Below are 72089 nucleotides of genomic sequence, written 5' to 3'. Positions count from 1 at the left end.
CCTGAAACCACTTTATTTTACAGATCATTCCGAAAAAAGTGATCTTCCTCAATGCTCAGTTCAATTCAAGAATCCGCGCCACCCAGAGGGGTTTCAGCAAGTTCCACATTGCAAAACAGTCCTTTTACCCTCAAGGTTATGGCCTCGCTTGCTTTAGTGGTGCTCCCTTCATGGGGAAGTTCAACAAAATGTAAGTCACGTGTTATGGGGGACTCTAAAATTAGGGCATTATTGGTGATAGTCATGCACACAACTCTCTTTTGCATACGCTCTCTGTGCACCTTGAAATTTCAAAGACTGAGATGTTTTGGACATGGGGTAAGAAAGGATAGGGAATAGTTTGTCAAAAAGCCAGTAGTTATGGAAGCAGCCGAATAAAGACCTGCAGCAATGCCCAGGAAACATTGGAAAAGGGGAGATAGATAAAGACCTAGACCTGATAAGAGTTCATGGACGACGAGCGTTGGACACAGGAGAGTGGAAAGAACCAATTTCACGTCAAACTCCATAGAGGAAGACCTCATATAAAAACGTTAATGGTGATACAACAATTATGGAAAGCCTCACTGTACCCTAAGCAGCGCATTCAAATTAGCATTAAAGTTTGCATTAATGCTATTCATTCATTTTTATTTTTTAGTTACATTTCTCTCTCCTTAACTTCCCATCCCTTCTCTTTGAACTCTGCTCACCGTATTCCTCAGCTATTTTGCCTTTCTCATAGTTAAATTTTCAGTGGTAAAGAACAAATTCTTTGAACCATCCCTATGAGAGTATAACTCAGGTTATATAACTTTTGGATGAATAAAATTACGCACGTGCACACACATCCTTGGAGACCATAAGAGTCAGTCTGTGTTGTTAACTCATGATCTGTCTCCCATTGTAAGGTCCCCTCTACCTAAAATCCATGTTGGTCTGGCTAAATGGAAGCCAATTCTCCCGTGCAAGGCCTCAAGGATATATATGTATTGGCAATAGACATAAAAATCACCAATAGGAAAAAAGTAGACATACCAATCATCAGGTTCCAGAGTTAAAGATCTAAATTCAGCATTATGCTATGTCAATTTCGATGGTAGGACTGCGGTTGACCTCATAAATCAAGTGTGATTTTTAAAGAGTTCATAAAGATGTGACATAAAAACTTCTAGGTCTAAGAAGCACAAAACCTGAACAATTTTATCACAAAGCGTGTCACCCATGTGACTGTACAGATTTAGATTTCCAATATATCTTTAAATTCTGGATTATCTTTATTCTTATTCTGGTTGTTTTAACTTTCATGTATTAACCACTCTCAGCCCCTGCCTTCGTTTTCAGAATTCCTGAAAACTTGTCCAAAGAAAATAGTTGAGCTAGAACTGATCCCTTTGCCTCATTGAAATGGATAAAATAAGCGTTACCAAACTTCTAGTAAACTTAAGTGACCTTGTGCAATTATTGGAAATGGTGTAAAAGGAATAAACCTATCCACTGACATTTGCCAACAAGGTTTCTTCTTGACCAGGATATCGTACATGACGGAGGGAGGCCTCGTTATGAAATGGGCTGATGACCAGGTGCTCAAGGTAGCCCTGGGGAGGAAGAACACCGAGGAGCTGGACAGTGGAGGACCTACACCCATTACACTTAAGCACTTGCAGGTTGGTATCACTGGGACAGACAGCCCCTCGTAATATCTGGTTGTTGAATTACTTTAAATTTCCTTTTTACACTAATGGGAACTCGATTCGGTCGAAGTTTGATTGGCAAGTTAGCAAGTGATGACATGAGGATGTTTGTAGTATGACGTCCCTGATCTCCTAAATAATGGGTCAGTTTTTGATGAGTGAAGATTATGTTTTTCTGTACATACTGGCAAAACCTTTCTGCATAATCATTCATTCTTATAACTCATCATTGCATTCCTTGATAGATACTGTGCACACTTGCTTGCCTTATTTAACAAATCTGGCAAAATTTTACAGTGAACAATAAAATACACGGCCCAGGGCCCCAGTGGTTAGCTTCACAAGCATTAGTTATTTAAATATAGTTATTTTTCTTATCTGTTTGAATTAACATCATTTTTCTTTTTAATTCCAGGCAGCCTTCATCGTGCTAGCTCTGGGTTACGCGATAGCAGTCTTGGTGTTGGGAACTGAAATCTTTTGGAAAACATGTTCTTTTGTATTAGGACCAGTTGCTGAAAAATCCTGATTCAAACAACAATGGAAGTGACAGTGAAAAGGAAGTCACAGTGTGTGTGTGTATGTGTATGTGTATATGTATATGTATATATATATATATATATATATAAAATAGATATATACAGATATATATATAAATATAAATATATATACATATATATATACAGATATATATATATATATATATATATATATATATATATATATATATATATATATATATATATATATATATATATATATGTATATATATATATATACATATGTACACACACACACACACACAGTAATACCTCGATCTTACACAAATGGAATTGAGCAAATTCACAGACATGCAAACTTTTCATTGGGACCTAACTGTCATACGAGATTTTTTCGCAGACACGCGACATTTGCGAATCCTCCATAAGGGTTATCCTTAAGAGAGTGAAATTATTTATCAATTATCACAGAGAGAGAGAGAGAGAGAGAGAGAGAGAGAGAGAGAGAGAGAGAGAGAGAGAGAGTTGTCCTTACTTGAAATATCAAGTTAAACTATTTATGAATTATTATGGAGAGAGAGAGAGAGAGAGAGAGAGAGAGAGAGAGGGGGGGGTTATTCTTAGGTAGATATCAAAAGATGGAAATTCAATGTTTATGAAGGAAAAAGGAAAAATAAAGAGAGAGAGAGAGAGAGAGAGAGAGAGAGTGAGAGAGAGAGAGTGTACTAAAAATCCTTTGACACGCTGTGGGCAACGATTGACATACTTGACAGCTTTGCCCTCACCCCTCTCTTCAAAGGTTTCACAAAAGATTGGAAAATATTTGTGTTTAAAATATCACATAATTTACCATAGAAATGTATAAATTTTGTAATTACAGTCAGCACCCCCGTAATGCGAAATAGCACAGCCCCTTGTAGAAAGATGTGGGAGTCCACTAACATATATAGTACGGTATACAAATTTTCAATGTACCGAAGGGACGTGTCAAGCCCTTAGCAATTACTACATAGGTCGCAACACTACCACTCTATGCAGGCGATTGCATGTTCGCCGCGACCGAGGGGCAATATTTCAACAATACGTAGACAATCACGACCATAAACCAATACTAGAAGAATTATTTGGTAGCACAGAAATCATGTATAGCGAAGCCTGGTTCCACAGATTGCAAATAGCAGATGCTGTGGGTATAAATCAATAACAGCCTGCATTAATCAGACAAAGGAACAAGGACTTCATCCTCCCTTCCTCAAGGAATCTGAAGGGAGACACGAGCGACAGAACACCCCTGAACACAACTACCGACAATGAAGCAAATCAAGACTATCGACGGGAATCATGCCCTTGCTCACACCCTCTGCTGCAAGCCACGGCATAGGACAAGTCGTATGGATTACCAGGAGTGCCCATGCTGCCGCCCAGACCACCAGCGAAAGAATGAGACCTGCCGACCAATAGAAATTCAGCACCCAATGACGTCATGTTTAAAACTTAGGCATAGCTGCAAAGTCCACCTGTAGTAATAAAAAAAAACCTTGTATGTCAATTTGTAATTCAATCCTGAAAACGTCGTCAATGAGCGAGGAAACACTCCGTCGACCAGAATAAGTAAATGGAAAGAACCATGAATAATTTTTCCTTATTCCTGAGAAGCTTTCCTGAAGACAAAAAGAAGTATAGACTGTTTCACAGTCTTGATAAAAAGATGGTATCTGCCAACAATGCCATTAACTTCAATAGAAATAGCATAAAAACATGATAAAACCTTACTTGAACGGTTAGTAAAACACTTACCTGCTGGTGTTGGCAAGCGTAACCGAAGAACAGCATTCCTCTCTCTCTTTTGCCTACGCTACTTTCTTTCTCTCTCTCTCTCTCTCTTTTATATATATATATATATATATATATATATATATATATATATATATATATATATATTATATATATAGTATATGTACATAAATATCTATGTATATCTATATATCTATAGATTATTATATATATATATATATATATATATATATATATATATATATATATATATATATATATATATGTGTGTGTGTGTGTGTGTGTGTGTGTGTGTGTGTTTCTAGTTATCCTAAGAGTTTACCTAAAATTCCCCTTTCTACTAAAGCCCTAAGCTCATTTTGTTTTCTTCTGTGTTCTACTAACCCAGGAATTCTAGTCAGATTGCATCATACTGTGTGGTAAGTTCCCTTCCCAGGTTTAGAATATAAAAGTGGCGACCCTTGCTAAAGATTTGTAGCCTGCAACATCATTGCAAGCCCAGCAAATAGCCCTGCTAAGCTGGATACAAGACGAGAAATGAACCGTTTACCGTAGATCCCCTTAAATAAGCACATACAATTGAACAAAGGTACACAGCTTAGGTATTTTGTTACTTTTGTATTTTTGTGATCATAAATCGTGACTGGGATTTTTTTTATTTATTAAATTTCCTCTAAAAATTAAAATCCCTGCATGCATGCTGAATGAGTAGCCTAATCTCACAGAGAGAAAGAGTTATGCCATTTCAAAACGAATTTTGCTGTTACCACATGCTAGTAACTTCTGCACGACTTAAATTGCTAGGTCTTAGTTAGGAAGTGAGATGTTAGAAGTGTGAAAAACGGAAAAGTCCGTTTATTTTCCCCACCACGTGCTCCGTACAATTTTCCGTCCATTGTTTTAGATAGGACACTCCATCTGGCAACTCAAATCAGGCACAATAGGCGATTCCGCTTCGCCGCGCTCTCTCGCACGCGCAGTAGCAAAAGCGCTAAAATTTCTAATTAACCTCCTAAGAAATTCTGCATCTGCCCTTTGAAAATTTACATTTACAAAGTTCACTCATACGTGGCCACGTGGGCCACTTTGCAAGTCTAAGAAGCATTTCATTTTGATTTCCTACGTCCGTGTGGGTGAGAAATTCTTCGCTCCCATACCTAAAACCCATGAAGAGGCAAGGGAAACTTTCCTGAAACTGCTCGCCCTTGTCTCATAAAACTTCACGCGAGACTTCATTCACACCTCAACATGGCCGACACACATGCTCAGCTACCCGTCACAACAATACCTTGCGACCTCTTGGAGTAACGTAAACTTCATGGACCATTATGATCACGTGTTTTCGTCAGGTCAATCATTTACTATGAAGTAAAATTCTTCACAAACGTGATCACAACAAATGAACGTCTGTTGCATGATAGCTTTAAGGACCCTGCTCGTTTTATATTACTAGCGGAGAATTAAGCCTACTTATTTCAAGCGTATCTCTGTGTGTACTTAAAACCAACCCCAGTTGCTTTCGCGTAAGCCTTTACCCTCTGCGTCCATCCTGCGTGCCCCTCACCAAACTAAACTCCACTATTGCTTATGCTAACCATTTACCAAATTTCCGTGTTACCACACACGGCCCAGTTGCTCTAGCCTACCCTGTATCGAGGGCTCCCACAGAATCTTAAAAATCCAGCGCTTTTACTCTACAGAACGAACCCGCACCCCGAGAGAAACAAAACCAAAACAAAACCTACGGTCTTTCGAACAAACCTATGTTCCCCGGAACAGACCACCCGTTCTTTTCAAACAACCACATTCTTTCAAACAAACCTACATTCTCTGGAACAAAGCAAACCTGTTCTTTTCGAACTCTACGTTCTTTGAACAAACCTTAGTTCTACGGAACAACCCAAAACCCGTTCTTTTCGAATGACCCTGAGTTCTTTGAACCAACCTACACTACAGAACACCCAAAAAGTTCTCTCAAACAAACCTTCACCTCATGCTCGATTCCCTGGAACAAGCCACGCACTACAAAATGCCACCAGAACGTTCTCTCGAACGAAAACCATAAAGTTCTCACTCTCGATTCCCCCGGAACGACCCAAGCACTACAAAGTGCCACTACAATGTTCTTCTGAGCAAAACCCTTAAAATTCTCACGCTCGATTCCCCCGGAACAAGCCCTGCGCTGTAAAGTGCCACTATCCATTCTCTCAAACCAACCCACAAACCGTTCTCTCAAACAAACCAGAAGCCGTTCTCTAAAACCAAGACCCTAAAATTCTCATGCTCGATTTCCCAGAATGAGCCAGCACCAAGAGTGCCATTCCCCAGTTCTCCGAAATGACCCTACAACTATTATAGTGCCAGTGCCATCTCACCCAAAGGGGCACTCACATTTATTAGTGGCGCTACCTACTGGCCCCTCCATTGCCCAATCACTCCCTGGTGGACCAGAGTATCATTTCACTTACACGCCCTTCCTGGCTTGCTCAAGCTATACCAGGCTTTTAGGGGAATAAATTCTCACCCTACACGCCTGCAACATGGCTGCTGTCCGGGAAGAAATCAAAACCTTCACCTTCACATTTTTTCCCCAAGCAAAACATATTTTTTCCCCCCGAAATGCTCAGCTTTTCGTAAACACACTGACAACAAAAAAGGCTAACAAGCTATTTCTTTACATTGCGGGAATTGTTAAACAAAGACAACTAAGAATGAAAACAATTTTGAATTATCTGGAATAAAACTGTTTTTAAAAGAGCAAAATAAAAATAACTGCCGAATCAACAGGCATAAGCTAAGTCATTTCTCGGCCAACTCGTTATCTTGTTAAATGGCTATTTTTTTCCATAGCATGATGATTCGATAACTTCTACCACTGAGAAAATTATTTTTATAGCTTCGAAATTCAGTTGTACTTATAATGCGGCTTAAATGATAGAACATTTATCAAATGAGTAGTTTGAGGGCATAAATGTAACTAGGCTAGGCTACTCAACTTCATTTTCTCGCTATCACCAATCTAGGAGACATGGTTTAATTAAAACATCAATCAAAGTAGGATTTGTTACACATACTATAACGAATTCCACAATTTTTTTTAATCGAGTAATACATCGTTTTTAAGGCTAATTTGCGTCGTCCTGCAATACTCTCGCCACTTATGAATTTTTTGGAATTTCATTGAGAAACCACCACTGATAAAATTTTGTTAAAAACCATCTTAACGCTGCCTTTGAATGTCTAAACCTGAAAAATTGATGGCATTGACAGTATCCTACTGGCCTACCTAGTGCAGAGAGTTCTCAATTACTGATAAAATACGGCTAAAATACAGCCGGTGTCGTTATGCATCACAGGTAACATATTTTACACGGGGAGGATTGTCGACACAACCAACAGCCTAACCTATAAGCCTACTTAGGCTACTACGAAGCATTTTCAGTAATGAATAGGCTAAGATCCTTTTACTTTATATGTGGCACATATAAGATTAATGATGTTCTGATAACACAGTTGAGATCGCCACTGCACTTATAAACAATAATAGTATGCTGAAATTATGAGACATGTTTACAGAGAAAGGGTATCTAGCCTACTACTAGGCTAACATGACATTTAGCACAAAATTATGGGTAAATAAAATTCATTACATTTGCTTACCTGTGAATTGTTATTCCATTCTCTGAGGAAGAATCCTTAAGTCATTTTCTGCAATTTTAAGCTGCCTAACGTACATTGCAATAGTAATAAAAGACAAATATCGCACAACACACTATGCACTAGTTATATTAGGGCTTACCAAACTACTTACTACTAGGCTAGGCAGGGATGTCACCTTATGCATAACATCTATTACTTTTGAACCCCCGTGGTCTTCTCCGTCTTCTGACTTTTCAAAGAAATAACAACGGAACATTCTTCTCCTTTTATATTGTGTGTATCTTAATAGAAAATAAAAGGCAATTCTCTTACTTACAATTCTAAATGTTTCCTTTGAGATATCAGACATTTGTTTCACTTTTAGTTTTCTGGAAAAGAAAACTATTATGCCGGCTTTGTCTGTCCGTCCGCACTTTTTAAAATCTACTGAGGCTATTGGGCTGCAAATTGGTATGTTGATCTTCCACCCTCCAGTCATCAAACATGACCAAATTGCAGCCCTCTAGCCTCATTCGTTATTTCAGGAGACTGCGAGCCAAAGCACAGCGAGTGACTAAATTCACATTTCACAGATCACCATGACCGGTCTGCTCTTGAGTTCTGTATATCCTCCGAGTTTGTCCAGCTAACTGAGGAACCTACACATATTATTGGTAATAGACCACATATTCCCAGCTACTGTGAAGTCCAAGGTCTGTGAATATATATATAGGCACGTCTGATCATTGCGCCATTGAGATGGACATATCTGCCAATCGGTATATTCCTAATGCCACCATTGGAAAAATGGTCTGGGTGAAATCTAGAGGCAATTGGGATCGCATTACTGAAGCTTGTCAGGCACTTAATATGTCAGGTGCTATATTAGGTCCTGATCCCAGGAAGAAGGTAAATGAAATGCTGACGACTATTGTGATGAGGTATATCCCTAGAAAGGTAGTGAAATTCAGGACAAATGGCCAGCCATGGTTTGATGATGCCTGTAGATGAGCTTACCATGACAAACAAACCAAATTCAACACATGGAGACAATCGTTCACATGAAAATTAAACTATTTTGTTGAGCCTTGACGTGCTCCAAATAGAACTTAACAAATAACTGAGAGAAATTACAATAATTCCTTGAAGAGGAAACTTGAAGTAATTGTAAGGTGTCAAAGAAACGAGCAGGTAAAGGTTACTGCTGCTTTATTACAGATCCAGGCGGCTTATATTGCGGCCGACTGACGCCGGGCCGTGAGAGACAATGGAATTGACTGTGACCTGAGGTCGAAACAATAAACAATAATATGCAGTGAACGAGTACAAATTACAATACAAAATATACAGAGCTACAATATAGATACAGTCTTGATGCCTGTGAATGAAGAAACATGTGATACACAATGTGTGACATTCGTATAAATACCATAAAGTAAAAATGATTAAAATGCGTGACCTGGCACGTTTTAGGCGTGACTAATTGAGCTTGAAGAAAACGGGAAGTCACCAAAGAAAACAAGCTCAGCGGAGACTTAATTAATGGCGCCGCCGAAACACTATCCTGGCGCCGAATTGGTGACTTTACAAATACTCCCCCCCCAAGACGAGGGACGCGTCTGATTAATCCCTGTACCTGGTGGGACGCTGAAGGGTGCCGCGCTCCTTGAAGATAACTGAGGGGCCTCCCGCCTGTGAGGCTGCTGTTTGGGCGGTCCCTTCCTGGGCGGCGCGCCCTGCGGGGTGAGGGCGTGCTGGAGTGCGTTTGGGCGGAAGGGGTGCTGCGTCGCTGCCGGGACTCTCCGACAGGAAGGCGGGCTTTAGCCGGTCTATGGAAACCCAGTCGTTCTTGCCTGGGAGTGCCAGCCGAACGCTTGCTGTTCCGCTCCAGCACGCGGAAGGGTCCCCTGTAGGGCTTAGTTAGTGGTGGACGGACGGCGCCGACTCTGGACGAAGACGTGGGTGGCGGATGACAGCTGTGGCGGCACGAAGGTGGTTGCTCTGTCGATGTATGAGCGCCTGCAAGGGACGAACTTGCCGGCCACGTCGCGGAGCCTCTGCAGAGATGGGGAGTGGCGATCATCCGTCACGAGCTCTCCCGGCACCACGAGGGGTTCCCCATAGGTTTGTTCAGCTGCGGATGGGGTGCCGTCGGCTCTGGGGCGGTCCTCAACCCGAGGAGGACCCACGGCAGCTGATGTTTCCAGTCCTCGGCGGTGCAGCGGGCCATGAGGGATGACTTTAAGGACCTGTGGAACCGTTCAACCAGGCCGTTGGCCGCTGGGTTGTACGCTGTGGTGGTGTGGTGCGTGGTTCCCAGCAGTTGAGCCAGGGCAGACCACAGCTCGGAGAGGAAAGCGGGCCCTGTCGGTTGTGATGTGGTCCGGGACGCTGAAGCTGCTAACCCAACTGGAGAGCAGGGCCTCGGCGCACGCGGCGCTGGCGGTGGCTTCTTGCATGGGCGTGGCTTCGGGCCACCTCGTCGAACGGTCTACCACCGTGAGGAGGTATCTGATCCGCCTGATGGGGAAGGGGCCCGACGACGTCGATGTGGATGTGGCCGAAGCGGCGCCCTGGCTGTGGGAACTCGCCTACCCCCGACTGCGTGTGACGACCCACTTTACTGGTCTGGCACTGCAGGCACTGTTTTGCCCAGGCTGTGGCGTCCTTTTGCACCCGTGCCAGACGAACTTTTTGAAAGCAGTTTGGCCGTGGTCCTGCCGGAGGGGTGAGAGGCCGTGAATGATGTCGAATACCTGGCGGCGGCGTGAGGCTGGAACCAAAGGGCGGGGCTGGCCTGTGCTGATGTCACAGAGCAGGCTGGGGCCTCCGGGGGCGAGGGTCACGTCCCGCCACTTGAGGGATGTGATGGCGGTGCGGTATGCTGGGGTTTCTGGGTCAGCGGCCTGTTCTCTGGCAAGGTCCTGGTAATCTACACCAAGCTGCACTGCGTTCAACCCGACTCTGGAGAGGGCGTCTGCTACGGGATTTTTCTTGCCGGGAGGTACCTGACGGAACAGGTAAATTCGGCTATGGCTGAGAGGTGGCGCTGCTGTCTGGAAGACCATTCGTCCCCTGCTTCGTGAAGGCGTGAACCAGTGGCTGGTGGTCTGTGAAGATTGTGAAGGGCGTCCCCTCCAGGAGGAACTTGAAGTGCCGAACTGCGCGGTACATCGCGCAGAGTTCCCTGTCGAAGGTGCTGTAGCGGGACTCTGCGGGACTGAACTTCTTGCTGAAGAAGGCGATGGGCTGGGGGGCGCCGTTGATGATTTGCTCCAGAACAGCACCGCAGGCAACGTTACTGGCGTCTGTCGTCAGCTGGAGGGGAGCCTTGGGATCCTGGTGTGCCAAGGCGGTTGCCTTGGTGAGGGCGGCCTTCATCAGGAAAAGGCCTGCTGCTGGCTGGGTCCCCAAGACAGGGACTTCGGTTGACCTTTTAGGACTTCCGCCAGGGGCCGTGGTGTGCGCGATCCCAGGATGAACCGCCTGTAGAAGTTTACCATCCCAAGGAACTCCTGGACGGCCTTGATGGAGGTGGGTGTCGGGAACTTGGCTACGGCTGCCACTTTCGATGTAAGAGGGCGGACGCCTGTCGGAGACACCTCGTGACCCAGGAATTCTGCTTTCTGGACGCCGAAGGTACACTTGTCAAAACGGACGACGAGGCCGTTTTCTTGGAGGCGCTGGAGGACTGCTTTGATGTGCCTCTGGTGTTCGCTGTGAGACCTGGAAAATATGAGAATGTCGTCGACGTAGCAGACGCAGAATTTTAGGTCCCCAGGATGCTGTCCATGAGCCGCTGGAAGGTGGCCCCAGCGTTCCTCAGCCCGAAGTTGGAGAAGGCGAACACATAGGACCCGGAAGGGCGTGATGATGGCTGTCTTTGGTATGTCCTCTGGCGCAACAGGTACCTGGAAATAAGATTTAAGAAGGTCCAATTTAGTGAATATTTTGGCCCCGTGAAAGGAGGCCGTGAGGTCTTGCATATTGGGCAGAGGGTAGTGGTCGGGCTCCGTTGCAATGTTGAGCCGCCTGTAGTCGCCGCAGGGTCTCCAGGAGCCGTCCGGTTTCTGCACCATGTGGAGGGGGAGGCCCATGGACTGGAGGCTTTCCTGCAGATGCCCATCCGTTCCATCTCCGCTGAATGCTTTTTTCGCCTCCTGAAGGCGCTGAGGGGGAAGCCTGCGGAACTTCGCATGTGTCGGGGCCCTTTAGTCACTATATGGTGGTATATGCCGTGCTTGGCTGGGGCCCCGGGACTTGGCGAAGCTCGGGCTTAAACACCTCAGGGAACTCTGACAGAAGGTGTGCATACTGGTGGGGGCGACGGCGCTGATGGTGGGTCTGGGTCCCGCCGTTAACGGGAGAGACCGGCAGGAGTCGGTATCGAGGAGGCGCTTGCGCCCCACGCCGACTAGCAGGCCGAAGTGCGCCAGAAAATCGGCCCCCAGGAGTGGGGTTCCACGTCCGCGACGATGAAGTCCCAGGAGTAACTCTGGCCAAGGATGGAGATCGACAGGAGCCTGGTGCCGAGGAGAGGATGGGGTTCGTTGGCGGCCGTCAGGAAGGCGGCCGGGTCTGGTGTCTGGTTGCGGTCCTCTGGATGCTGGGAAGACCGACTTAAAGGCTCCTGTGTCGACCAGCATCATCCTGCCGGAGACGGTGTCGCGGACGTAAAACCTACTGTTTTTGAGGCCCTGGGTTCTTCGGCTGCCATGGCGGCCTGTCCTGCTGGGCCGCCACCCCCGTTTTTTGAACGGTTGAACGAGCAGGGCGGCAGGCAGTTTCGGGCGTCCTTTCCGAACCACTTGTGGTAGCGACAGAAGCCCGGGACCACCGTCTGCTGTGGTTCGGTGGACGTCTGTTGGCGATGGCGTTGACGGGCTGCTCACGTCCTCTTCAGGCTGGACGGAGCTGACCGGCTGTGTGGCCGGTTTTAGCCGCTGAAGCCTTGACGGAGTCTGTGAGGTGTTGTGCCGCCTATGAGGTCCTCGACAGGCATGGTGTAGGGGTGAGCGATCTGGTTGCGCACTTCCGGGAGGAGTTGGCGAAGGAAGATTTCCCAGATGAAGCTTATCTCCTGCCGCTTGTTTGTGCCACCCAAGACTGGTATTGACAGGAGATCTACGACCATGCCCCTGCCGTCTCTTGGATTGAGGTCGTGGCGTGGATTATTGGCAAGGTCGATAGCACGGGCGGCCCGCTCGGCGATGGGTAGGGAGCAAGCTTCGAGGAGGAACTTTTTTGTGGTGCTGTATGTGAGGGTGAGTGTTTCGGGTACACGCGAGATGAGTTTGTTGTACACGTCCTCCGGAAGGGCGTTGAGCACTGTGTCGGCCTGTAGGATTTCGTCCGTGAGGTCCGCGATTCTGAAGTGGCTCTCCACCCCGCGCAGCCACCTCGATGGGTTCCCCTGCGTAAACGGGCGGCAGCTTTACGGTGAGGGCGGCCCGCGATTGTGTTGCCCGGCCGTCGTGTGTTCGGGCGCTGGTGTGGAGTTGCGGGAGGGCCTCGGCGCGGGCGGGCGCGGCTGTGATGGGAGGTAGGTAAACCTCGGAGTCCGCGGGGTCCGTTTAACTGCATGAAGGAGGGGATATCCGCGTCCATGCTCACTCCTTTGACCCCTTACTGGAGTGGGGTACTTCGCCAGTACGCACTTTCGCGTGCGCCGTGGTTCCGCTAGTGACGCTGGTGGGGTACGCCGACGAGAGTCAGCACGCCAAACGCTGGTTACAGCGCGTGTTTAGGCCGCTAAGAGCGTTTTGGAGAAATCCTGGAGCCAAGACTGAGTCGCGTGCGGTGAGTCCGCTTAATGGCTCCGGGATACTCCGGGTCACCACTGTAAGGTGTCAAAGAAACGAGCAGGTAAAGGTTACTGCTGCTTTATTACAGATCCAGGCGGCTTATATTGCGGCCGACTGACGCCGGGCCGTGAGAGACAATGGAATTGACTGTGACCTGAGGTCGAAACAATAAACAATAATATGCAGTGAACGAGTACAAATTACAATACAAAATATACAGAGCTACAATATAGATACAGTCTTGATGCCTGTGAATGAAGAAACATGTGATACACAATGTGTGACATTCGTATAAATACCATAAAGTAAAAATGATTAAAATGCGTGACCTGGCACGTTTTAGGCGTGACTAATTGAGCTTGAAGAAAACGGGAAGTCACCAAAGAAAACAAGCTCAGCAGAGACTTAATTAATGGCGCCGCCGAAACACTATCCTGGCGCCGAATTGGTGACTTTACATAATTACTCAGCCTCACCTGTGGTAGACCAAATTGGCATCGTCTGTCTTTGGGTCAGGGTCGTCTTCCAAACCACCACCACTAAAAGGTGATGGTAGATTGGTTACTGACCCCAAGGAAAAGACTGAACTGCTTCATCGAGTTTTTGAAGCTAAACAATCAGCTGAGGATGTCACTCTCCCTGACTTGTCATCTTGAACCTATTTTTACAAAATTTGCATTTCGCTCTAGAGATGTTAAGAAAATTCTGGATAATCTTGTCAGCTGGGGTGGAGAAGATCCTGATGGATTCTTTTCTTTGTTTTTTAAAAAAGTTTCTAATGTGTTATCCCCCAAGATTAGTAGATTCTATAGATTTCTATGTCGACGTAGAATCTTTGCAGATGAGCGCAAGTTTAGTAATACAGTGCCTGTTCCAAAGAGTGGTATATCTGCAGACTGCAGTAACTACAGGCCAATTTCTAATCTCGCTGTGCTCTCCAAAGTTGCTGAAAAATTTACTTTTATGCCACTGTATAAACATGTTGAATCTAAAGGACTGTTAGCTGATATTCAATATGCATAAAGGAAGCAGTTAGGTACTTGCGATGCTCTTAGATTAGAAATGCCACTTGCAAGAGAATCTTGATAAGGGTTTTGAATGTAGAGTAATTCAAATAGATTTTAGTGCTGCTTTCGATTTAGTAAATCACAAGGCACTTGTTTATAAACTTCAGAATCTTGGGGTGGACGGATATGTTTTAGGATTACTTCAAGATTTCCTTACAGGTAGGCAGCAGAGAGTTGCTGTTGATGGGATCTTTAGTGAACCAAAACCTATTACGTCTGGATTTCCACAGGGTAGTGTTCTTGGTCCACTTATTTTTGTGTATGCAAGTGATATGGTTGTTGGCCTGGAAAATAAGATTGCTCAGTATGCCGATGATGCAACTCTTGTGGGTGTAGTAAAGTCTACACTTATGAGAAACGAAGCTGCCCTCGGCCTCAGTCGGGCTATGGACCAGATCGGTGACTGGTGTAGTTGGTGGGGTATGAGGCTGAACTCCAGTAAAACGAAAACACTATTGTTTAGTAGAGCTTGTACAGATTTTCCATTCCACCCTCCCCTTCAGGTGTATGGGACTTTGCTGAATGAATCTGAAGCTTTAACTATTCTAGGTGTAACTTTTGATTCACATCTTACTTATGAGAAATATCAAATGAAAGTCTCAGCAAATGCTGCATGAAAGTTAAGTATTGTTCGTAAGGCCCCATACATTCATAGCAGTGATAAAATCAATATAATCTGTTTTAGGTCGTTTGTCCTTTACTAGAATACTGTTCTCCGGTGTAGAGGACTGCTTCTGCCAGAGATTTATCTCTTTTTAAATACAATTGTTTGTGGTGGTAGGTTTCTGTTTCTTAGTGTTAGCAGTTATAACTTGGACCATCGACGGATGGTCTCCTGTTCGTCACTTTTCCATAAGTGGCCTGCAGCAGAGATCTTTCACATTCACAATTGACCCATAATCCAGTTTTCTGCCGAGAGCAACCAGATTCGCTGAACAGCAGCACCAATATGCACTAAATGTGCCTCTCTGTAGAACTTTTCATTTCCAAAGGTCCTTTATTACTCACACCGTTGGACTGTGGAACAGCCTCCCAGAGGATGTCGTGTGTTCAAGCGAAGACGCAGTGCATCACTATACTTACTACCAAGGTCTAGACCTTGCCTACTACTATTCATCTTGTATTTTAACATTTTACTTACATTTTTATTTTTTATTAATTTGTGAATTTGTGTATTTTTCTAATAACTGATCTCTTCTTTCTGTATTTCCCCATTACCTTCCGTTACTTCTTTCTAATGAACACCATATTCTTTGGAAGCTTGAATTTCAAGTCAGTGGCCCCTGTGGGTTTGTTCCATACGAATGGGGTTGTTCTTCTGAATAATTAATAATAATAATAACGATGAAGAAATTGCATATATTCCTTCAGTTAGAAAGTTAACACTTAGGTTTAGACCTCAGGAAACCCTACTGTAGAATAAATTTATCAAAATATGTGATAGAAACTTTATTTCAGTTACCCTTTTGAGCTGTTTTATTATATATGTAAATTTCCAGAGCATTCAGGCTAAAAAAAAAAAGAACCGAACATGAAAACTGCTACATATCTTGTAAAACGTACAGAAGGAAACAAACAATGGTCCAGTAAGGTTCTCGAGGGTTGCGCCTTGATCAAAAACTCCCCACCCCCAATGCTGTTATAACGCCAGCTTGATCATAAACAAACCCCATTAACACCTTACCCTTAGTACAAGGGCTCGTGAAGGGTAAAGGTCAGATTAATCTACACCACCCACCATGGTAGGCCTACAGTTCGACCAGTTTGTGGGAGAGGCCAAAGAAGTAAAGCTCGTGGTGCCTACACTGGGAGAAGAGCGGTAGGGAAACCGGTAAGAAAAGGTGAGGCAAAGGCGAAAGTGAAAGTGAGGCCATCCGGAGGCAGATGAAATATCAGACTTCGGTACAAGAGTAACTGAGAGGGGTCGCACAAGGAGTTAAGGTTAGACCGGCAGTCCAAGAAAAATGTAGTAAATAGATATTTGATGTGCTCAGGCAAACATATAACAGATAATTTGCGACCGCTTCTAAAGCAGTTTAGAAACACTTTCTTTGGTTACTTGTCCCACAAAAAACTGGTAGGTATTTTTACTCTAATAACCATAAACCTTTAACTCATATCCTGTCAACTGACTGTACATGATAAAGGAAACAATTATAAGTATATATTATGGAAAAAGGCTGCTATGAATGGTGTTTAACATAATTTGTTAAGCAGTCTATGTTTTGCATACAGAATTTTTACAAAGGAAATCATGAGAGATGTTAATATCACTAACTAATGAATCGACTAACTGGGTCAATCTCTTATTTTATTTACTTTAAAACATCATTTATAAATACCTTTTCAGTATTTACCTTGGACAATACGCTCTCTCGTTCTTCTATAGGTGCAGATGCAGTGTCACCAGAGCACGTTTTCTGACAGCTTTCATCATCTTTTCGCCAAACTCTTCCTCAAATAATCACTACTCTTGACAAAATTTGTCCGACATCAGTTTTGTACCGACAGTGAAAAACTATCGACTGCATGATGCACAGGGATCTTTGGCTCGTTGCCGCCAGGCAAAGAGCTAAAGATACCTGATGATGTGGTCTTGTATAGCTTTTGGTGTAACAAAATGGTCGTCGTTTCAAATTATGGCAGTCTTGTGCTGTCAGGGCCCATGCTCTAAGAGCAGGTGGTAGGCTAACTGGTCACTATATAAAGAGGAACTTGCACGAAACTCTTTGTTCATGATTGCGTCTACATTGCAAAGATGCTAATTTTGGCTGCTTCCCAGGCCTAGTTGTCCTTCAGTGACCAGTCACGCTTTCGTCCATGAGAAAAAATTGATTGGGGCTTCCATTTCTTCCTTTTGCCCTCCTTTTTTATTTTAGCACACCTAGCTAACGATCCAGGTAATTAAACGCTTAAAATTAGTGCGTATATGAAAAGAAAGCGAATACCTTACATTTTCCCACTCACAGAAGACTTTAAATTCTTATTGCAGTCACTGATTAAATTAATTAGATATTTATGGAAAGTCAGGTCAAGCCAGTTTAAATTCAAATTTATATCCAAATCTTTAAACATCTGAACACAGTACAGTAACCTATTTCTGCTAACGCTTCACTTGTAGAATAAGCATTTATTAATTACTGAGCATTAATTTATTTGATGAGATTACTAACCATACATTGTCTCTGCATTCGAGATCACCCGTTCAAATGCTGAACAGATCCAATCTTGTAAACTTCTCTGATGATATAAATGAATGATCACTGAATCCACATGATAAAACATTGACAAGTTATATAAAGAAATTTGTTTTAAAAATTGTGTGTCACCATTAAGTGCAGAAATTATTCTTCACACTTATGAAAGTTACAGCTTGGTATCCCAATCTTTTGGCTCACGTGATTTTACAATGAAGTTGTAATGTAACACTCTGTTGGAATATCACACATTATTATTATTATTAAGCTTGATATGCAAGCTTTTACAGAAAATAATACTCATAATTAAAAGAAAAACCAACCCAGAGAAGATAATAAATGAATAACAAATCTAGATGATTATGCAAACACAAGTATGCCGTTATTTACCTAAAAAGTAATCATTGTCGAACGACGTGAATCAGAATCTGCTCACAGAGGAAGACGAACTCGAACATTCTGCACTTAATAGTCTTATCTGCTGTTTGTCAGAAACTACTGCGACGTAAACAAATTGATGAGGTGATTAATTCCCTGTTCATGAAGTCTTTTCCGCAAATCTGCTTTGATGTCTTTTATCTCCAATTTCAGCAATGTATAGACTAAAGGTGACGGGTCATAGATAACTTGCAGATTTCTGAAAACGTAGTTTTGATGGAATGTTGACAAATAAGCATTCTTTGTAACAATGAAATTCCCTATGAGCCTACGTATCACTGAAAATACTACGCGACTCCAAGCTTAACAATTTAGTTTGTTACGTACTTAGAGTAACGATAATTTCCAGACAACACACACACACACACACACACACACACACACACACACACACACATATATATATATATATATATATATATATATATATATATATATATATATATATATATATAACAACTTTACCTATGAAGGGGTAGCTACAGACTCGAGTCTTCTTTGTGGATGTGTTCGTCACAGGGGATGAAGTTACAAGCCTCGGGCCCCTTTCACTTGAAACCACTGCGCAGGACGGGTCACTGCCCACGACTCTTTTCCGCCCGAATCAACCGTGCTAAATAATATTATATTTGAGTGTTCCGTAACTTGTGTAATGCACTGAACTTTTTTTTTGTAATGATACCAGAGTTTTCCTATTTGAATATGCAGTGTTTGCTAAATTCATATATAGAATGGTAATCAAGATGAAGACAACTGCGTAGGGTTAAAAGCGAAAAGGTATAGAGAGAGAGAGAGAGAGAGAGAGAGAGAGAGAGAGAGAGAGAGAGAGAGAGAGAGAATGTAAGGATGGGGTAAAACAGTAACGACTTCTCATTCACATGTACACATTTTAAGTTAAGTATACCTTAGTTTAACCAGACCACTGAGCTGATTAACAATTCTCCTAGGGCTGGCCCGAAGGATTAGATTTATTTTACGTGGCTAAGAACCAGTTGGTTACCTAGCAATGGGACCTACAGCTTATTGTGGAATCCGAACCACATTATAAAGAGAAATTAATTTCTGTCGCCAGAAATAAATTTCTCTAATTCCTCAATGTCCGGTCGGAGAATGTACTCATTTTTTTAATATTATATATATATATATATATATATATATATATATATATATATATATATATATATATATATATATATATATATATATATATATATATATATATATATATATATATATATAGCACAACTTACTATATCAATTATCCTTACATTGCAAGGATTACACAAACAGTTCATTCCAACAGCGCCAATCTTTTTAATTTCATTCACACTGAAGATCCATACTTCACCTCTATAAAGAAGAGGAGGCTCAACAATCCTTTAACCTTTGCCCTGCCCATAACCTGAATCGCATCTCTCATCCTTTTGTAGTCTACTACGTTTAATTCCAAACACTTAAACATCACCTGCTTTCATCTTCGATCTTCTGTCTTAACACCCATTACCCCATCTTACTGGTTTCCATAACCTTACCTTTTCTCAGATTTATCCTCGACTCTGTACGCAGAGGATATTTGATGTGGTAAGAAATGCGAAGATACATAAAGATCAGGGTTAAAAAGGTTACCACAGGCGAAAGTATAGGTCAAAGTATTTTGAGGTTTGGTCATGTGGAAAGAATGGATAAAAATAAGTTGGTGAAAGAGTGTAGGCTATAACTTGGAAATGTCAGGGAGGAGGGGAGAGAAAGGCTCAGAAGAGGCTGGAGAGCTAAGGAGAAAGAAGTATTAAATGGAAGGCCTTTGACAACAAGGAAGCAAGAGTGCGTGCAAGATAGTGTAAACAGCGCAGTATGTACGGGTGTTCAACACCCAGCTAATGAGCCTGCTGTGTAAGTATATGAAGCAGCTAATGTTGCGAGGTTTGTCTGCAAATGGGGCTTATTTCGAATCGGCAGTGAGAATGTCAGTGTAGCTTTTTCTGTGGACCTCCCATGTGTCAGGGAAAACAGAATACACAAATACTGGTGTATGTGTGTCTATATATATATATATATATATATATATATATATATATATATATATATATATATATATATATATATATATATATATATATACGAACAACATGTAGGACACAATCATCATTTTATCCAACAGTAGGGTCCCTTTCGCAATCGCGGGCAAACACCTACATGTCAGTTTAAGTCACGTACTTCTCTTGAGCTTTTCTCCTTCGTCGTTGATAACGGGGAAGGTTCCGAATCTTAGAAAACGTAGTTAGATAAGCTAAAGCTAATCGTTTAATCATTTTCAATTTTCTTTCAACTGTGTTTGTTGTTGTTGTAATTCGTCTTACTACATTTTCAACAACACTGGAAAGGCATGTACCGACAAATGATGGGATACCATCAAAATATATTACATTTTTGAGGAAGTATGGTGTCGGACTACGTTCAATGAATTGATTAGTCGTTATGCTGAATTGTTTAAAATATTAACAGTAGTGCTGTTGTTGGCGATTGTACAGTCGAACAAAGAACTGCTTATTCTGTAAATGTTTCATTTTGACCTCTTGAATACTGATTACATCGTGTAACTTACTTTACACTTGTGTTCCATGATAGTATAGATATTACGATAATATATACGGCATTTTCACTCAGACGTCACATTATAATGAACGCTACTTTAGGATATATGACGTCATTTGTTTCGCTGTGGCTTGGTCAATGTAAACATTAACAGCTGTCAGTGGCATTAGGTGGCAGGGAAGGAATCCCGAGAACACCAGATTTCTAGCCAGAATTTTAGCCTAAACTCAGTTTCTAACCAAAATTTCTTATGCACACTCGTAACTCAAATTTGGTTTTGTAAAATAAAGATAAAGTTTTATGACACTATTTATGTCAAAAATATCACGACACAACATAATTTTTTACATTCAAACCTATAGAAAGTCATTAACATATAATAAAATAACTCATGAAAGTATTTAGAAAGTAAGAGAATGGTCAGCGTTATAACAAATATTCAGAAAATACTTGTCGAGATAAACATTTTAAGGAAAATTACAAGACGCATAATTGCTTGAAATATTGATTACAGACAAGTGTATAAGTTAGTGCTGAAAGTGATTCTAAATATTGCGTACATCTAAATTCCTATATTTATGTTGTTTCATCTAGCTATCGAAGTGAAAAAGTTTAAACCTCCTGTGAGTGTAAAGCTGGAAACGTGCTGATAAAAAGGAGAGAAGAGGAAGAAACATGGTGAAAGGGAATCTCGCTATTTTTTTAGCGTATTCTCGCCAGAAATTTGGTCTTCGCTGGGATCCTTGTTTTTGTGTCGCTGACTTGTATTGCAGACGTTAAACTACCAAATGGAAGGGATTCTCTACAAATGGACAAATTACTGGAATGGTAAGAGGGAAACGAGTGTATCATGTTGATAATTCCGTGACAAGTGATCAGCCCCTTTTAGAAATAGTTATCCATCTGTAAAGAACAGCCTAAATTGCAAGTTGCACTGGTTGATCCCCCGGGATCGTGTGTTGATGTGGCAGGATGAACGGCATGAAAACATGATGTTAGAAGGTGAAAATCAAAGATCAGGCAACATTTGGTGGGACATTTCAAGCAATTATGATTTTACAGAAGTTGCTGTGGTCGGTTTTGAAATGTGTAGTCAATGGCTTGGTTTAGCTTGAGAATAGATAACCTTGTTGTGGGAGGCGAAGATTAAACTTTCTACTGAGCTGGCTTAGGGTCAAGCCTGTGTTATTTATCTGTGAGTTGCCTCTTGAGGTTCTGAAACGACACTAAAGCTAAAGGAGAGCTGTGTGTCCACTCCAAAATTTAGTGACTAAAATACTGGAAAAGGCTGCAGGCCTAGGTCACAGGTAGGCTAAGGGTCGCATCCGCTAGTAGTGGTCATGGTGCCTTATGGTGGGTTAGGTAGGCTAGCACTTGGTTGGTTAGGTTAAGATCGATAGTGTAAATTGCATTTTAACATGAAAACTATAGAACAACTCTGCACGGCTTAATACCTTGGAAATTGAGTTTTCCTATACATTAGTGTTGCTGATGAAGAAGGTGGTGTTGTTTATTGGCGGTCAGTTATTATTACCCTCGCATCTTTATCGGGGTCCCTTTGGGAGCGGGTGCATTTTGGGTGGGGTAAAACACAAGAAGAGAGAACGGACATGTTAATGTTGTGGTGGCCACTCTGGAATGGTTCTGTGCATATACAAGGCATATAGGAGACATATGTTCAAGAAGAGATGGGCTAAGGTAACCTATTATAAAAGGAAATATATAAACCTAACCTACCAACCTATTAGGCCATGTTGCTTAGCCGGCGGCTCTGCCCCCTGGACCCCCCTAGTGAAGGAAACTCCACTTTTTACCAAAGGTTCCCCTATAACTGCACATGCACAATAGCATTCCAGGATGGCCAGCATACAATAACATATCAGTTCTGAGGTTAATTACAATCTACCTCCTAAAAATAATGGTAAATTTTTGATAAGCAACCAAAATGCCATAGAAAAACTCAATTTCCAAGGTAGTAAGCTGTACAGAGTTACCCTATAGTTCTACCTTTATCTTAAATGGCTCCCTGGTGATGGGAGTGTAGCCTGCTTCTTGAGAGCGAATCATGTAGAGTTCATGACAAGTTTTCAATTACTTTCATTTTAGTGCAATTCAGTTGACTTAATTACTTGTTAGGCTGGCATCTGGCCTCTGCTAAAGACTAGGCCAGTCTTACTTGTAGCTGGTAGCCTAATTGCCTGTTCAAAATAAAATTTTGAAACAATCTCGAACAGCTTGAAAAGTGCACGTTATATAGCCTAAAACTTTTTCAATACTTAGTGTTACTTTCCTGCTACAGTTTCTGAGAAATTTTATGATTTTCACCCTGTTGCAGTTTTGGATGTGCAGTCTGTCATCTGCCATCTCAGATTTATCCCATACAATTCAATATAAATGATTTTTATAGCCTGAGTATAGTAATAGGATAGCTTTATTTGTAGTGCAGAGTAAATTACTTTTATTACCTTTGGACATCAGTTGTGAAGACAAGAGAAAATTATTTTGAATGGGGAAGCTGTGATGGATGGCTTAACCCAGGTTTTGCTCTTTACCACTCATGTTTCTAAGTATTTATATACACAGTAAAGTGATTGAAGACAGTTTTGTAGGATAAAATAAAGATGATTTACAAGGTCCTAAAGGTGTAGCTGGGAGAAAACCTGACAGTAATAGTTACGCTAGAGAGGACAGCAAGGTTGAAGAAAGAAGTGGAAAAGTGAGCCAAGCAAAAGGCTAAAAGTGGATATACAGTAGTTAGGGGTTGATGTGACACTGCAAATATTTTAGTAATGCTTACAATTCACCAAGTGAGGTGCACTGACTACACTACCTCCTAAATTGGGTGGGGGCGATATTAGTTTAGTTTTTATGTATTCAAATGTATTGGATATACTGTAAGTGGGACATGATATATTCTGTGTTTTTGGCTGTCTTGTTTGTTCATCTGATAAGGTATGGTGTACCTTTAGTTTTATTATTAGTGACTGATTGCCTTGATCACATTTTATGCTTAATACATGGCAGCCTATGCCTAGTGTAGTCCTGAAACTGACATTCTTGTAAAGTTTGTTTATAGACTTTGGTAAGTGTTATGGTTATTTTTATAGATATATAAACCTCTGCCTTTTCTATAGGATTATCCTTCAGAAGGAGCTGCAAATGGTTGTTGAACTTGGTAAGAAGGTAGTTAACTGTTGGTTACTGGGTTGGGGGTTTTAGGGGGATGCTCCTCACTCATGAAGTCTCCAAGCCTTTTTCTTTAGCCATCAACTAGGGTAGAGGTCTTGCTGCACTCTCTGCTAGACTGTCTGTTGAACATTTGATGAGTATTTATGTTTACCGTATGATTGTTGACTGTTTTGAGGGTTTGTTTTTCTTTATTAAGTATGGAGAAAAAACAAGACTAAAGGTGTTGTGAGGGGCATGGGTGATCATTTGGGTACTTGGTCCTGACAAATGCTGTTCCTTTTGCCAGGGTAAGTTGTGTTCCCTTCTGTAGCCATGCAAGGAGTTCTCTGGTTGGTCTTCCCCTCAGTGGGAGAAGTAGGTTGGGAAAAGAAAGAAAAAGAGGAAGCATTTGCTGGCCACATTTTGGGGAAAATATGCCCTAGTTGACACCACCAAAGCCTGCCAGTCCCTTCCTCCCCACCCCTGATTTGCCCCTCCACATGCCTCTTACATCCGGCTTGGGCAGACCACTTGCTGTAGGAAGGGTACCTACCACTCTCTCTCCTCGTTTGATGATTTGGTCCCCCTCGATGTGGGACCACCTTGACGTGGTAAAGGGGCTCTTGAAACCCAGGAATTTGTTCCCAGGTTTGAGTCCAAGAATCTCATGTATTATTATATATTTATTTGGACTAATTTTGTGGAATTTTCCACTTTTTTTAAAATTTATTGGACCTGATATATAGGAAAAGATATCATAGATGGGATTGGGTTTATATCCGAAGCTAAATAGTGGGAACTGTGGTAGGACCATCAACTACCCGATGAAGTTCAACCTGTAAGATATCAGATTGATATCTCAAAGGCGGAACTGTTCTACAGGGCTGGACCACGGATTCTAAGGGTGCCTGGTTCTGGGGATAGGACTCTCAGGCATTCTAGCCGGTTTGCCCATAATGTGATTAGGGTGGGGATGATAGCACTGTATTCTCGTAATACCTTCGGTCCTAGCAAGCGGGTCTGGCTTACACTTGGGCCACTCTAATCATGCTGTGCCATCCCCTGTTGGGTAGGGTGGGGACGCAGACATTTGGGATTCGGCTCTCACTTGTGCCATTGTTGGAAGAATAAACTTCATGAAAGGATGATGATATCTTTTTAAAGTTTTCAGGTTTAATTTTCTTTTTTTTTTTACCTCAAATGTTTATGACACGTAGAAATAAAGATTCAAGTAACCGAGACCCTTTGATGGTACTGTCTCGGCACAGTTAATGACTGCTGGAATCTCCTCCTCTGACAACCTTTGCTTGGAAAAATCCAAGCAACATTCTAGTTTAATTATACTGGAACCCTATGCTCCAGTACAGAGCAAACCAAAAAAAAAATTAAATATTTTAACCCAACCTTGACTCACTTCGACGCCCTCTTTGGGAGTGGAAGTTGGTCAAGGTTTCTAGTTTTAGAAACTGACCAAAAAATATCAGCACTCAAGTTGGAAAATTATTTATTGAGCAGACATTCTGCAGCTGAAATGTCATTTAAACAGAGAAAAGAAAAGACATGGCTTATAGGAGCCACAACAAAAAGTCAGTCTGAAGATTATTAATCAGTAAAAAATATAGATAACAAATATAAAAATAAAAAAACATGATTCTATGAACAGTATTCAGGGTACCTTTGTACTTCCCTAGAATAATAACGAGCTAGTTGAAAAGAAGATACTTTTGGACTTGCTTAAACAGAGATACCCAAGAATACAGGATTGTGAACTATATGATCTGCCAAGTAAACAGATGAATAAACAGATATTAAAAATCACAGAAATAGAATTTGAAGGTCAAGATCTTTCTCAGAAAATAGAAATTTTAGGCCAAACCAGAGAAGTAAGACCATACGTCCCAAAGCCGCTACAGTGTCAGAATTGTAGTGCCATAAATATGGACGTGTGAAAACATATTGCCGAAGTGAACCTGTGTACGCATATTTTGGATCTGAAGAACATGCCACATAATGGAAATGCAGTAAAACAAAGTGTATAAACTGTGGGCAAAACCACCATGCGAAGTCCAAAGAATGTATGTACTATATATACAATACAGAGCTAAAAATATTACAAGAAGAATTGGAGTGTCTGTAAAAGAAGCTAAATTAGAATTGAAAGTGAGAGGAATTCAGGATCCATCTAAGAAATGTACATATTCTTCAAATACAAGAACCAATAATAAAACAAAAATGCATACAGATAGAAATAACAGAGCACAGAAAAGTAAATCTCAAGAAGAAGTTAATGCTTTAGAAATAAAAACTCAAATGGTAAAGAATAAAGAAACAGGTAAAAATGGGATGGATAATATTTTATCCAATTCATTTGAGATATTAATGCAAATAGGAACACAGCAGTAACAGGGGAAGGTCTTGATGGACTGGAAATTAAAGATAAAAAAAGGCCTTTGGAGAGAACACCACCCAAAACAAAGAAACCAACTATTATTAGTGAAACATCAGTTAAACCAAAGACAAAGAATATGAAAATGGAACAAAAACAAAAACAAGCTAAGAATATACCTTTATCTCCTAAAATAGTAGTTAAACCTATGAAGGCAGATATCCAAAACACCGAAGAAGTGAAAGAGAACCGTACCATAGATAACAGTGATTGTGTCAAGGGAGAAGAGATCACTCCATCTCCAGTAATTGGTACAAGAACAAATGAAAAAAGAAATATACATGATAATACACGTGGATGTAACGATTGTTTAATTGAATTATGCAATAATAATAAAAACAAAAGATGGCTTAACAAACATTATAAGAAATTTTATGAAATATAGAAAAAAGAAACCACAGATGTGAGTACCCATGAAAAGGTTGCATGTGCATCGAGCACTTAGTATATTATAAAGAAAAACAAATGAATGTTGTGAGTAAATTATTAGAAAAAATCCAGGTTGATAATACAAAAAAGAAAGTAAAACTTGACCCCTATAACTTAATATTTTCACTAGCTATATTTTACAGTGGAACGTGAATGGTCTACAGACCAGATTACACCTTAGTACTGGGTAAGTTACTTATATAAAAATGATATTTTTATGATAAAATGAAATTTTATACATGAATTTACCTGTTGTTTACATATAGCTGTAATTCTCGATCTCGACAGAAAATTCAAAACTGGCGGTCCCGCTAATATATGGTCAGGTGATACGACTACCCGCCCTCGGGTGGGTACCTGGATCCATTTCCATCAACAACTAATCATATTTTCTCTGTAAAGGGCCGGCGACTTAGTCGTCTGCTCCTCTTCAGAAATTCATCGGTGCTTTTTCGTTTCTTCTTTGGTGAAGTACCCATGTTTGTTGACGGTTCTGGCTTGTTTTTGGCTTTGGTTGAGATTTTTTCTAGTTATGTCTGATTCAGGATCTCAAATTAGATATTGGGGGGTTGTAAAACTCGAATGTCTCGGGTCTAACATAGACCCTCACTCTTCTTGCTCTAACTGTAGAGGGAAATTGTGCACGAATCTGGATAGATGTGATGAATGTTCGTCTTTGTCTGTGCTTGATTGGCAAAAGTTGGCTAAATATCAGGCAAAATTAAGTAAAAGATAGGGCACGTAAGGCTTCGCCAGAAGTTCCTCCCAGAGTAGGAGTAGTATTGCCTCTTGTTCTGTTCCTGTTACCCCTCCTGTTCCTATTCCTGCCCCGGAACCTGTTGTTTCCGAACCCACTAAGACGTGTCAGACCTTCGGGCAGAATTTGATGGTAAGATTTCGGCTCTTTTCTCTGCGATAGAGAAGATTGGCCAGGATGTGAGTGCGATGTCTAGACATCGAAGTGTTGCGAGTGATAGTGTTGTGGAGGAGGTGACTGTTCGTCCCCTCGCTCTCCTAGGTCGAGGCCTCTGTAAAAACTCCCAGGGCTCAGGGAGAAGACATGCCAAGCCTAAGGGAGGCGAGTGGGGTCTGCTCACGAGCAGTTGCTCCCTCTAACAGTCCTGTTGCGTCCCAGGCTGTTGCAGCTCGCTATAGTAAAAGCAACAACCGGAAGTGTCTTCTTGTGCTTCTGACCCAGTCGAGGAGGAGTTGGAAGCAGTCAGAGTCTAGTAGGTCTCTGAAGAGACACAGAGCTTCTCTCCAAGTCAAGTTCCTTTCAAGAAACTTTCGGCACGTTCTCCTCTTCCGTCTTGTAGCTTTTGGGATAGCCTAGAGATCTCTTCTTCTTCAGGCAGTCCGGATGTATGCGTTCTACGGATCGTAAGCGGCGCTGGATCCTCCTGTTAGCATGCAAGATAGCGGCTTCCTTCCCGTTGGATCCCAAGAAAGCTTTTATGCCTCCGGTTCCTGGCCCCCTTGCAAGAGGACAAATTGGACAAGATTTTGAGACTTTTCGAAGGTTTTAAAGCTCCAGCACTTCAGGTTCCTTCTGCAACTGAGGCTCCGGTCTCTGCTCCCGCCACGCACCTGGCGCCGCATCCCTGGCGCCTGGCTCCGCTTCCGCCGCCGCGCCTGGCTCCGGTTTTGAAGGGTTCGCGCGCCTGGCTCCGCTCCGATCGCGAGGCCTGGCGCCACTTCCGCCCGCACCGGTCTCACTCACGACGCTACTTTGGCGCAGCGCCTCTCAAAACACGTAAGGCGCACAATCTTTGCGCTTCTAGCGCTACCATGGTTTTTGGCGCCTCTTTGGCTCTCGGATCTTCTAAGGCTCCTGACCTCTCAAGCTCATGTTTCGGATACGAATTTTGACGCGGTCGGGCTCTTGGGCGCTAGGTGACGTTTCGCGATCTCAAGAGGATAACGCAAGTTTGGCTATCGGAGACGTTTCTATCCGCTGTGCTCCAACTGCTTCAGAGATTCTCTCCCCAGTTTCCGATGTTTCGAAGTAGATGATGTTCCGCCTGCTCCCTTAGGTTCCAACTTTAAGCATCTCTTACAACTTTTGAAGAACATTTTCAAGAAGACTTTGCTCCAGCTTCCTTCGTCTCCGACTACGCAGTTTGCCAAGGATTTTAAACCTCCTTCCTCTAGATTTCTGAAGCTGGTCCTGTCTGTTTCAGCGAAAAAAGAGCTCTCTAAAGGCAAGAAGGATGGTTGAGCAAGAAAAGATCTCAGGGTAAAACATCTTTCTGTTTTCCCCTCTCAACTGTCTTTTAAGTCTCGTTCATGGTATGAGACTGGGGAAGTCTTTCCTTGGGAGACTCTGCCTCCTCTCAAGGATTTCTCCAGCCTTGTGGATTCTGCCCGTCGCTCAGCTTTTTCTTCATCCAAAGTCGGCTTTCGTCTTCAGAAATTGACCATCTGGTGAAGAGTTCCTATAGGATCTTGGAGATCTTTTCTTTTATTGACTGGTCTATAGGAGCCTTGAGCAGGATAGTGAAAGTCTGTGATCTTCCCCCCAAGACTGCTACAGATCTTGATGCTATTTTGGCCTGCCTGGACAAGGCCATCACGGACGGAACGTCAGAAATTGCCTCAGTGACTGCTACCGGCATTTTGAAGAAGAGAGCACATTGGATTTCGTTTGTCGCGAGAGGAGTCTCCAGGAACCAGAAATCTGCTCTTCTTTTGCTCCTTTGCAGAAGGAATCCCTTTTTCCCGAACGTTAGTTAGGGAAATTTGAGGCTCTCTCACTGAAGTCTACTCAAGACCTACTGGCTCATTCTTGAAAAGACCCAGGTTTTCGACTTCTCCAGTAGTACCCAAGCCTTCTTTCCCTGTATCCTCTAGGCCTTCTCGGGTACTCCTTCTCGGCCCTTTTCCGTATAAAGGTAGGGAAGAGGAAAATTCTCTTCTCATCCCCAGAAAGCTAGTGGGTACCAACCGATGAGTTCAAGGTCCTTCATGCAACGGTCGGAGCCAGACTAAAGTCGTTCTGGCAAGTTTGGGAGGCCAAGGAGCAGAACCCTGGGTGATCAACGTTCTGAGAGAAGGCTACACCATTCCCTTCTCAGAGAGTCCTCCTTTAAAGTCTTCGCCAGTAGACTTCAACGTATCATCCAGGGACTCAGAGAAACTTGTGGTGTTGGAGGAGGAAGTTACTTTCCCTCCTTCAAAAGGGAGCCATAGAAGCAGTCCTCGAACCTTCATCTCCGGGGTTCTACAACCGTCTGTTTCTGGTTCCAAAATCGTCAGGAGGATGGAGACCAGTCCTCGACGTAAGCGCCCTGAACAAATTTGTGCTTCAAACACCATTCAAGATGGAAACCACACAGTCGGTTATCAATTCCCTGAAGGAAGGAGACTGGATGGTGTCCCTCGATCTCCAGGACGCATACTTTCATGTACCTATCCATCCGAGATCAAGGAAATTCCTACGGTTTGTGTTCAGAGGCAGGGCTTTTCAATTCAGGGCTCTTTGCTTCGGCCTATCAACAGCCCCACAAGTTTTCACAAGGATGATGGCTCCAATTGCATGAAATGGCTTCACTTAGAGGGAATTCACATTTCCCTTTACCTCGACGACTGGCTGATCCGGTCTCCGTCAAAAGGCCAATGCATGAAGGACCTACAAAGGACCCTTTTCTTACCGATGAATTGGGACTCATAGTAAATCTTCCAAAGTCACAACTCTCTCCATCTCAAGACTTGACTTATTTGGGAGTTCGGATGAACTCAGTTCTTTTTCAGGTTTTTCCGACGTCTCAAAGGATCGAGAAATGCCTGCTGAAAGTGAGATACCTGATGGCAGCCAAGACTTGTTCTGCCAAGGAATGGATGAGCCTTTTAGGCACCCTCTCATCACTAGAGATGTTCGTCAGTCTGGGGAGGCTACACATGAGACCTCTTCAGTTCTTCCTACAGCAGATCTGGAACAGGAAGAAAGACACGGATTCGTTTGTTTTTCCTCTATCCACTCAAGTAAAGCAAGACCTGTCATGGTGGAACGACAGGAGCAAACTAGATCGAGGTTTGTCACTGAGACAGAGGAACCCAGACCTGATGTTGTTCTCCGACGCTTCAGACGAGGGTTGGGGAGCAACATTGGGGGATCTTCAAGTGTCAGGCAATTGGTCTTTCATCCCAACGGGACTGGCACATAAATGCTGAAAGAGTTGAAGGCAATACATCTAGCCTTGGAACATTTTGTGCTTCTGGTGGAAAACAAAAAGATAGTAGTGCACTCGGACAACTCCACAGCTCTGGCGTGCACGTGAAGAAACAAGGAGGCACTCACTCCTTCTCTCTGTTCGAGATCGCAAAAGACCTGCTTTTGTGGGAAGCAACCAAGAACATAGAGCTAGTAACCTCGCTTCATCCCGGGAGCTCTCAACGAAGAGCGGATATCCTCAGCAGGTCACTCCAGGTCATTCCAACGGAATGGACCCTCCACCAGAAAGTCTGCCAAGGCCTGTGGAAGGTTTGGGGAACTCCCATGTTAGACCAAAGTCCGCAACGCAGGAAAACCCAGACTACCTCTCTTTTGCTCTCCTGTTCCAGACCCAGAAGCATTAGCGGTGGATGCCATGCTCCTGGACTGGTCGGGTCTCTTCAAGACCTTTATGCATTCCCTCCCTTCAGGATGCTGGGAGAAGTCCTGAAAAAGTTTCGAGGTGCACAAAGGTGTGTCAATGATCCTTATAGCTCCATGGTGGCCAGGAAGATCATGGTTTCCAGAGCTACTGGAGAAAGTAGTGGATTGGCCAAGGAGGTTGCCATTCAGACCAGACCTTCTGTGCCAGTTGCACAGCAGAAAGCCCACAGGAACCCGTCAGATCTAAATCTGACAGGGTTCAGACTCTCGAACGACTCTACAGGAGGAGAGGCTTTTCTAGAAGAGTGGCGAGGCAATGGCTAGATCAACCAGGCCCTCGTCTACAAAGGTCTATCAAGCGAAGTGGAAGCGCTTCAGGAGTGGTGCTCCGAGTCTGGAGTGTCTTCCACTTCTGCGACTCTAAGCCAGGTGGCGGATTTTCTTTTGTTTCTGCACAAGGAGAAGAAATTGGCTGTCAGCACGATTAAGGGGTATAGGAGTATGCTGGCGGCAGTTTTCAGGAATAGAGGTATAGACCTTTCCTCAGACAAAGATATTGCAGAACTCCTTAAATCCTTTGCTACCACTAAAGGCAAATCTCTTCGTGTACCGCATTGGAATTTGGATGTGGTGCTAAAGTGGCTTACCTCCAAATCTTTTGAGCCTTTGAGTTCCTGCTCCGTTAGGAATCTAACTAAGAAAACTCTCTTTCTCTTGGCACTGGCCTCGGCAAAGAGAGTAAGTGAGATTCATGCTCTGGACAAAAGAGTTGGTTTTTGTGCGGATAAGGCTGTAGTTTCCTTCACCTTGGGTTTCCTAGCTAAGAACGAAAACCCTAGTAATCCATGGCCAAGGGAATTTCCCATTCCTAGCCTATCCTCCTTGAGTGGAAGAGAAACAGAGAGACTTCTCTGTCCGGTCAGAGCATTGAAATTCTATCTGGACAGGACCAGAAGTGTAAGAGGAACTCATGATTTTTATGGTGCTCAACTAAGAACCCCAAGAACCCTCTATCTAAAATGGATTTCTTTCCTTTTGAAAGAACTGATTCAGGAGGCACACAAGGAGTTAAGGGATGTGGATTTCCCCTTAGTTAAAGTGAGGCCTCATGAAATTAGGGCTATTGGTGGACTTCTTTAGCCTTCAAGAAGAATATGGAAAGGACATTCTAAGTTCAACTTATTGGAGATGTTCGTCTGTTTTTGCCAGGGCATTATCTGAGACAGATCCAAACCACATATGAAGACTGCAGTACGTTGGGCCCCTTTATTGCGTCTGACACGGTGATGGGCAAGAAACCAGAGGCTCTAGATCCTCTCCTTAGTTTCCTTGGGTGCAGAAGTTTCTTTTGGTCGACTACTAGAACCTAAGAGGTTAGATGGCCTAGTAGGTCTAATTTTAATAGGTTGGTGTGAGTTTTTTATGGTTGGGTGATATGATGGTGGATGCTTTGAGTACTGGCGCCTGAGCAGGGGCATTATATGCTTTGGTTGATTGTGTCGAAGACGGCTCACTTCTCCTTTCTTTTGCCAACAGACCTTTCTCCATATAGCAACCTGCGTCTGAGCTACTAGGGCATGAGTTGCACTAAGGATAGCAGGTTACAGAGGCAGTAACCGAGAAAACAGCTTCCTTAGCAGGTAAGGATCCAAAGTTAAGACGTTTTTCTTAGCCTGATGATCTCAGGTTTTTTCCATTTAACACTTACAGCTGTCCATGCCCACCGCCTCAATGTGGCAATCAGCTATATGTAAACAACAGGTAAGTTCATGTATAAAAATGACATTTTTATAATAAAATAAGATTTTATATCATACTTACCTGTTGTTTACATATAAAACATTCCCACCTCAACCTCCCGCAAGGGACAAGGGGACATAGAAAATATGATTAGTTGTTGATGGAAATGGATCCAGGTGTTCCCGGTAGAGGGGGGTAGTCGTATCACCTGACCATATATTAGCGGGACCGCCAGTTTTGAATTTTCTGTCGAGATCGAGAATTACAGCTATATGTAAACAACAGGTAAGTATGATATAAAATCTTATTTTATTATAAAAATGTCATTTTTATATATACAGTACTGTACTTGCAGTATGGATGGAGCCCACCTGCTCCCCACAAAAATGGACTTTTTTTTTTAATAAACAAACTGTTGTTCGGGGCTTTGATGTTTTTCTGGACAAGAACATAGAGAAAGTGGGTGGGGCATAGTCACCTACACAAAACAAAAGAATTGCTACCGTGGAATTCAGATTTCTAACTGCCGTTCGAGTAGAAACTCATAGCCAAGTAATAACTGGGTAAGTACAGTATACATAAAACTTAATTTTATCATAAAAATGTCATTTTTATCTTTCAAATTCAGAAGAATATTATGAGCCATATTGTACTCATCAGTGGTTTCTGGCATCCCAAACATTTTAATGTCAGCTTTTTTCGCTTTAGGGATGAGATGTGAAATGAGCTCTCTCCGTTCTTCTTTGCCCTGTGCTTTTTTTGCCAGAATTCTTGTCAGTTCTAGATCATCTATCCCTTTTCTCCATGATTTCCTGGCCCTTACTGGCCTTTGTCCTGCTACTTCCAAATCTGCTGCTTTTATTTACAACTGTTCCTCAGTCTCATCACATGTCCAAACCATCCCAGTCTTTTTCTCCAACAGTCTTCCCATTGTACTCTGGCCATGAATCTTAAAATTCTCTGGTTACATACTTCCAAAATCTCCATTTTCCTTGTCAGTGCCCATGTTTTTGCTACATAGATTAGTACTAACAGTCCTTATGTACTTACTGCAAGTCTTTGCTTTTTCAAGTGATGGTACATTTTTATCTACCAGTAGCCTAGCTATCTCTCTCCATTCCATCCATGCTGTAGCCACTCTTTCATACTGCTATCTCAAATCCTGCTTCACAGCCCAGTGTATCCCAGAGATAACAGAAATGCTCTACCTCAGACCCATCTATCCATCACTAACACCCCTCCCCCTCCTCATTTAACATAGTAATGCATTTTGCATTTTTGACATAAAAAAATCTCTCACTCCATGTATATTTTGCAATCCTGAGCTGATTCTCCATGTTTTATATTTTATACATAGCAAATAGTTCACCCTCTACACCCTCCCCGCAACAACCTTTGTTCCTCCTTCAGTCACCATGAGATTTGTTTTGTTTACATTGTTTTTCAGTCCTTTCCTTTCCATTCCACACCTCATTTTTAGCATTGCCACCACCATCCCAGATTCTGCTGCCAGTGCTAGGTTGCCTTCGTATGACAGCTCCCAGGGACTCCCTCCTCCTGCAACTTGTGCAGCCTCTGCCATTACTCTGACAAACAGCAAAGGGCTCAGTGCTAATCCCAATGGAGACTAACATCCATTTCAAATTCTCCTGATACACCTGCCATTGTAGGAGTTGTGGGAGGGGTTTGGGGTGGACTCTGTACTCTCTCTTGGAAGAGGACCATCACTAGAAGAGTGTCTGTGGTGACCTAAGCCTTTGTAACGTCAACATAACTATTTACCACAGAACTCTGCCAAATATTGTACTATGCTAAGATTTTTATTGGTTATTTTATTCATACATATTTGATTACAGTATCTACATCAGTAGAGAATTTTCTCAGTTGTTTAAGGTATTAAGTACTTTTCTTTCCTAATCATATAATGGCAAGAGAATACATTGTTTATTTCCCTTGCAGGGTGGCAACCAAGATGGTTTGTTTTAGACCAGGGAGTCCTTGCATATTACAAATCACAGGATGAAGTCAACCAAGGGTCCAAGGGCTCTGTCAAACTCTCAGCATGTGAAATATTAGGTATGTACAGTATTTATTATTATTTCTCTTTTGGGATGTTAACTCAATACACCTCATTTTCCCAGTCTTGTTTGGAGATTATAACAGATCTGGTACATGAAATTTTGATGTGGTTCAGTGATTCCAAGAAAGTATATCCTTGTCCTTCGTGAATACAGATTACCACCCACACAGCCCATAATTTGTTCCTAAGGAAATACAAACCTTTCTTTTTATATAGGAATATCCTTCAGTACTAACTTCATCAGTTGGTAACAAGGTAGTTAACTGGTGGAGATGAGGGTTGAGTGGGGGAATACCTCTTACCTTCCATCACTCCAGTACTCACTTTCTTTTTGGCCCACAGATAGCACAGTTGTGCTGCACTCATCTGTCTACCCTGAATGATCATCAGAAAGTACAGATGTGCTGCACTCAACTGTCTACCCTGACTGATCATCTGAAATCTTAACAAGTAGCCTGCTCTGTTTGCTTGCATGTTTGTATGTTGTATTTTGTGCTTTCTTGTTTTTTATTTTCTTCAATGGAGAAAAAACATGAGCAGTACTGTTGTGAGGGGCATGGACAGTTCCTGTTATCCATAATGGTTGACCTGCAAAAGTATCGTTTTGTATAAGTAACTCACTAAGCAATTACATAGGTTTAGTTTTCTCTTGAAAAATTCAGGGGTAACGCTTCAAAGTTTAGCGGGGGTGACTGGTCCTGCCCACTAATAGGAATACCAGGAACAACTTAGCAGACAACCTCATTCTGCTTCTGCCGGCGCTTGAGTAAACACCGAGTGTCGATGGCAGCGCTGTATTTAAATTTCGGGCAGCCTTCAAGCCTACAGCTTTCAGGATCAGTATTTTATTGTTTTGCTATTAAGATCTCATTCAAGTTTATCAGTTTTCTACAGTAGCAAATTTGCAAGCAAATTGTTTAACTACCAGTAGCGTAGTTTACCACACTACCACCTTTACCGGTTAAAGTAATAAAATGTAAACATTGCGTTCATTGCCGAACCAGTATTTTACGGTAGTGAATTACTTCTCTGCAAGTCTCAATTAATGTTTGTTAGGATTTGAGACATGTCTGTATGATGATACTCTTGTACTTCAACTATTGTCAGCAAAGGTTAACTTTCCCTTTCTGAACAGCATAAAAACGTAAATACTGTGTTTGCTACTGGGCCAACATTTTTGGTAGTGAATAAATATCTGAAAGTCTCAATGTTTGATAGGATTTGAGATATGTCTGTGTGATGGTACTAAGTTTACTTCGAGCTATGTCAGTAAAGGTTAACTTTTCTTTTTCCGAGTAATGTAAAAAACTTCACTACCTTGTTTACTGATTAGCGTAATATGACTTAAATATTGTGTTCTCTACAGAACCAACATTTTCGGTAATGAATACATATCAACAATCTCGAATTATGTTGGTTAGGATTTGAGATATGTTTGTATGATGGTACTCTGTGTACTTCATAACATTTGTCCACAAAGAATTAATTGAACATCTTATTATTACACTTTCCTTTGCAGAGAACTTAAAAGTGTAAGGGCAGGAATGCATTAGGAGAGAATTGTGTGTAATGTTTTGGTTACGATGAGCTTTAGGAAAATGTGACACATTTATTAGTATTTCCTTTTTAAACTTTGACCTTTAATTTTATAGTGTAGTCTACTTAAAATGTTTAAACACTTTATATCAGAGTGAAATGCAGCAATTCAGGTTACAACTGGTAGAGAATGCAAAAGGTGGGTTTATTACTTTGTGGTATGGAGGGTAGATGTGGGAAAGTAAGCACTGCATTACAGGCAGTCCCCGGTTAATGGCAGGGATTCCGTTCCCGGCTGAGCGCCAATAACCAAAAATTGTCGATAACTGGAGCATCACAGTATAGGCAGTCCCCTGTTAATGATGTAGGTTCCGTTCCTAGCTGAGCGCCGATAACTGAAAATCATCAATAACCAGAACATCACAATAATGATGGTAGTAAATGGCATTTACGACACCCTCAGCGCCGATAAACCACTTACTGGCACCAGAAATCACTCACTGATGCTGATAAACTGCTTACCGGTGCTGAAAATCTGGTTAACGGTATCATTAGCCAAGTGTCGTAAAATCAAAATGCTGTTAACTGAATCCACTGATAAGCGGGGACTGCCTGTAATTATGGTAATAAATGGTGTTTACGATACCGTAAGCACCGATCAGCTGATGAACCACTTACAGATGCTGATAAACCGCTTACCGACGGCAATAAACCACTTACCAGTGCCGGTAAACCACTTACTGATGCTGATAAACCGCTTACCGACGCCGATAAACCGCTTACCGGCGCCGAAAATCTGGTTAACAACGTCGTTAGCCAAGTGTCATAAAATCGAAATTCTGTTACCCAATGCCACCGATAAGCAAAGACTGCCTGTATATGCATGTGGCAAAAGTATTCAGAATTTTTTTGTTACTTAATAATCACAATATTGTACGGTAGTAGACATTGATTTAGAGGGAATGATAGAAGACTAGGCAGGCACATGCATTAAGTGCCTGTAGACCATTTGGTAAGTAGGAGATTGTTAGAAGGGGATGACATATGTAATGTGAAAAACTGAAAATGAGAGTAAAATTTGTAAATTATAGTACTGTACTGGTTTCTAGTAATTTTGGACTGATGTGACATATCTTGAAAGACTTTATTATTGTGGTTTTAGTACAAGTAATACAGTTTAACAGGGATACTTTCATTATGAATCTCTAATTCATAATTTTATATATGTAACTTACCAAATAATTACATAGCTATAGTTTCTACTTACAGCTATGTAATTGTTTGGTAAGTATATAAAAAACTATTTTATTATAAAAATATCATATTTAATGTTCAATTTGATTTTAGGCTTGAATGTCATCGATCATTTTCTCAGGTTGCTTAGTCTTAGTAGTTTTGGAAACTTTTGATATAAAAATAATTCTCAACTTTCAGATTTGTTCTTATTTTCTGTTTTACTGTCCCCACAGTACACCCCACAGACACAATGCGAGTGGACATCGTTATTCCATATGAACAGCATTTTTATTTAAAAGCTCCGTCTCCTCATGAGCGACATGCATGGCTTGTAGCCCTTGGAAGTGCCAAAGCAGGTATTCCACCTGCCATTCCACAGACAAAAATTGAAAAAGGTTTGTTTTACTGAAGTTTTTTTTATATTTTTTGTGAAGTATTTCAAGAGTACAATTACCATGTTTATACAGATAAAGAATTAAAATTTGCTCTTGCAGCTGATTTAGCCTTGTTCACAACAAACCCATCAGTCATATTATGCCTTTATCACAGTGCATGATGATCCTTAAACTCACTACCTTTTATTTGCAACAGTTTATGATAATCTTCAAACTCACTGCCTTTTATTCACAAAAGAAGAAATGCCTTACCTGACAGCAGCCATCATCCATCAATTACCTCTTTACCTTGTGAGTCTGCCAAGCAGTGCTCTCCAGCTTATTTTCTGTAGCAGTTTTCTTCATCTATTATTTTCCAGTAAATTGCACTCTTCAATCAGCATGTAATGAATATTAAAAATTATTCAATATATTCAGCTATTTTATTGTCTCATTTCACAACCCTTTCTGTAAGCATTTAATTGATTACCATTAACAAATTAACTACAGTACAGTCGACCCCCTGTATTTGCGGGGGATACGTACCACAACCACCTGTGAATAGCTAAAATATGCAAACACTTAAAACCCCCTCTAAAAGCGCTTACAACTGCCTATCTTGGAAGTTCAAATATCAAATGTATACTTTAAGTACAGTATCATCCTACATCAAATATACCTTAAATTATGATGTATTAATCTTTGAAATATTATTATCATTTCAAAGTCATCTTAAACATTTTACCCTTAAAAATTTATGCATATGTATTTCTAACCCCTCCAGCCAACAACAGAGAGAGAGAGAGAGAGAGAGAGAGATGAACTGAGTTGCTTACATCAGTTAAACAATTGAAAATGTCAATAATACAGTATATATTATGTATATCTTTCTGTCAACCACTCTCCCTTTCTATATATCTTTCTATCCATCTTTCATCTTTGGCGTGAGAGAGAGAGAGAGTCATACTGGATATAATTTGCCGAGAATTTTCTTAAGGACATTATCAACTTTTGAAGTGATAGGATCATAAAAAATGACATAGACCTATAATATCCAATGTCTTTTTGTCGGTTTACGCAGCTTGTGACGTTTGGATTATAGGCCTACTTTATATTTAACCACTTTATTGTGGTTCTTGTGGTTATTCTTGTTTTTGTTGTTGCTTTTAAGAGAGAGAGTATCTATCCTTTTTGTCCAACTGGATAATCTATCTACAAGAATGCCCCCAAAATCAAATAGACTGGCTTGGGCCCATCATACATGTTTTTTTTAGGCTTGTTCTTAGCCATTACAGTAATATAATTTATCACTTTTGTAATATATTTTCTTTATAATTTATTGAGAGCAGTTCAATAGTTGTGTGTAAAGTAAAGACAGCATTATGATCAGTCTTTGTGCCACCGGCTACATGCCCACAAATTTTACGTTTATTCTCTGCTGCATAAGTGGTGTTACAATTACTACGGTATAGCCATTGATGCATGTGCACATGTACTATGTGTATACAGTGTGCACGTGCTTGTATGTGTACATTCCACTGTATACTTATGCATATTATGTATTGGGGGGTCAAAGCTACTATATTAATTAAAAGCTACTCTATTTCCAACAGATACAAGTAGAAAACTATTTGCAATAAGAAATTGATGTAGGCCTATGCCCTGTCATTGCCTCAAAATATGAGAATTTGATGTGTAGGCCTGATCCCACAGTGATATTAGCATTTCACGTGCAGGATTATGCCAAATTAATTCGCTAATATCAGAACTGTATTCTTAAGTCTATGCTTCATTTCAATTAATGTGGTCTATGTGGACTGCATATGTAGGCCTACACCAATTATAAAAAGCAAGATGCTTGTGTATTTAGGCTGCACATGAGCAATAAAAAAAAAGCATCAGAGAAGGATCCAAGATCTCCATAATAATATTATAAAACTTATAATATCTTTTATCAGAGATGTTAGTTGCATACTTCACAACTCCGGGAACTCAAATCTGTGGTGTCATCATTCATGCACGGAGCTCAACATGACTGAAGTCAAATCAGTACTGGTAATCATATAGACGGTTAATTAGTGTGACGTCGTTCCCCTTTCAAGAGCTAGCCAATCACTGGCAAAGAGCTGTGGATTTTAATATACTGTTGTGTATTTTTCCATTTACCCCTTAGTTTAGATTTTTAATGTTGTGAATTTGATTTATGGTTATCATGTTTTATTAGGACTTCTTTTATCCTAACAGAGCAAGAACGTGACACTGTAAAGGCAAAGAAGTCAGAACTACGATTGACATGTGACTTATTAATGAAGCAAGTTTACAGTGTGAAGACAGCAGCTAATAATCCTGATGGACCAGATCTTGAGGTTTGATCATTTGATGTTTGGCTTCTTCATTTGTATCTTAGGCACAGCAATGTCAACTCTTCATTAGGTAGTTAAGATAGTCCATTGCATGGAAAGATGTTTCTCTAATGTTGTAGTGCTGTTTTTCACTAAATCTATCACTCATGATATTGACTACATTTTTGGTTAAAGAATATTTTGGACACAGTGGTCTTTTGTCTAACAAGTAGAGGAAGAGCCATGGTAGTCTCAAGCATGCATCACCTAGATCCATAGGGGCTTAGGTAAGAGCTTTAGTTTTTTATGTCTGCTGCACCATGAACAGCATTGCAGAATTCCCCAAGCTTCTTTATTTATTTATTTATTTTACAGTAGAATTGCCTAAAATACTCTATAAAAATTCATTAGATCATTTTTTATACACTTTTAAAAATAACTCACCTTCCCTGTTCATTGAGTTATTACAAGAACCTTTTGGCAGTTTGATCATCTTTGGTAGTAGTAAGCTTGCAAGCTGATTGTTAACGAAGTATTGTTTGTGAGCAATTATCTTTATTTTATATATCTAAGGGGGCTAGGGGAGAACATCACCCGTCACGCTCAAGTTTATGCTAGTTTCATTGTTGTCTAAAGTTTCTTGCAGTTTTGGTATTTTTAGTGCTATTGATATAGGCTTAAGTTTTTTAATGATGTGGCATGAGTTTAGGTAATTACCAGATTTTTTGAAGCTAGTTGTCATTAGAGTTATCCAACCTGGGAATTGTGTATAAATTTATTTAAGGCTAGTGATATTCACTTAAGGTTAGTACTGATCCTGTTTTAATTGTGAGAAGGGTAAAATATTTTTCCTTTGGTCTTTTGCATTTTTCGTATGGTATATTTTGGTTACAATTTCTTTTTGTGTGAGGGTTAATTTAGGTCCCATTAAACTTTGGTAGGTATTAGTATTATATTGCTCTTCCTTGCATTTAATTATATGCATTTGTGTTGTTGGACTTTGGTAATTCCTTTTCAACTATGAACAAAGGCAGATTGTTCCACAACAAACTCATCTTTTACTGGCATATCATATGCTTCGTTTAAAATAAGATGATGACCCTCTATTGACTGGGTAGCAGCCACTCCACATCCATCCCCATTTATCCTTAATTCCAGGCAAGTAATAAGCCCTCAAATTACATGTGTCTGCCATTTTTTCAAGTTCTGTCATCCTTTCTATAGATGACTTTGTTTCTTTTTGTCTCGGTATTTTAGCATATTTTTTTGCAAATATCTATTTCTGTTTTATCATCGCTTTCTTTTGTTCAGAATAGGAAATTGTAATGAAACCATTAAGTATTGAAGTGTAGAAAACTTCACCTCCATTTGGTGCAGTTTTTGCATTTAGGATTGTATATTGCAATACACTCCCTGAACACCTGAATTAGCCCTGGTCACTGACCAGCCCGAACTACATCCCCATAGCTTTTACCCACTAAGTGGGTAATAAACTGTCAGCGTTACCAACGCTTACAGGAAAATCTTGTCAAATGAGTTACCTGAAGTACCATTGGCAACACTGCTGCAAGTCCCGGCCAAGTGAGGCCGAGATCCCCAATTGCTTTTTGTTTGCCATGCTGTGTGGGTGTGTCCCACATCAGGCGAACTTTTGGCCATTTAGCCCGACCCCCATTCAAGTTTTTGGACATCAAATCACGATTTGGACTGTTTTCAATGCATTTTCTCCTGGATGGATACTTTATTGATGGGATTTGGAACTTCTCTCCCGATTTTGACTTTGGGATCGGTACTTTGGATTCGATTGGATAAGTCAAACAAGAAGACGTCGCCGTCTGCTAGCGCCGATACTTCAACTTCGTTTACATCTTCGACGACAGAGCCTTCTACTGTTGGAGATGCTGACGCTCATCGTCCCTACACGTCCTGCAAGCGTAGGATGAGTACCCTCAAACACGATCGACATTCTGTTTGTGTTTTTATGTAGGAAGACACAGTGTAGTATCAGTCAGATAGGCGGCGAGTCTTGGTCGGTAGATCAGATGGAAGAATTATTCAAAATGTTAGAGGACAAGTTACTAGCTGAGTATGTCTAGTCTATTTTCTAGCTTTGACTAAATTAACGGAAACTAGAGATAAGGATAGTAGTAATAGTGTTGTAGATACTAATCGTTCTTTTTCAGCCCCCCTGCCTGTTCCAGAACCAGCCCTAACGGGTGCCGGGGTCATGGAGAACCTGCAAACCTCTGAAGGTAGGATCTACCAGCCCCGGCACGGAGCAGGCAGTGTTGGTAGCAGATTTCCCCCTTCCCTCTAAAAGCGTAAGTTCTAAGGTGGATTTAGAATTAGGAATCACTCAGAATGGTAGGAATTCTAATTAGGAAGTATTCAGGAAAGTAGTTGGGTTTAGGTCTTTCATTCAGATCAATCGTCGGTTTTATTTCCTGCTTCGTGCTCTGTGCAACAAAGGTTTCCAGATCCGTGGAGGGTCGTTCAGATTGGTTTCTGATGTATCTGGTTCTGAATTTTTGTTTTTCCTTGAATACTCCTCCTTGAAGGTTCCTTTTCCTTTGGGGTTTTAAAATTTCTTTAAATCTTGCGATGGGGGTAATTCTGGCGATCGAGTTTTACCAATATTCATGATCATGTCTTAAAGAATTTTCTGATTTGATAATGTCTATCAAGATTATCAGGGGCGGGGGGAACAGGACCAGGCTATTTTCTTCGAATTTTCTGATTTGATAATGTCTATCAAGATTATCAGGGGCAGGGGGAACAGAACCAGTCTATTTTCTTTGAAATCTATGGTCTCTTCGGCCGTTACGGAAATTTCCCGTTTTTCCCCCCTTTTTCTTCTAAGCCTTCTTCCATTGCCCTTCTCAATATTCTTTCGGTCCGCTCTTTGGGGGGCTCTCGGGGTCTTTGTTGCGCATCCTGTTTTCTTGGCTTTTAACTCAGCAGAGCAAGGCTTTCTTGCTTCAACCCTGTATTTTAGAGCTCAGCGGCCCACCCTCTCTCTCTTCGGGGTTAAGGGAAGGGGTACTTTTTACGGATCCGTTGTCTTATCACCTTTTGCAAATCCGGTGGTTTCTCAGGCATCCGGTCTAGTTGCTTCTCAGTTGTTTGCGGAGGCGTAAGCAACTCCTTATTTCATTCTTTATGGGTTCCTAACTGTAATGTATCCTCCGCGATTCTTGCGGATGTTACAGCAGTTGGCGATTCGCCGGCGCCAGCGTTCAGTGTATCAGCACCAATAGTTAACTCATTCCAGTAATGTATTTCCATTCTCCAGGATAGTTGGTAGCGTTCAGTTTATCAGCACCGATTCTTCTGTTACCATTTCAGGGTTGGTAACTACCTTCTTCTGTTACCTGTTCGGTACGTTGTAACTTCCCCTTCAATACTCCTTTGAGTTTGGTCCGGTTGGGACCTTCTCCATCTGTCCAGCATCAGCGTTGGGCGCTCGGTGGTTACTCCGAGTGTGGCTTCTTCCTTCTTCCCTCCTTTGGCTTCTTCTTTCTCAACTTTCCGGCAGGTTTTCTCTGTCCCTCCGTCTAGGCATCCATGTTGGTTCTGGGTCTTCAGTTCCGGATTCCCACTCATGCGGTTTTGATACATCCGGATTTGAGTGGTTCAGGTGTTGCGGCCTCTTCTCTCTCAGTAGTGGGCGTGGTCTGCCCAGGTGTTGTGTCATCCCTGTTGGGTGGTGCGGGGTTTGCTCAACCTAGACTTTGGTGCCTCCAGTATGTTTGCGATTGATACGTCAGGTGTCCTTCTCACGCACCCAGGTGTAGCAGTTCTGGGTTTTCAAGTTTGGCGCTTGCTGGGATCGGCCTGCCTCTTTCCTGTTCCGGCTCGGTCGGACCAGTCCGACAATCCTCCGGCTCGGTCGAACCAGTCTGACAAGGATTGTTCATTTGAAGAAGAGGATCCGGTACCGGATATTAGTTCTCCTTCAGCCAATGAGAATGAGTATAAGCGGATGGTAGACCTCATCCTCACGTATCCTCAATCCAAGGTTCCGGAGGAGCGTACACTACTGAAGCAACGATGTTCGAGTCGCTATATGCGACAGAACCGGTAGTTGTTCAAACAAGATGATATACTCCCTCCGGTCCGGTACTGCCTGACACCTCTTCACTTCGGTGTCAGTAAGGCTGGCATACCAGGTTAACATGTCGCCTGACTATACAACGTTCTTTGGCAGAAGAGGAGGGGCTTCTTTTGAAGCTTCAGCCTCACTATCCGGACATTTGGAGAGGTTTCTGTTGTGGGCGCCTTTTGTGCTCTGCAACAGTCTTTTAGGGAGGAGGATATCTCCTCCATGGTCTATTTCGTGTAGCCGTTGTCAGCAGTAGCGTCACAGCAAGCTATGATTAGTGTGGCTGCTCCAGGTTCAAGGGATGTGGCCAGTATAACGAACTTGTTGCTTCTAACTCATGTCTCCAGTTTCGGCAAATATGCATCGTTGAAAGTACAAAATGTGAAATAGAGGGTTCTCTCTCTCTCTCTCTCTCTCTCTCTCTCTCTCTCTCTCTCTCTCTCTCTCTCTCTCTCTCTCTCTCTCTCTCTCTCTCTCTCATATTCCAGGGTCTTGTGTCTCCGCATGCTTTCTCTTCAGGTATATCTCAGGAATCGCTGGGACTTCCACATCGAGAATACAGGTATAATCTGGAACAATTCTCGCTTTTCAGGTATAATCTGAACGATTCTGTGAGATAGTCAGATAGTCAGAAGAAGCGCATCTGACATCCGGAAGGTCTATATTCTCCCCTCTTCCCAACGTTCATCTGTACTCAGATGCCTCATATCAAGGTTGGGGAGCAACCTTGGAGGAACCCAGGCTTCGGGCCTCTGGAGGGATCGGGAACGAGAGGAGTCATAACCTTCAGGAACCTCAGGGCTATAAAGGAAGCCCTCAGGTGTTTTTCAGTCCTAGTGCACAACACAATAGTGGGTCTGCTTTGCGACATCGTAACTGCGTTTGTCGTATCTGAGAACTCTGGGGGAACAAGATCATTAGAACTTAGAGGTGTATACTTTCCGCCATTCGGTCTCATTCATCAGGTAATCAGGAATTGCGGTAGTGTCAAGACGTCTGTGACTCTAGCTCCTTGCTGGCTCTAACACCCTCGGTTCCGGAATTCCTAATGCTCCTTACGGAAGTTCCGATATTTCTCCTCATGCGGAAGATCTTTTAGACAGCCACATTTTCACCATTATCATCCAAACTCTTGCGTGATGAACCTTGTTGCGGGCGACTGCCGAGCGAACAGCTGACAGTCCAGACACTCTAAAGTTATGTCTAGACAGTGTTTCCTTCAGCTTCAGAAGTCAACCCGTAGCTTTACCAGGTCAACTTGACATGGGGAAGTCTGTGTCATAAGGAAGGTCATTCCATCTTTAGGCCTGCCATAACTGAAATAGCTGGTTTCTCTTATTCCTTTGGAAAGTCAAGATTCTTCCGTTTTCGGCTGTTGCTGGCTACCGCTCAACACTTTGCAGTACATTTTTCTATTTTCCTGAAATTTCTAGCAGTAAGATCTTCTGACTTGTTACGTTCCCTCGGGCTCCCTCGTGAGATTTGTCGGAAGTTCTAATGTTAAGATAATTGGTTAGGTGTTTTATCTCTTTCTTTCGGCTTTAGCTGCAGATAAACAATGGGCGAGCTTCGGGAAGTTTCCTAGGCCAGTTTCTAGGCGGAAACGATAAGTATTTCTCTTCTTCTGAAGTCATGGCGAGGCTAAAACACTGCTTCGTTCGTTTAGGTTCTTTATCTGCAAGTGTTCGGTTCCGGCATCAGCGGGGATATCTTTATGTCCGATGCGAATAATTATCTAAGGTTGATAAACTCTGTCCGCTTCCATGTACACTTCTTGTCTCTCCGCGGAATCCTTCCCGTCCGCTGTCGAAGGAAGCGATTAGTTACTTTCGGAGAAATGGTTCCTGGTTCCTGGTTCCTGGTTCATAAGCGCTCACTACACGAACACAGTTGCGGGCACACTTCATGATTCTCGTGTGGTGCGAGGTTTATGCCTTACCGCACAGTATTCGGAGTATGTCCACTTCATCCTCTTTTCTAAGGAATGGTTCAGAGTCTTCTATTCTGGAGGTAGTTGCTTGCAAGTCCGTCTTTGTTTTCTTCCTTCACTTAAGAGACATTCAATTCTCCCCACTGCGTATAGTGGTGAATTCTCCTGTCTAGGGTGCGTTCAGTTAGCTGAGGTGGTATTCTCTTCATGCGAAGACTCGGAAGGTTATTCACTTAGTCCACGTTTAACGGCGAAGTCTATTATCTAGGGTGCGCTCATTTAGCTAAGGTAGTATTCACGTAGTGCGGTGATTATTAGGTTAACCAGATAGAAAAATTCCTTTTTAGGCTTTAGAATCTTCAGCAACAGTGATAGTATAATCACATGGACTTAAGTTCAGAGTACCTTAAGTATCCTAGTCTTTGATAGTTTCCCTACGAGAGTCCAAAGAGATGCTCTCATAGGCTAGCCTAGGTTGTTTTGTCGGCGCTGGGATACCTCTGCGCTCGTTGGCCTGTGCCGCAACCTGCAGGGCAGAGGGTCATCGGCTCGGCACACTGCCTCATTCCCTCCTTAATGGGTAGGCTCTGAATAGTCACTTGGCAGATGCATCGTTCTCCTTTTTACATGAAAGTTATTATCTTAGTCCGTGAGTAGCCGCTAACTCTTCTATCGTAGGTGCGTTCATTTAGCTAAGGGGGTACTCTCTTAGTGCGGAGGTTCTTAGCGGCGGCCACTTGGAAGTCGGTGTCGGTTTTCACGACTTCTACCTAAAGACGTTCAGTTTTCTTCGAAGAAGAATTTCTTGCTTGTTCCCTTTGCGACGACCAACTCGATCTTATAATTACATAGTAATGTTAAGGGTGGGGGGAACTATAGGTAATGAATGTAGTCAGGAAATTTGGAATTTTGGATTCTCTGTTAGTCGGGGTTCATAGTGAGAATATTAAGTTTGACGTTAGTACTGTGAAGATAGGCAGATCCAGTGGACAGGTTTGGTTTCTTCAACCTCTTCTGCGCAGACATCAGCGGCAACGGACGGCAAAGAACTTGAAGATCCTGCACACTCAACTTCTCCTCCATACATGAGAGGCTACAATAGCCACATGGGAGGTTCTTCGTACCCCTCCATACATGAGAGTGCTTTGATTAGCCACATGGGAGGTTCATCGTACCCCTCCATACATGAGAGTGCTTTGATTAGCCACATGGGAGGTTCATCGTACCCCTCCATACATGAGAGTGCTTTGATTAGCCACATGGGAGGTTCATCGTTCTCCACTAATCATGGGAGGCTGTGATTAGCCACATGGTAGGTTGGTTTTTATTTTTTTTTGCTACTCTCTATCCATGAGGAGGTTTGAATACCACATTGACTCAGACCCTCCATAAATGAGAGTGCTTTGATTAGCCACATGGGAGGTTCATTGTTCTCCACTAATCATGGGAGGCTGTGATTAGCCACATGGTAGGTTGGTTTTTATTTTGCTACTCTCTATCCATGAGGAGGTTTGAATACCACATGAGAGGTAGCTCGACTCAGACCCTCCATAAGTGAGAGTGCTTTGATTAGCCACATGGGAGGTTCATCGTTCTCCACTAATCATGGGAGGCTGTGATTAGCCACATGTAGGTTGGTTTTTATTTTGCTACTCTCTATCCATGAGGAGGTTTGAATACCACATGAGAGGTAGCTCGACTCAGACAGTACCTAGACATGAGACTAACGTCGGGGGTACTCTCTCTACAGACATTCTCACCTGCTGAGTGGGATAACCAGGTGAGGATACATTCATTTATACTGAGTAGGCGAATAATGAGTTACCTGCTTTCCCTGATGGCAGGTCAGGCTGAATTAGATTGATCCCACCTCCACTAAATTTTGTTAATCGGGCTAATTCAGGTGTTCAGGGAGTGTATTGCAATATGAAGTTTTCATAATAAAACTAATATTGTAATACTTACCTGAACACCTGAATGATTCCCACCCTCCTCCCCACTTCAATTTGAATAGTGGATAACGCAATTGGGGATCTCGGCCTCACTCGGCCAGGACTTGCAGCAGTGTTGCCAACGGTACTTCAGGTAACTCATTTGACAAGATTTTCCTGTAAGCGTTGGTAATGCTGACAGTTTATTACCCACTTGGTGGGTAAAAGCTATGGGGATGTAGTTCGGGCTGGTCAGTGACCAGGGCTAATTCAGGTGTTCAGGTAAGTATTACAATATTAGTTTTATTATGAAAACTTCATTTCATGAAGGAAAAATATAAGTATGGTCTGTAGTTGGTTTAACAGCAGCATGTTTTTTTCAGTTTTCCAGTATAAATTGATTTATATGCAGATACTTGGTAAGTTAATAATCACCAATTGTTAGACAAGTATGGTTCAGTTTTGTGCTAACCTTAATTTATTGCTGAAATGTGTACTGATAATGTTTATTTACTTAATAATAATACCATGTAGTATTTTGCAGTGTAAATTTTAATACCATGTAGTATTTTGAAGTGTAAATATTTTATTCCTGCTTTACTCTATTTTTACTTTCTTTGTATGTGGTTGACAATGATCATATTAACAAGTTAATGCATGGTATGCTAGTTATTATTAAAAGTTAATTTCTGTCTGACATTTGACCAACTTTTAAATTGGTTTATGTTTACATAGTTGTGTGACTTTAAAGAGCAAAGTATATGTACATTTCTTACTTCAGTTTTACATAGTTAAACAAGTGAAAATTTCCTCTGTGTTGAGTATTCATTAACTAATGTGAATTTGGTATTTTTTCCTCCTTGTAGAGTAATTGATTGTTTTCTTTGCTTATATGAGTTTATTTGTTGTAGCAGGTACTCTATCAATTAACATTTCAGTTTAAATGAAATTTTTTATTAAATGATCCATATGCCATAAACAATGATTAAATCTAATATTTAATGGATATTTGTATCAGGGGAACTAATACTGGTGTGTGGCCTGAGGTGGTGAATAGAGACATGAAAATGGGCATACTGTATTTGAGGTGTACAGTATTGATATAGGAAAATCACCTTTCCCATTGGAATACCCATTCTGAAAGGGGTCTGGTTGAGACACTGTACAATTGGCCGAGGTCAAAAATAGGGCACCACCCTTCCGTTGTCTTTGGTATCAGAAAACGATTACTGTAGAAACCTAGCAAGTCATCCATCACCCACTCTCCAGCTTGCTCTTCTAATGTTGGCCCCATCTTGCCCAAGGCTTGGTGACTTAAGAATTCAAAATGGTTGAGTCAAAACTCTCTATAGTAGTTACCATGCTAGTGGTGGGTCTTTTTGAGAGATGAAAGCTGATAACCCTCCATGATGATGACCACAAAGCAGAGATGGAGACAAGTCCCTTTTGCAGAAGAGGAGTCAGCGGGGACGCATTGTCCTTGACTTCTGCTTCCTCTTACAGGCAAAAATAAAAAGTACAGTATAGGAAATATGTAGCTAGTAACGTCGTTAATATTTGCTATCAAATAACATGTACTGTATACACTGTAGATTTATAGTAATGTATCACTGTATGACTAGTAGTACAATCGCTGTTTGCGTGTTCCAGGTTACTAGACATCTGCTTAAATATTTTATGTTCCTTTAGCTGACTAGGTTTTCCAACTGTTCCCCCCCTCAATATGGGACCACCTTGATGTGGTAAGGGAGCTCTTGAACCCCAGGAATTTGTTCCTGGGTTTGAGTCCAAGAGTCTCATATATTATTACACATTACTTTTGACTAATTTTGTGGAATTTTCCACTTTTGCTGAAACAAGCAAATGTATTTATCGTATGCATGTGTCTTAGTATAAAAGCATGTTCGTTATACAGTTTTTTCTGTTAAACTTCATTTTCATTTACTCATCGTCATGCGAATGACCTGTTTGGTCCAAGTTCTAGGCCTATGGCCTATGGCCTATGGCCTAGACCTGGTATTTCATCCTAATCCTTCGGGCCAGCCCTATGAGAGCTGATAGTCAGCTCAGTGGTCTGGTTAAACTATCTTACTAATAATAATAATAATAATAATAATAATAATAATAATAATAATAATAATAATAATTCAACTGTTGCCTTATAACATTGTGGAACCTTGGGCATGCTGCATATTTGTTCGGACCTATGGCAGAAGGATGTTAGGCAATGCAATGCATGTCTGTATTCCTTTGTAAATAGCTTCTTATTCCCCTTTGGTAAGGTTGGGGAGGCTGTCAGGATAGTTTTTTCTCTATATTTTGTGTTTAGATAATTGCCCAATTCATTTACACCAGTCCAACAATAATTAGATTAGATATTTTCTATTTGTGACCAGTTTCAATTTTTTTTATTGTCACAGTAAAACAGTGTATTCATCGAATACAAATAGAATGGTTTACTTTTAATCTCATGTTCTGTCTAATGGACTCATAGGTTTCATTTTTGCATAACGGGACCAGTTTATTAATAATCTGGAGACAATACTGTAGTCTAACGTACACCAGTCCTACAGTAGTTTACTGTGTAAATTCTTTGTTCTGAGTGATGGTGTTTCCAATTGAAATGAATTTCACAACTTCCAAAATGATGGTGTTCTTGGCTGCTCTTGAGTTTGATTAAGCTTACTCGTGGATGCACTCCTGAAATGAGACTGATGGTTGGGTTACAGTGGTCCCAGCTTGTTCATGGTGTTTTAGACCAGGTGAATGATCTGATTTTTGGGTCAGACAGTTCCCTCCTGTTCAGAAAACTGAGCAAGCTCCTTCCCCTACTGCTAAGTCCCCAGAGGGAGACTCTATGTACCAAAATTCCAAAAACTACTCCCATAGTGTTGGACCCCTACTAGAAAGACTGCCAAGAAGGTACATCCTTCTCAACCTCTCAGTCAGAGGACATGGAGCCCATTGCCATGGCTTCTTTCCAGGCTGCCTTGTGACTTTTACTATCAGGGGATAATTGTAAAAATACAAAAGAGCCTTATGAATTTCAAAGGAAGGAGAAAGGAAGAGGCTTAACAAGCAGGTAGGCAAAAAATGTAAAGGTGGCTGCGTTTGTGCAGCTTTGATTGGCAGGTGCACTGCGCTAACTAGATTACCCTACCTAACTACGTACTATGGCAGTGTTAACCCAGTTCTCATAGCTATTGCCAAGCAACCTTTACAGTTCTGTAGTAAGATATTAAATTTATTCTGGAGGAGTTGGGAACTTGTGGCAAGGAACCTCATGTATAGTAATGAGGGAATTTCTGTTGATTAGTGAAATCAGTGTGGTTCACCCCTTGTACAGTAATAACTTTCAAACCCATTGAAATTAGCTTGCAAAAACAATTAATTTTAATGGTTACTATCACCAATCAAAATATGCCAAAGTTTGATCTTTTCATTTATAACAAGTACAATACCATTGTTTGGACAGGTTTAGCCCTGTCCTCCATGAAATATTAATGAGATTGGTTGAAAATTGGAGAAATAATAGGTTGAAGTTATATTGATTATGTTTGAGATATTAGATATTAATGTTAGGGCAGCTTGACAATGGGCTGATTTGTTTATGTATTTTTATTAAGACATCAGGGCTGCTGAGCTCACATTAGTTTTTGCTGTTTAGGATCAGTTGGGAAGAGGTGACGTTAGGTAATTTTGATGTTAATTTTTCAGTAAGATTTATTATATTGTATATTATATTGCCCACTCCCCTTAAGGCTCATATTTTCACAACAGGCTCTGTCATGGCTAGTCCTCACTTTTTGTTGCCCACTCCCCTTAAAGGCAGGTCCACACGCTCCGTTTTGCACAACAATTTGTCTGCGCAGTTCAAGACGTTGCAGATAAAACGTTGCGTGTGGACAGGAAAACAGCGCAGTTTTGACTCCAGCGCAAGATGGTACAGTTGCAGCAATGACTGAGCTAGGAGAGCATAGATATCCATGAACTGTGCAGACAAGTCAGTACGTGTAGACGGTAGCACCGTCTTTCATTTCATTTTGTGCCTCAGTTTTAATTCAACAAGCGACAATGGCAGACCTTAGGCAATGTTCTCGAGAGTTCCTCACAGAATTTATTGCATTGTACGAAAGTTTCCCATGCATTTGGCGTGTCAAATCAAAGGATTATAGTGACCGGGATAAAAAGGGGAAGGCTTATGAAAGCTTAGTGGAAAAATTCAAAGAAATTGATAAAAATGCCAACAGAGACATGGTGGTAAAAAAAAGAAAGTCTTTGAGAAGTGTTTACCGTAAAGAATTGGCTAAAGTTAATGATTTGAATCGATCTGGCGCTGGAGAAGAGGAAATCTACAAGCCATCTCTTTGGTATTTCAACTTGTTACATTTTCTAAATGATCATGAAACCTCAAGGCACTCTAGAAATACCATGGATGAAATTCAAGAGACTGCAGTGGACGAACCACCAGAACAGGTAAGAAAAAAACATTTCATTTATATGATCAATTTATTTACCACCTCTTTTTCTGAGTGAAACATTACTGGTATATATATATATATATATATATATATATATATATATATATATATATATATATATATATATATATATATATATATATATATATATATATATATATATATATATATATATTTAACCATTTTAATTTATAAATGTATCTTGCCAATTAACAGCCCCCTCATTGTTAAAGTAATATTTGAATTGGTCTCTCACAACAATAGCATTGCTCAAAATCTGTCCTCTTGTTCCACGCTGTAGGTCGTGTACTAATTCTGGGTCACATCTTTACTTGACAGTACCTTCGATTCATACTTTCATGAGGGGTGTAGATTTGGGGGCTTCTTCTGTGCAAAAAGTTGTGTAGGCGCAACCGTCAGAAACGTTGTCCATCTTCAAATTAATCCGCCAATATTCATACTTCGCCCTAGATAGGTGGAGGGGTATCTCCGTCAATATGGTTTAGAGTTCTTAGCAAAGGGGTTTGAATTTTCAATGGACTGCTTAGGAATTCTTAACTCTTTCTTAGTTGTTTTTCATAAAATTTAGTGTTATTTACTCCTCCATCGGAATCCTACCAAAATACAAAAATTCGCAATTGGCATTTGCTATTGCCATAAGTACAACACTGTGGGTTTTCTTATAATTAAAAAAGTATGATCCGCTTCCTTTAGGTGGCACAATCCTAATATGTTTCCCATCAATGCTTCCTAAGCAATGAGGGAACTGCCACATTCTTTCAAACTGAGCTGCAACTTCCAGCCACTCCTCTTCAGTCTTGGGAAACTGAAAAGAAAAGAAATGATTTGAAAGCAAAGAAAATATTGTTTTTATTATATCTTAAATTTTACACTCGTATGGATAACATAATTGTAAAAGACTACTGTACATGAAATTTATTTTATTTGATACATAGAAAAAGTTATTTATATATATCAGGTGTCGAGCTCATAATTAAATAAATTATAACTATTTCGATTTTGGCATTTATCGCCATAGGAATCAACAGACATTGCTATACAACTGGTAAAAATTACATTATTAAATTTCGATATAGGTGTTGAGTTATTCAGCTTTTTTTGTGTAAAAATCTAAAACTTCGACCAAGTTAAGAAATCAGTTAAAAACTCGAAAACTAAATCGAAATTGATAAATGCAGTCTCTATCTTTTGTAGACCAATGTTTTTTATTTATTTTTCTCAACTTTATATGCAAATAAACATTTACTATTTTCACATCTATTATTGTATTAATGAAATTATTTATTATTTCCAGGCGGAAGAGGATGTTCATGAAGATGCTACTGACAGTGAACACAGCGAAGCAACTGCTACTCCTATATCCGAAGAGTCAAGTGGCCATAGTAGCAAGGTATTGTCACGTAATTCTTCAAGATCTAACTCTTCAGTTCGTAAGAGAAAGGGATTTCCAAATGAAGATGACACAACTGAAGTTATGAGGCTGGTAGGAAGGAGACTGGAGTCGTTACAGGCAGATGATGCTTTTACGTTATTTGGAATGCATGTGGCAAATAAACTCCGAGGCGTCGCTAAATCCCAAAATGCAATCGCTCAAAAACTAATTTCCGACGTGTTATTTGAAGCAGAGTTGGGCACGCTTACGAGAAACTTTAAAATTGTTGATATCACAAGCCAGCGACAAGATAATTTTGGATTCGTGAATGAAAGGAACTGGTGTCAACAGAATATGCCCCAACAATTTAGAATGCCACATACTCTTCCATCAACAGTTGCACAGTACCACTCCATCTTGCAGCAGCCGCAGCCTGTAGAACATAACTACGTCCCTGAACAGCATTTGCCCACTCAAGGGTATGCAACAACTGGGCAAATTATGCCAGTTAAAAGCATCAGCCCACAGGAAGGTGAACAAGATCGACAAACAGACGCCCATCAAGATGTGACCCACTCTTCCCTTGCAAACTACATGTCAACATTTAAATCAATCTGAGCTACTTGAAAGTCATTTTATTAAATTTGGCCTATCTTTTGTGCAACTCTTATATTTACTTTTCAGGTTCATGTAAAAATAAAAAAAATTTTTCTAGACAATAGCATTATAACTTACCTTCAAATATTCATTCCTCAGCACCTTGTAGATAGCTTCACATGTTTCGGGAATAATTGTACTTAATGCTTGTTTCGAGATGATTGTTGTGAATTCAAGGTCTTTGTAACATCTGCCAGTTGCCAAAAATCGTAACGTTGCTGTTAGCCTTTCATGTGGTGAAATTGCTGTTCTCATACACGTATTTTCTTTAATGATATGGGGTGTCACTAGTTCCAATAAATAAGTATATGTTTCTATGTCCATTCGCAAGTAATTGCGTCAATCATTAGGCTCATCACGTAGTTCACGCAGTAATTTAATATGGGAGAAATTTTACCTTTTCAAAAGCCACTTTCGCGACCACTTTGAACGCCGGGTGCTTCTGAGACGTTCCAATCTTTTTTTTTTTTTCACAACACAACACGTCAAAATTGACAGAAGGAGTACCTCCTCCATGACGATGTTGACAAAACTGAGCGAAACTCGTGCAAACATCATGGTACCGTGTAGACGCAATAAAATTGTAAGGTTTTCATTCCGTCTTAAGACTGCGCAGACAAATTGTTGTGCAAAACGGAGCGTGTGGACCTGCCTTAAGGCTCATATTTTCACAACAGGCTCCGTCATGGCTAGTCCTTACTTTTTGTAAGTCACAGCAAGTTTTACAGGCAGTTAGTCAAGATCGTATATTCCAAGGACTAATCATTGCTTCCTATTCCATTCTGAAGCTAAGAGCCAAAAACCAGTTATGTACAGTATTGACAAATCACGAGGTCATGGCTTCCATGTCCGTTCCAGCTTTGTATATTGTAAGGGAAGGGGAGGGCAACACTCCTCTCTGCTGAGGAAAATCCATGAAGTATTGACGGGGACTAAGTTTGTGAATCTGAGGATTACTGTATGTTCTTTTTGTTTAGAAATGTGATTCTGGAGGGATCCTTGGGAACTCCACGTATTAGGTGGGTGTTCAGGAATCTTCAGAAATACCATATCCTTCTGGCAGAGAGAGGGTAAGTAGAATGTCTCCTGAGAGGACTTTACCCTTATGAAAGTCAGTGATTATGAGCTCAAACCATTGTCATATAGTATTCCACTGATCCTAACCTCCTCCTGGCAATATACAAAATATTAAATGATTTTATGATCCATAAATACCAAGCCCTATACTACTGAAAGTGCTTTTCTTAGTCCCTGTGATTAGTTTTGTTGTGTTGGTGAGACTTGAGAACCATTCCAGGAACAAGGCTAGTTATGATTGATGGGTTTGCATTTGCAAATTTGTTTACTGAAAATAGTATATGGATTTTATTATTCTGTGTGTACTGAAAATGAATGAAGAGTGAATAGTTTATTAGCTCATGGATATTTATTTTTTACTTTTGCAGAAACTGGATGAATCTACTACATTGCTCTCAGCTACCTGTGATAATTTTATTGTCACTTTAGAAGAATGCATGAAATTAGCCAATACTTCAACAACTCCACAGCTGAGTGAACCACCTGTCGCTCCGATCACCGTCCTAAAGGTTAGTCAAATGTGTAAAATTGATAATCTTCATACTCCCTGTGCATATTCCATTTCAGTTCTGTACTCCAGTTTATGATTGTTCACTACTGTATAACAAGCTATAATATCTCCCAGTTAAGTAATTACAATAGTCATTGATATTGAATGTTATCATTGCTTCCATTTTTAGTCTTGATACAGTATTTGATATGGTAGTCATGTGTTCAAGAACAAAATTTGGAAATATTCTGATACCTCTCATTTTTTTATTTTAGGAAAGAAAAACCTCATCTTCAACACCTATCACAACGCGACAGAATTCTACAGAAAGGTAAGATTATTTACAATTCCAGTTTTTCAAGGCTTTTAACTTTTTGGTTATTAAAAAGAACATGCTGTTACATGTGTTTATAAAGTATAGTATACAGTAACCAGAAATACAAACTCCCATAATTTTACTTATGCCATAACACAAGTAGATGGAGCAACTGTTTAGACAGTCCGAGACTTATAAATAGGTGAGGTCTTGAGAATCTGTTTTGAAGTTTAATTTGTTTGCAAACTTAAGCTAGTACTACTACAGCAATATAAATGCTTGGTAAACATATCTAACTAGGATTGAATTATAATGGCAAAATGGAGAGAGGTTATTGGGTGAACTGGGGTTGTTGGCAGCAGACTTAGGGAGGATGATAAAGGCAGTCAGAGATTGAAGGTAATCATTTTATCCTTCATAGGCAAGTAACACCTGGATTTGGTTTTCTGTCATTGGTACACAAGAAACCTTGATAACAGCCTTTGATGATGTACTGGCATTACAACAATCCTATGGTTACATTGTTTCATTTTGTGACATTTTATCTTTACAGCAGTTTTCTTAAATAATAGGGAAAAAAGAAATTGACATATATGAGTTTATGCAACTTTGTCAGATAGCAGAAATGTCAAAGCCTTAAAAATACACAAATCAGTAAAAACTACAAAATCACATAAAAAGAATGTTAATAATGTATGTACAGACAGTCCCTGCTTATTGGCGGCATTGTTTAACAGCGTTTCGGTTTTACAACGCTTGGCTAATGGAGGTTTGAGTTTTTGTGAGACAAAAAAGACAGCCATTAGCTCCAGGAAATTGATAAGACAATTCCTTAAAGTAGGTGACCATCTCCTCAAGGAGGCATCTGTGTATATCGTCACTCAAACAGACATAGGAGTCAGGGTGACATGTTTCGCCAGAGATTCCTTCTGGGTCCAAGGCCGAAATATCTCAACTTTTTGTATTCTTTTGATGAGGTTGGTCTCACATCTTTTTTCTTGCACTTGATAGCCAGAATTTGTTCACATTTTTTGGTTGCAATATGAGTATTCAATCCATTACTGATGCAAACTGCTGCAGGCCCATCATATGTTCTAATTGCCATCTGGAAACTCTGGGCTGTGTAAGGAACGTTTGGAGGTCTTTTCTTATTCTATTTTGAGTATTGATGGGGAGGGACAACAAGCTGTGAAGAGTATCCCAACTCAGTCTCAGGCACTGAAAGCGCCTGCTGGGCGTAAGGCGGGATTTGTTCCAATTTTTTATTATAAAACCTTTTGACTGGAGTCTGTTGACTACTGCTATTAGGTTTTTCAAGCACTCTTTTCTTGTGGGTCCCCCCGATTAAGCAGTCGTCTAGGTAGTTTATTAGTTGTATTCCTTCTTGTCTGAGTTCTTGAACAACTACCGGTGCTAATTTTGTAAAAATTCTTTGGGCAATGTTTATTCCAAAGGGAATGACTTTGAACTTTTACATATCTTTCCCTATCCGGAACCCTACAAAGGAGCCGAAGGGAACTGCAATGGGGACATGCCAGTATGCATTTTTCAGATCTATAGAAGCTGTCCAAGTCCCATTTGGAATAATTGAACGTACTTGGGCATTGGTAGTCATCCAAAAATTTTGGCAAACAATGTCCTTGTTCAATGTTGATAGGTTGATGATCACTCTTCTGTTGGAGGAATCCTTTTGGGGACACTGAAGAGACGTGCTTGGTGATGAATATATGCATGTTTCTCTATGGCTCCCTTTAACAGGGCCTTCTGAATGTAATCTTCCAGAAAGGGGTCTGATTTTTTGGAAGAACCCCTTTAAAGGAGGGAGGATGAGACTTTTTTCACCCCAGCCCATTCCATTGAAAATAATGCTGCCCCAAGGGGGAGACTTCCATTGCCTGTGGTGTTGTCAAAACTGACCCCCGACCATACAATTCCTATTGGTAGCCGCCTGTTCCTCTGCCTTTGCCCTTGATAAGCATTCTAGGTGTTGCTTTTCCTTTTCCCATATAAGAAGGTTTTTGGACCTTGTGAAAAGGATAGCCTTGCTATTGTTGTTGTCCCTTTATAGGGAGTTGTCCCTTTGACCACCTACCTGTTTTTTAGGAAAACTTTTGGGGGTGACTGAAGGCTTATATGATTTTTGATCATAGCAAGCCTTTTTTGGGTTGGGTAAAGGGAAGTTTTGGGTTTTATGTTTCCAGAATTCCCCTTTCCCCAGAAAAGCATACACTGTACAATTCTCTTGGCAGGCTTGCTTGTTAGGTTGAGCCACAACAGACTCCTTAAACAGGTCCTTACAGAAGCGGTTAGATGTAATAATGAAGTCATATTGGGGAGTGACTTGTTGGAGTCCTCCAGTGTTTCCATTCGCGCTTTTATGTGCCATTCTAGGAAGTCATACAGTGCTTCCCAACAGCAAAAATTGTTCTGGAATCTTCTGGAAGCCTTTTAGTGGCAACTAACAGCAAGGTGGTAAAGGTCATAATACTAAGGAACCTAGCATGAAATTCTGTCGAGGCTGTCCCCTCTGAGATTCTTCTCATAGGAATCCCAAACTGGTGAGTAGCTATATCTAAAGGGAGCTTTTTCATTTCAACAGGGAGTTGAAGCGTTGCCCATTCCTTAGTGGAATTTTTCGACACTGTGATGACCATGGCAAATTTTTTTAATGCTGCCATTGTCTCTTGTTTTCAAGTCACCACAGAGTTCTGAAAATCTGTCTTCACACAATTAATTATTTTGAAAGTGAAGGGGAAGAAGGCTGGGGCTGCTTGGTGAGCAACTTGGGTCTTATTCAAAATGGAAGTAGAGGTCCATTTTCCATTGACCTGGTAAAGGGTGTCTTCTATAGCTTTTAATTCCATAAGCACAGGTAAGAGAACTGTTTCTTTTAGTGGTTTCTCCATGTCTGGTGAAGGTGGTACCAGGTGCCATTCTCTATTAGGGAATGTTGCCCTGTCTCTAAACTCTACATGTACAACTTCCATCATAGTTTTTCTCTTGTTAGTTAGATACGTACCATCGGGAGAGGAAATGCACATTGAGGCGTCTCGCCAAGGATTATCAGTATCATCAGGGGAGAGTATTGAAGCCCCTATTATGTTTTGATCTTAAGTTTTTTAGTCCAAAGTGGCCATTTTGTTGTTTGCAGTCAGAATTCTAATATTAGACCTTGTTTGGGCAGAATTTGCATCCACTCTCACTTTTCAGTTACAGGATGCAGTACTTCTACACTTTGAGGTGTACATGGGATTGATGTTACTCATAATTTCCTTACAGAATTGATCAAATGCTGCAAACTGTGTGTCCCTTTTGGGGAATTTGTGCAATCTGAGTTTCAACCACTGAAGTGTGACTGCCTGTTCACCAAGGGGCAGAATTCCTGGGTAAGTTACTAAACCCCTCCGAAAATGTAGTCATTTCAGTCGGGGTTAGGTGGATCCTAGCATTCTTTTGGGGGGAAGGATCTTCTTCAGCATCTGATAGCTGCATGGGGATAGAATCCCTTCTGGAAGGTTTCTCCCATGGTTAGCTGAAATTTGTGTCCCTGATCCTTCTGGGTTCAGCAGGGCCATTTCAGTGGCAATGCCCACTTCATGTTCATTAGTAAGAATGTCATCCCCTTGTAAAGATTTCTCTGCATCCTCTGCAGGGTTAACCTGGGAGGTACTGGGGATTGATGTTACTGGATTTTGGCCCAAACATAGATCTTGTTCTAAGAAATGGTTAAATATCTGCTGCCAGAGTTCTGCCGGAAAGATATAATATCCCCCTTCCTCACCCCTACTGAACCCTAGGACCCATTGAGACAGCTTAAAATGAGCTGTTTCATCCTTAAAACTTGCTGTCAGGAGCATACTACAAATTTTGCACATAACTGGGGACCAACCAGATTTTCCTTGCTTCTTACAAGGACTATGCCCATGGCAGGTGGTATGGGCCATACCCACTGGCAAAAAATGAACCGAGCAACTTGCCGCCGAACACTTGAGCTGAGGGTCCTGCATAATCGCGGCCCTGTAGTGATATATAACAAGTTGTTATTAGAAACTAGTTAGTACTAATTGTCTGTAGTCCCTTATATAGGTAGTATATTCAATATTACAGGCTAATTTGATTACAAGTCTGTAGCTGTAATATATTTTATTAAACACATATGTTAACTTAAACCCTCCAAGATTTAGGTTAGTTTTGACACCAGTACTGTATATGGCTGTATTACTTAAACACTGTTAGTCCTTTTGCAAGGGCTATGTGAAATTTAATATGTCAAGCCATTCAGACTAACTACTATAAACTAATTTTAACTAATCCAAGCTATTGTTTTATATGGCTTATGTTAATGCTTCTAGCATAATCTACATTAGGCTAGGAATAGAGGAATGCTTAGAGGGTTCTTGCTTGACCTAAGCTGGGCTACTGCCTATTGTAGGCTTATTTAAAACATTTAACCCTCTTACAATCTAGTTTGCTGTTTTATCTGGCTGAGACTACCCTTTTATCTGATATTCGGTGACTGCTTTATTTAATTTGAACTACCGTTTTTAGGGTAATAGTAGGATATTTCCTTAAAAAAGGGGTTCCTACTTAATCTGGTTAGGCTACTGCCTGGTCTAGGTTTCTGTCACCTTTAAGGATATAAGCTACATAAGAACCCTACTAATATGTAACCTCACAGATAGGCTACTGAGTCGTAAAAACTAGTTTATCATTTTATTAAACCAAGGATACTGTTTATACCTAATCCTAGGCTGTTTGGACTAAACTACTGCTTAGACCGATAATAGGATATTTCCTAAAATGTCCTCCCTTAACCTAGTATAGGGTATTGCCTAATCCAGATTTTTTTAGATCACTCGTAAATTTATAGGCTATATAAAAACAGAAACTTACTAATCTGTAACCTTATAGTTAGGCTACCATTTTTGTCTAACCCAGGTTGTTAGCAAAGTGTTTAAAGCCAGCTATGGCTGGTTTGATAACTTTAAAAAGGGAACTGGCATACACAGTATGGTGAGACATGGAGAGGCAGCAAGTGCCAACAAAAATGCTGCTGATGAATTTGCTTGTAAATTAGAAACTACGTGATGGCTGAGGGTTTTATTCCCAACGAGTATTTAACTGCAATGAGACAGGGTTATTGGTAAAATGCCCAACAGGGCCTGCATAACTTGTGAGGAAAAGGCATTGCCAGTTCACAAACCAGTAAAGGACAGGAAAACTCTTTTGTTGTGTGGGAATACTGATTGGGACTTAACACTCAAGCCTTTAGCACTGTATCATAGCGAAAACCCACATGTTTTCAAAAAAGAGCAATGTTCAAAAAACAAGTTGCCTGTGCTGTGGAGGGAAAATAGCAAAGCTTGGGTCACCAGGTCACCAGGGAGTTTTCACGGAATGGATAAAGGAAATTGATGGTCCAACCATGAAAAAATATTTACTGGAGAGAAATTTGCTTCTGAAGGCAAAACTGCATTTAGACAATCTCCTGCTCACCCTCCAGATGTGCAAGATGACTTGTGAGAGGAATTTAACTACATAACATTAAGTTCTTGCCCCTAACTCTGCTGATCTAGCCCATGGTCCAGCAGATCATCAGTAATTTAAAAAACTATATAAAGGCACTCTCCCAGAAGTGCTCTCAGGTGACCTCAGACAACTTGCTCTCAGGTGACCTCAGACACCCAGTTGACCCTCTGAGAGTTCTGGAAAAATCATTTTAATATCCTGTATTGCCTTACTTGTTGATAAGGCATAGACCGTGAATTCTGCATGAAAGATTTATGGCCAGAAGCTGTAACATAAAGGGACTTTGAAGGCTTTGAGGCTGATCCTGGCCCAGTTGTGGAGGATATAGTGTGTCTTGGCAAATCCTTGGGCCTGAAAGTTAGTGGTAAAGACATGGAAGAGTTAGTCACAGAGCACAGAAAAGCGCTTACCACCGAGGAGCTGCAGGAGATTGAGAGGGAGCAGCAACAGGTGGTAGCTGAGGAACTGTCACTAGGTGAGCTGGATGGAAAGGACTTTTGCACCATACAGATACAACAGTTTCCCACTTTAGAGTCATGCTGAAAAGACGTGAAAACAAATGTCGGTTGATAGATTTTTAGTGAAATTTCAACCTGAAGAGTAATTTTTTGCAAATTTTAATTTTTTCATACTAATCCCCTACTGCTAATGCAAGGTCCTTTCTCTCAACCATGCTGATATCTTGCAGCTCATGGATCAAATGGTATGAATAACAGTGGTTATGCTTAAGACATGGGATATCTGCCTACTTATGTACAGTGCTGCCAGCTGATTGTTTATTTTTTTGTAAGAGGGACAGAAGCATTTGGGATGATTTTGTGGCATGCAAAAGGGCTAATATGAGTAATAGATTTGTATGAACATGAGTAATAGATTTGTATGAACATTTTACAGTAGTTTTGTTTTTATGAAATTAAGTTACTTTGATATTGTTTAACAGCTTTCTTGTACTGATCTTTTTAAAATTGAACGTTCTTATAACCTTTGTGTACTGTATATGATAATGTATGTGCCCTGGCTCTGTCTTACTTGCTGTTTATATAGTTTTTGGGTTATTAATATTTCTAAATATTTATCGTTTGTCTCTCACAGGAGAACAGAATAGCCATTACTGGGAAAAGCCTATATTTCTTGAAAGAAATTAGGACTGGCAGCTGCTTGTCAAGAGAGCGTATGTATAGTTAATAGAGGTGGTTTTATATAAGTTTAGTTGGGCTGTCATGAAAAATTATTTTAACTTTTCTATAAATGCAGTTTTGATGATATATCAGAATTAGTATGTAGTAAGTGATGTTACACAAAGAAAAACCATTATCTTATCCATATTGGATAATCAGATTCTTTATTATTTCTATTTAGTAAGGAAAGCCAATAATTGTATTGATTCTATGGTATCTAAGAGAATCATACTGAGTTTGTGCTTTTTCAAGCTTGCTGGCTGCATTTTGCATAGCTTTAAATTCCTCATAACAGATTACTATTGTTTGTTGAATATGGATGATTTAGTTAAAAATATTTATATGGTAGAATCTTTTGTTTTAGTGGGTACTGATTACATAAGGGGCTTTTATCACTCTTTGTTAAGCATCATTGTAGTCTTTTTCATGTTTTTTCCTTGTTCGAGATTAAACCAAATCTTGTTTCCTTGGCTTTAGCTATCAAGATCTGATTTTCCATAGATTTATTTTCTATTGCTCATTGTGATCTTTTTCATTTAACTTTAAATGTTTATAAGCAGTTCTAGTTACAGAGCGAGTTCCATCAGGAAGTGTGAGACTCATAAACTTGACCAAATTTACCAAATGACAATTTTAATACTACTGTATATTTTTTTTTTTTTGGAATTGGTAAAAAGTCTGACTGTGAGATTTATCATAAAAAGCAAAAACCATTTGTTTTTCTCAGTGTGGCCAGAAATTGCATGCTTTGGAGTATTATACTATAATTTGATCATGTACATTGATGTTTTTCATGCCTTTAGTTTGGGATTTAGCCAATTTTAGAAGGTACTTCATCACTGTTGGTCATTTTACAAGGTAACTGGATTTATCAGTTGCTTAATACAAGGGTGGGCTAGAAAAGTGAATAATGTTAATATATGTTTGTCATATATACATCAGAGTTCAGGAAAAAACACTCAAAACAGTAACATTTCCTGGTAGCCATGGCCAGTTCTTGAAATAACCAAAGCAGCTAGATTGCTGATGAGAGGTTATGAAGTTGGGAACTTGCAGTGTTAATTCATATCCCAGAGATGCTTTCTAAGTAAATATCAGATTTCATGATGTTTGCATGCCCCACGCTAGCAGCAGTGATCCTTGTGAAAGCTATAATCTCATTTTGTTGAAGAAAATATAAAAAATCTGAAGAAAAAAAGACAAAATGAAGATTTTTTATAGCAAAATCTGTGCCTCTACTGAAGGAATAACAGAAAATTGTAAAATGTCACTCCAACAAATAAGTAAAACGGAATACTGTACTAAAGTGATTCTGGTGTTACCAGTTTTGTGGTTCATAGTAAGAAAATAGGCATAAGAGAGTTTTTGACTATTATGTAATAGAGCGCTGTACTGTACAAGTACTAAATATCCTTGACCTGCACCAGCCAAAACTTGTGATTTCTTATATTTGAGCATTCTGAACTGCCATATTTTAAAAATGCATGACAGATATTTTGTACTCATACTAATAGTTACAGAAAAGTAAATAGTTAAAATACACCTTGTTGAAAAATGACTAACATAGATTTTTAAGTTGGTTAATTGTAGAAGATTCAGGTTATAGGTCACATATAAACAGTAGTCTCTGGCAGCATTCCATAAGCTCTGTCAAGCCCTCTTGATAGAAATACATTATTTCCAAAGTTCTGAGACAGACTGCACCAATAAGAAAGATGTTATATTTTGTATGCTATAAGCAGAATTTGATGTGGATCCTTATGAGGTGTAAGATCTAGGTAACCTTGAGGGTGAAATCATTATGGTCAGAATTATTGCTTGGATAAATTTCCAGCTCTTCTGTTAACCCATTATTTCTCTGTTTCCTCTCTGGTTTTTATTTTTTAGAGCACTGCTTTTTTTGTGGTTCATGTTTGGCTTAATGTTTATTGGTGGTAACTGTGTACAGTATTTCCATTTATAGTTTATGGTTATGTGCTAGCCTTGGAGCAACATGCTACCTCATACAAATTCATTTTTCATTGATTAACAAATGCTGTTTTCTTGTTTGAATAAGTGAATAAATGGAATTTACAATGCACTGTTTTCCAAAGTATGAACCAGATCACAATATTTAGTTATTATCCAGTAAATTTTCCTATACAAACTAAGTTTCTCTTTTGAGTTTTTCTCTTTCTGTATTGTTGTAAAATATATATATTTACTTACTGTGAAAAGAGCATTGTTATTTTAAATGAAGTATAGACCCCCTGTTTTAGCAGTTCAGTGCCCTCAATGCAGTTTTTAGATTAAACTCCATGTCTGAGTACTTGTAAGATTGTTCATGTTGAAGTTATTGCTGATGAGGCTTTTAATGGTGGCTTCAATGAAACCCAGCTGTGTAGTTTGTAAAGGCTATGTAACACAAGAACATATTAGGTATGCAAGAGCATATTGTTACCAAACCAAAATTAATACCAATCAACCAATACTTTTTGTGTATTTATGTAAAATTAAAGTTCACACCACTCAAACATGAACATAGATAATTTCAGTTCTCCCATGAGTGTTAAAATCTGGTTGAGAGTAAGGCAAAAAGATGTACCTTGCTCATTTGGAATAATGTGAGAGCTTATGTAATTTTTAAGGCTGTCTCCACACTAGTTTTATTTGTCTGGTATAGGGATGAAAGTCTTAGTTAGAGCTTGAGGAGATGTCAGTGGCACATTAACTCCTAGATATAGTTAACCAAAAACATTTGAAAGTAGGTACAGGTGAAAAGTTGGCTAGCCATGCGCAAAATGCAAGAGCAGACTACATGGTTGCCAACTTGTATGGTGACCGAAAATGGGGTGAAATTTTTAATGTCATCAAAATGCTGTCAAGATACAGTAGCTCATTTTAGAGGGCCAGGGTTCTCTATCATGTAATTGGTTCCTTAAGTAGAATCACTGATTACTTAGAGTCAGTGCAAAGACATAATTTCATCTTTGAAAAATATATCTCAGAGATAGTGAACACCAGTATAGAGGTTGTGATCAGCTGGAAGAGGTGTGTAACAGTATGGTAAGCATTATATGTGCTTCCTCAGTTATAGAAACGTTATGGTTGTTATGAGTGTGAACTCTTCCAGTTATTCTGGACAGTTTAAATATTTCCTACATAAGAACTGGTGACATTTTCACTGTCATGTACAGATGGTGTTTTTCTGAGCATGGTATACTTTTGAATCTTGTTTTCCATCCATTAAACTCATAATGGTGTAATTTTTCAATGTACTTTTGATAGCGTAGTTGCTTGTTTCGTCCTCAAGGAATTACCTTGCATGGTCTACCAGAACTCCATGGTGACCAAACCAATATCAAAGAATTCTCTTCTAGTTGGTCTTTTTGGCCAGGTATTGTGTCGTAATGAGTAACATTATAACACTTGATGGAGTATATAATGGACTCAAAGATAAGAGGGCACTTTCCCTTTTCTTCAGCCAAGCTGAACCCAGTTTTTCCAACGTCAAAAGAACCTGCAAGAAAGAGACGTGACTATTGTGCATGTGTGTCCGCCCTCTTGTTTACAACCAGGCCATTAAAGACCAAGGAGCCATTAACTCTCTTTGGTCTATATATAGCGAACGGTTCACATTGTTATCAGCGCTCTGAATTTCGAAAAAATTCAACTTTTTTTTTTTTCCTCTGATTTCATTATCGAGGATCATGGAAACCTCAAAAATTGCAAGATAAGTGCTTAATATTTAGTTCAGTTAAAAGTTTTAGTTTTAAACTTTTGGAAATGATAACTTGTTTGTAAAAGCTGGAACCCGGCTTGTTGAGTGCTACCTAGTTTCATAAAGCGAAAATTGTTTTAAATTCTAATTACAGGCAGTTCCCAGCTAACAGCGGGCTTGGTTAATGGCAATCTGGTTTTACGCCGCTTGTTTAGCAATGAAAATCGGCAATTTTTGGCACCAAAAATCACCAATTTCTGCTTATCGGCACCGATAACTGGGTATTGGCGCTGATACATACCTAACAGAGGTGCCCATAACCAAAAATCGACGCTTTTTGGAGCCGATAAGCCCCAAAAATCTAAAATCACAGATTTTCGGTTAGCGGCGATTTTCAGTTATCATCACACCCTCAGAACGGAACCCCCGCCGATAACCGGGGACTGCCTGTAAATGTTTCAACTAAAAGAAATGTTCCACAACGTAACATCAATATAGAAAATCCTTTCAGATTATACGATGTCTATAAATAGGCAGTAAGTGAGAATAATTTAGATTATGTTAATAGTGGATGTTATCTGTCGCCTATATCCTAGGATTACGTATCCTTAAGTAGCCTAGCTTAGACCAAGGACCGTAGGATCAGATAATAACAATATCTGGGCAAAATAAATCGATAGCCTAACAATAAGGCTACATATTAGTATAATTTTTTCCTTTTATATAAGCCTGTGCACTTAAGCATGAGCTAAATAATCCAGGACTAGCTTAGGCATTACCTTATATCAAGTTAAGTGATTACTTTTTTAGCCCAGGACTTTTAGGGTTTTGAGTGGAAATAATTAGATAAAAGCTGAAACTTTGCAGAAGTATAGACAATTGTGACCTGAACAACATATGAAAAGTCCCACTGTCTCCCGCGCTTGCGTTAGCCGCCATATTGGAAAATGGCCGCCATATTGGAATTTCCTTAAAATTGAAATATCTCAAAAAATATTACTTTTATCAAAAAACACCACTCAATAAAAGTTGTTTAGAATTGGTTTTTCTGTAGGAATCATTGTGTTATTTTACAAAAATAAGTAAATTTATGTGCAGGAAAAATAATAATATTGAAATTTCATTCATAATTTTATTTTCAACAACATTTTCCTTGGAAATGGTGGACTGCGTGTTAAAATGCTTCGAAACAAAAGTTGTAGAACAAACTTTTTTCTTTTAAACGGTATATACAAGTCTATGTCTATTTTGAAAACTAAAGAAGTTACAAGACATAAACGAAGAGAAACGCTAGACCTTAGATACCTTATGGGTATGTGGAAGCTACTTGAGTACAAGTAAAATACCAGGCTGGAATGGCTACATGCAAGCAGCAATGAGAGATGGTCATTTTGAAACTACTCATATACTTGCACTCCCCTTCATCAACTTGAACCCAGGGAATCTATCAACTATATACACAGCACTTTTACATGCTGTTGAGGGTACTAAGTCCCAGAATCAAACTCACTGTGTAGTAACTTTTGACCAGCCCCTCTATATGAAAGCAGTTGAAATAGATGGTTCAGCTGGCGAAGAAAGCCCATTGTCAAAATTAGTTGTGCGTTTGGGTGGGTTCCATCTTCTCATGTCCTTCATGGGAGCAATAGGCACCATCTTGCGTGGAAGTGGACTGGAAGAATTGTGGGTCATAATATATTCAGAAATTTCTGTAAGACACATATATTACCGTGCCCTTCAAGCTCACTTTCTTACACAGGCTGCTCTTACAAGAATTCTTCTAGATGATGTCAATATGAATGATGAAGAATGTAGTGTAATCCTGGAGATATTCCACTCCTTCTTGACCCATGAAGTTGATGTTGAAGACGTACTAAATAATGAAATCTTAACAGACATTAATACTAAGCTGATAAACAACATCAATCAAAAGGAGGACTTGAGTCGCACAGCAAGACTTTGGTTGCAATATCATGAGCAAGTATCCCTAATTAAGCTCTTTCTGAGAGCTGAACGCACAGGACAGTGGGATTTGCACCTGTATTGTGTACGAGAGATGCTTCCACATTTCCATGCTGCAGGGCATCTACATTATGCCAAAGCTGCACAGATCTATTTGCAGCAAATGCATGAACTTTCCAATACAATGGCAAAGAAGGAATATGAGAAACTTACAATTGATGGATTTTTCATGGTGCGTCGCAGCAATCGTTATTGGCCAGGGACATGGAGTGATATGATAATTGAGCAGTATCTGATGAAGGGATTTAAATCTTCTGGGGGACTTACACATGGCAGGCGTATTCGAGAGCACTTTAGCCCAGTGGATAAAAGCAATGCCAGCAAGTACACAAGTTTGTGATGCTGTGGAGAAATTTACTGGTGTTTCATCTGCAACAACTGAACAGCATGTTGAATTGAGAGAATCACGACAATTTAATGATGAGAAGCACTTACAAATATTGCAGAACTGGCTACGATCTCACTCTCCATTTCAAGAAACTTTTAGTGGGTTGGTATCCTTGGGAACAGGAATAATTGCTGATGATTTAGTGAACTGTGACACAGCAAAATCAACTGGCTTAAAAGAAATGCATGATATGGATGGCAAGAAGTTCTCAACTATAAACTTAAAAAGAAAGAACGAGCACGGTCAATATCAGTCATGAGGAATGGACTGAAAGTTCGTGAGGATGTTGTTGCAGTGAACTCTCAACAGCTTTTCAGCAGAATAATATGTTTTGAAAAATGATGACCAACTTGCTAATTATATGACTTATGAATTGGCCCTAAACCTCCTTCACTCTTTGACGACATCTCAATGAGAAAAGGGCACAAAGCAGCCTTAGTGATTAAATTGGAATCATATGGACCTTGGGAAGGGTTAGTTTCAGATGAATACCAGTATGTTGTGGATGGTGGTCATCTTCTTCATAAAGTTGTGTGGCCAAGGCCAGCTATGTATTGGGATATTTTTCAAGCCTACACAGGTTATGTAATCAATCATTATGGAAAAAATGCAACAGTTGTTTTTGATGGCTACCCAGTGACACCAACAACCAAATCTCAAGAGCAAAATCGTAGGGCATCCAAGCATTGTTCTATAGAAGTTGAAGTCAATGAGGAATGTTACTCAACGTTACAGCAAGCAGATTTCCTGTGTAATAAGCGTAACAAGACACTGCTGATCAGTAAACTGAAGGACCACATGCAGCGTGCTGGCATTACAGTTATAGTTGCCAAGGAAGATGCAGATATGTCTATTGATCAAACTTCTTGGTCATTAGAAAATAGTGGACATAATGTAGCAGTGGTGGGTGACGACACAGACTTACTAGTACTTCTAGTATCTCTTTCTAAATCATCCACAAAAATACTTTTTATTAAACCTGGTAAAGTACACAACCCCAACAAGATCTATGATATTAGGAAACTTATATCTAACCTGGGACATCTTCGTCAACATCTGCTGTTCCTCCACGCTGTTACAGGCTGTGACACATCAGCAGCTTTATATGGGTGGGAAAGAAAAAGTACTTTGATATTTTGAAGAAGAGCCAAGACATATGCAATACAGTGTCTGTATTTGATAACCGAGAAGCATCTAAAGATGAAGTGGCCAAAGCTGGCGAAGCTTTCCTCCTTTCTATGTACGGAGCGGAGAAATTTCAAACATTGGACAGGTATCGTTTGCATGCATACAAGAGAACAGTTGCAAAGATGTCACTTAAATCTGAGTTTCAGTTATCAACATTACCACCAACAAGTGATGCAGCTCGCTTGCACTCGCTTAGGTGTTCTACCAAGTACAGCATTGGCATGGTAACCATCTCTCCAGTCGAATGGGGATGGGAGAGTTCCAAAAATGGGCTGAAACCCATCCCTTCAATGAAACCTCCAGCTCCAGATGACTTGTTACATTTAGTCAGCTGTAACTGTCGCAAAGGTTGCTGCCATCAATGTGAATGTCGAGGGCTGGTTTATCATGCTCATCCATCTGTGGACAGTGTCGTGGTGTTGGATGTGAAAATTCACTACCATTTGAGGAGGATGTTGAAGAAGACGCTCATGAGATGAAAGAAAACTTAACATCAAGAATGTTTGAGCTCTGAGTGTGTTCTGTTCAGATATAATTCAATCCATATTTACTTTCAAGAGCACCTATATGACATACTTGTCCCACAATTACTTTATGCAAACCTGCTGTTATATTTTTTGTGTTTGAGAGCTTATATTTGTATTAATGAACAATCTCTCAGTTGAAATATTTTTTTTCGTATTTATTGTTATTGTACATGTAAGTATAACCAAAGTGTATGTATTATTAATCCTACACAAGGTATTTGTCTGAAACCTCATTAATATATCAGGCATGCTTCTCTATTCTAAAAAAAAAGGCACGAGATCCATTCACTGCCATTGTAAATTTCACTATTAAGAAATGAATAATGATGCCTATTAAAACATTTTTCAATAATTTATCAGAATGATTGCAAATCAACACTTCTTAATTAAAAAAAAAATGTTTGATTCTGTACGTGAAAATTTGACATTTCAGTTTTCTATATATTTTCCTCCATAACTTTTTTATTTATGAATATAAGTATAAACTTGTATATATGTTTCAAAAGAAGAAAGTTTGTTCTATAACTTTTG

The 72089-nt window shown here is 40.4% G+C and overlaps 3 protein-coding genes across 12 annotated transcripts in view; 2 read left to right on the top strand and 1 right to left on the bottom strand.

Moving 5' to 3' along the window:
- The window catches only part of LOC136847937 (glutamate receptor ionotropic, delta-1-like), a 6613-nt gene extending 4411 nt beyond the window's left edge, over positions 1-2202 (top strand). Inside the window, exons 7-9 of the mRNA XM_067119956.1 lie at positions 24-190; positions 1511-1646; positions 2089-2202. Of these exons, the coding sequence (XP_066976057.1) occupies positions 24-190; positions 1511-1646; positions 2089-2202 (417 nt within the window). The remainder of the gene's footprint in view (positions 1-23; positions 191-1510; positions 1647-2088) is intronic.
- IFT43 (intraflagellar transport 43) overlaps positions 1-16955 on the bottom strand; it is a 184481-nt gene extending 167526 nt beyond the window's left edge. For 2 of the 5 annotated variants that reach the window (XM_067120214.1, XM_067120210.1), the window contains exon 1: positions 7628-7767. The gene's annotated coding sequence lies outside the window, so the exon portion shown is untranslated. Of the gene's footprint in view, positions 1-7627; positions 7780-7943; positions 8083-16834 lie in introns of those variants that run through there. The other 3 variants (XM_067120212.1, XM_067120211.1, XM_067120213.1) reach the window with 3 other exon arrangements.
- Positions 16956-20863: 3908 nt separating this feature from the next.
- Positions 20864-67446, top strand: LOC136848059 (pleckstrin homology domain-containing family A member 3-like). 6 transcript variants are annotated; one of them, XM_067120203.1, is made up of 7 exons: positions 20864-21532; positions 35041-35157; positions 38167-38328; positions 40552-40673; positions 56589-56729; positions 56986-57041; positions 63648-67446. In XM_067120203.1, exons 1-7 carry the CDS (start codon positions 21493-21495, stop codon positions 63658-63660), a joined length of 651 nt encoding a protein of 216 aa, XP_066976304.1. In that variant the 5' UTR covers positions 20864-21492; the 3' UTR covers positions 63661-67446. The 6 variants fall into 6 exon arrangements, 5 of the variants coding, with proteins under 5 accessions (XP_066976304.1, XP_066976301.1, XP_066976305.1 ...); XM_067120204.1 differs by having other exon boundaries at positions 21532-21706; XR_010855923.1 differs by lacking the exons at positions 56589-56729; positions 56986-57041; positions 63648-67446 and adding exons at positions 52393-53088; positions 54409-55200 and having other exon boundaries at positions 21373-21532.
- The last annotated feature ends 4643 nt before the right edge of the window (positions 67447-72089 follow it).

Source organism: Macrobrachium rosenbergii, chromosome 18 (assembly GCF_040412425.1).
Source record: "Macrobrachium rosenbergii isolate ZJJX-2024 chromosome 18, ASM4041242v1, whole genome shotgun sequence".
In the NCBI taxonomy this organism is placed as follows: Eukaryota; Metazoa; Arthropoda; class Malacostraca; order Decapoda; family Palaemonidae; genus Macrobrachium; species Macrobrachium rosenbergii.
This window is presented reverse-complemented; position numbering and strand designations above follow the sequence as displayed.

Bases quoted from the DNA above. Each gene is read 5' to 3' on its own strand.
- LOC136848059 (XM_067120200.1), top strand. From the start codon at position 21,493: ATGGAAGGGATTCTCTACAAATGGACAAATTACTGGAATG. The intron at 35,158-38,166 runs GTATGTACAGTA...CTGTCCCCACAG, and splicing joins CTCAGCATGTGAAATATTAG to TACACCCCACAGACACAATG. The intron at 40,674-54,408 runs GTTTGATCATTT...TATTATTTCCAG, and splicing joins CTGATGGACCAGATCTTGAG to GCGGAAGAGGATGTTCATGA.